The 72,089-nt window shown below is 36.0% G+C and overlaps 1 protein-coding gene and 1 long non-coding RNA gene across 2 annotated transcripts in view; both read left to right on the top strand.

Annotated features, from left to right (window-relative positions):
• LOC145675986 (uncharacterized) overlaps nt 1-14,415 on the top strand; it is a 17,007-nt gene extending 2,592 nt beyond the window's left edge. Inside the window, exon 2 of the mRNA XM_081746816.1 lies at nt 6,359-14,415. Within this exon, the coding sequence (XP_081602942.1) occupies nt 6,359-8,261 (1,903 nt within the window). The 3' untranslated portion in view covers nt 8,262-14,415. The remainder of the gene's footprint in view (nt 1-6,358) is intronic.
• A 23,475-nt stretch (nt 14,416-37,890) lies between these two features.
• LOC145675704 (uncharacterized) lies at nt 37,891-48,794 on the top strand. Its single transcript, XR_014129187.1, has 2 exons — nt 37,891-38,407; nt 48,306-48,794. It is a non-coding gene; the product is annotated as an uncharacterized LOC145675704 (long non-coding RNA).
• The last annotated feature ends 23,295 nt before the right edge of the window (nt 48,795-72,089 follow it).

The raw sequence follows: 72,089 nt of genomic DNA, 5'->3' as shown, positions 1-72,089 counted from the left end.
TGACAAATCAGGGTTAATTTCCCAACCTCAATTGGGCTGTCAACATTCAGGCCTTGAGGAGGCATTTTAAGAAAATAAATATAATGAAAAGGAAGACAAGAAATACACTCTGGGAGGAGATTTATGCTACAGCTCATTTCAATTTATCAATTTTTTAATCATTAGTATTACTTCAGGCCCGCTCGTACCTACAAAATTGGTAGGTTTACAAATGTAACCTTTCAAAGAGCGCTAGGTAATACTTATGTATGGCTTACTAGCAATTGCACTTATCTTTATCGAGAATAAAGTCACATCCGAGAGCATTTGTCACAATAGTGAAACACAAGATAACAGTAATATTAACTTGTTCATTAAACATTAATGTTATTCAGGGCCTACTCGTACGTAGCAATCTTAATATGTTCTCATAACATAAATCTTAATTTTACCATATACTGCCTAACTGACGTAGGCACTCCGTACTATCGATACATCATATTATCCGGTTTTTATCGTAGTAAAGGGTACCGTGGAATCGTAAACGGGCTTCCCTTTTTCTTTTTCTCGAGACCGGTTTATGATTCCCGGCACAAGATAAAAAGAGTAATTTTCAAAAATCGAAAAGAATAACATTTAATTTACTTTCTCTAAATCCAAATCAAAACTCTAATTATTTTCTATAAATCCAAATCAAAACTAATTATTATATCAAAATCTAAAATCCCAACCTCAATTTTATTACTATTATACTTTTCTCTTATTATGCCAAACATTAAAAGTTAAAACAAAATTATGAAATTTTAGTCAATTGCCGAATCTGCATATTAGCTGGGACCCAACCAGGCGTCGCACTGGTTTCATCATTTTTATTTTATAACGAAAGTATTGATGTCCCTAGGGGATGAACTATATTTTAACTTTCAGCTCTTCTTAACTTATAATATCGCTTTCTCTGAAGTCAATTAAGTTCAGGTATCATTAGTCACATTGAATGCACATTGACTTTTCATAGTAGACGGCATATATATATATCGAACGACGAACAAATCAACGAGCAACTTTATCAAATTCGAGGTTATTATCAATTACTTTCAATATTATACTAAATTGTGTTTAACTTACAGTATTTTGTCAGCAACTTAATCTTACATTAAAAATTTCGCATATTTTCCCATTATACAAACCTAACATCAGACGAAAAAATTCACTATCTGAAGAGCACATTTTTTTAATTACCCAAAATTTAAACTTTATGATTAATTGTAGTTACTACTAGTACTTCTCTAATTATGTTCGTAATTATCTCTAATTGCGTAACATGTCTAAATGCTTGATTGTATGGGGACAGCTAAATGTTAATATAAACATAAAGAAGAATGATTTAAAACTCAAAACAAGATTTGAAAATAAAATTTTTTTATGAAGTATAGTTCCCAAAACTGGAAAGACCTGAAAAGAAAAAAATACAAAACTTAAACATCCTAATAAGATTTCGATACTGAGAGTCCGCGTGCAAAACGGGATAGCCACACTTTTCAAAAGTGGTGCGGTATTATTACAATTTCAAAGTCCGAAATCGCGTTCTAAATCAATTACCTGTTTAAAATTTGCAATGCTGTCCTTACTCTCCTTTCCACATTCATCTTTCATCCCCAAACGCTGTAAGGAAACCATAAAACATGATATCTAAGTGAACGTGCCTGATTGTAGAGCGATATTGATGGTTTCTTTGACTGGTGCGCCAGTGGCGGTGGGCACACACTTTGATTCTGAAAAGTAATCTTCGAAATTGGGAGAAATAATCAAATAAATAAACAATAATCCTTTTTTCATTCTCTAAAAGTTTAAAAGTTCAAATTCGGTATTTCTGATTTCTCATCTCTTCCCGGGTTTAGCCCGAGTTCGGGTGAAGTTCACGCTATTTTTGTGCTAAGATTTTAATTTTCCATCTGTGCCGGCTACGCTTGTAAGCTGTAATTTATCATGTTTACGTGTACTTTTCCAGTTAGTTTGTTTAATTTGCGGAACTTTTCTCCTCTTTACAGCGTATTTACTAAATTTTCACGTAATGACAAGCCTTCCATTACGACATTGTGATTTACGCTGCATTGCGATACCTGTCATAAATTTCTTTTTAGGTTTGCGCTTACTATTACTATATTTTGCCATGTAGTTTACTATACAATGTTCGTACGAGTTTTCGCTTAAGCTTTCTGGTGCTCTTCGGAGTCGATGTATACTTCTTCCGCATCTTTGACTCGAAATAACCTCGCCTACAGCTCGACTTTAATTTGCATGTTGTTCGTCTTTGACCGAGTTTAGTTCGTTCCGAATTACGCTTACCAAGGCACTTTCCTTTTATTCTCGAGTTATTTCCTGCTGCACGCCTAATGTGTAGTCGTGCGTGCTGAGAATACACTGTAAGTGGAGGTCGACGAACATTGTTATCATCACGAGCAATCAACTTGTCTACATTTTGAATAGCACTATACTTAAATTTTCCCTCTTTACAATTTCGCAATAGTGAAGTACTAGCTTGAAAATTCAAATATTTCGGCAACTGAAAATTAATAAATGTTGCATCTGATGTACTGATATGATCACGTCTGCTCATTTTAATTCTACTGATTATGCTCCTCGAAATCGAGTTTACGTTAATATCGTATTACGAAACTCAACTGGTATCATTGGCCATCTTATTTTTCTTCTTAATCTTGGTGTTACATTTCGGTTCTATAACCTAAATATACTTTCGAATGCGTGTGCTTTATTGGAAGTGTTACTTTCACGCTTGTTTCCGGTAAACATTTCCGATCGATATATTATGTACGAGACGTTCACTACGTAAAACACAATTCGCTTGGCGGGTCTACGCTCTAAACTGTGAATTTGAAGTCGTTTCTTTCTACAATACTCAAAGCTGATAAAGTCGGAATGGATTTGCAGTACTAAAATGCAACTTACGTTAGACATACACTGTTACAAAGACAAATTTGAATTTGTTAAGTCGCGCAAAACCATTTGCTTGCGACACAAAACCGACAACACTTTAACTTCGTTATCACACAAAATCATCAATTGAACTCTCAAACCTTCCCTGGCTTTTTCCAGAGGGCGGATACGCGCAACCTCAACGCTACCGCTTATCATGTGTGAAACATCGGTATCCCTTTCCGGCAAAACAATTACATTAGAAACAATTGTATACAGGTACGCGTAACGATTCTTCTTTTTCGCTATCTTTACACTGCATATTTCCTTTTCCTGACTGTAATTGACTTTCTGGTTTATTTGGCACATATCTTTCACAACGTGGCCGGCTCGAATTGAAGAGTATTGTCGCGCGCACGAACGGTCTCAAGGGGCACTAGACCTTCGTGGTCGACTGGTAGGATTTTCAGTGTTAGGAAATTGTAAAAACACCGCTTCTATCATTTGCATTCAAAGAACAACGAATAGTTTGTTCACGCTCCCAAGTAAGCTCTGGTAGAATTCAAAATATTGGTTTTATATATACACGAGCGCTTAACTAATTTATGGGCGTACTGACAGGGTGTGAAGACACCGACAGAGAACGATAGCCAAGAACAACAAGTATTTATATACCGCCAGAGGATAATTATATCACAACAAGAATAATTCACATCAGGGCCACCATTTATGTGGGCCAGGGTTCGAATCTCAATGTAGCCACCAAATAATGTTAGCGGGTATATATCCCAACGATTCTGTCATCAAATTATGTGTGTGACACTGGGTATCGCATGTCACAGGCCGACAACAATTATGTCGCGCGTGCACATTCCACCAATCTGTCACCCAAGTATGTCTTGGTGAAGGAGGTTGTTATTAGCACAATAATAACACTAGTTAACAAATTTAAACTTTTTGTTTGTTACATGAGAAAAATCACCTGATCTTAAAGGAACCTTTTGCGCTGAATTCGAATATGCATTCGGTTTCTCTCCATCACGTACAGTTTTCCCATAAGAGGGGGATTTTCGGGAAATTCCCTCAAAAATTTCCCTTTTTCAGATATTTTATTCCCCTAGCTCCTGTCCCCTTACATATAGTAATATAGAAATTATACCTAAGTATACCTTGATTTATATTTAATAAACCCTAAAAGTTTCGTAAAAATCGCTTTGTTCTTTCTGGAGAAATAAATATATTTGTATGTATACTGTGTGCACTGTTTATTACACCTGATAGTAATGCTTTCAGATCTCCTGAGTTGGGGTAAAAACGATTTGCTTTATTACTACAAACACAGACATAAAAATGAATATTTACAATAGTCGACAATACACTTGTATTGCTCTTTGTAAATTAGAAACGTGTATAAAAATAGAATGTACTTCCAACGTATATTTTTTTTAAACGTACAGTATATGTCTATCTTAATACCTCCAAGTTTTTTCGTTTTGTTCATGAAATGGTTATCAATATTTGTTATCAAATGTAACAGAATGCAAAAGAAAGAAAGAATGGAATACAGACTCATTGTTGACAACAATGAACTAATGCAGTCTGAATTTTCCACTACGGTATCGTTTCCCCCCTCCCCCCGCGCATTTCTTTCTTTCTTGTGTTCTTGACACCTGGTGAGGGAGTTTTGTACATTTTTATATTGACGTGTGGTTTAACACTACTTTGCGACGGCAGTGGACGTAATATTGAGGTCTCAAATATTCAGTAATAATAATAATAATAGTATAGGTAACACTTTCCGTATGAGGACACATTGTATTAAAGCCTGTAAAATAACCCGTAGCGTAAGACATAAGTTACAAAATAGTTGGGATTGGAGAGAAGTGTCAGGACCAACAGCACATACCCTCTCGATACGTTTCTACAACTAGCTACATGTTATAACGGAAAGTTCCCCTACAACTAGCTAAATGTTATAAAGGAAAGTTAAATGTTATTACGGAAAGTTTCGAGGTAATTTTCGAGTAGAAAGTAGGGATTCTGAACTCACAAGAGCCGTAATTAAATTTGTTTTTAAGTAATGGTTTTGCTGGCTAAGCTACAGAAGATGTCGAATTGGTTTCGGGAAAGGGGTTCCGTACCTTCATGAGACACCTCTACAGCTACTCAAATTTAAACGAGAGATTTCCGCTAATATTTCCTGTAGAATATATTCTACGGCACGTTTTTAGGAAAATAACTGAAAAAAAAAACTGAATATAATTGAAAACTAAAGCTTGTAATAAACTAACTTGTGAAGTTTACAGATGTAATTATAAAAGCTTTGCTACAAAAATATATACACAGACCATAATTCAGTGAGCTCTGAAATACAAACTAACAAAATGATGTATAAGATTCGGTCTACAGAGCAACTGTTGCTTAAAGAGTGGCGTACACTATTTCGAGAATCGAGATAAGATGAGAAATGTTTACGATAGTTTTCGTCTTGTCTCAATTCTCATCTCCAAAGCATAACTATAGTGTGAGTTGACCTTGTCCCGTCTCGAATTAAAATGTTTTATCCCGATTTTGTTTGTTTTGTTTTAGAATCGAGATGAGAAATTCGTCTTTTCATGGGCAACATTACACAAAACCGAAATATTTTTTATGCCTAATATCACGTTTCTCTAATGGTACGACCTGAGGGATAATAAGTTTTTAAGTTTTAAATATTCTTCGAGATAATTGTTATTTTTATTAGTATTATTCCTGAAAATTTGATATTTCAAGTGCTGAAACAAACGAGTATTCAAATAATTGAATTTAATGAAGCGTGTGTTATCGCCGATTTATTTCCATCAAAATTCCTAAAGTAAAAAAAAAAAAAAAAAAAATGCTTGACGTGTATTCGATCGAAGAACCTCGAGATTACTGGTTAAGCCTCTAGTCCACTGAACCACGATCACAACGCTGTAAATGATTCGTCTTTTGTCTTGTTACTCTAAGTTTCTCTGCCTCAGCTTGGAGAGTTGTATGTAATTTTTTAATTCGTTTCAAAACGCCTTTCGGGTTCCTCATATGATGATATAAGTAAATGATCTTCGGTAGAGTTTCTATTAATACGTTGAGTTGTTCTTAAACCTTTGGATCGCAAGTTGTTTTTTTCTCCACACGAAACTACAGATAAGACAGATTTATTTCTCATACTGTGCATTTGTGTCAAGGCAGCCGACAATACCTGGCCATAGACATATATCCGCAACGGTATAAATGATAGTTCAATTTGATATAGTGAAACAAACTACAGCCACTTATTTTGAGACAATAGTGATATGGTACTCCATTTCATATTTCTACAATATTTAATGTAATAAAACATGTAATATAGCTAATGATTACATGTTTTCTTGCTACTTAATCATTATCTCCATTTACATTTCATTGTTTGTTGAATTTGTTACAGGCGCGATAACATCTTAGCTCTCCACGGAAAGGAGGATTCTGATACTTCTACGCAGCTTGGCAAAGGATTTCATCAATCACGTTTGACAACAAATATGGTGACACAGGAAAGTGAAAAGCGTCATACGTTCCAAAATAGTAATAAACGCTCTAGTCAAAGTTCAACTATGTCAAGTGGTGAGTTAGTGCATACAGGTAAAAAATCTCACGTATGTGGAGTATGTGGAAAGGAATTTAGAGGGTGTTCTAGTTTGGCTACGCACATGGTGATTCATACACGAGGAAAACTACACACGTGCCAAGAGTGTGGTAAGGCATTTAATCGACGTTCACATTTGGCTACACACATGTTAATCCACACAGGAGAAAAAACTCACATGTGCCAACAGTGTGGTAAGGCATTTACTCAGCGTTCAAATTTGGCAACACACATGTTAATCCACACAGGAGAAAAATCTCACATGTGCCAAGTGTGTGGTAAGGCATTTACTCGACGTTCACATTTGGTTACACACATGTTAATCCACACAGGAGAGAAATGTCACATGTGCCAAGAGTGTGGTAAGGCATTTAATCAACGTTCAAGTTTGGCTAAACACACGTTAATCCACACAGGAGAAAAACCTCACATGTGCAATGAATGTGGTAAGGCATTTAATCGACGTTCACATTTGGCTACACACATGTTAGTCCACACAGGAGAGAAATCTCACATGTGCCAAGAGTGTCGTAAGGCATTTACTCGACGTTCAAGTTTGGCTACACACAAGTTAATCCACACAGGGGAAAAACCTCACATGTGCAATGAGTGTGGTAAGGCATTTAATCAACGTTCACATTTGGCTACACACAAGTTAATCCACAAAGGAGAAAAATCTCATATGTGTCAAGAGTGTGGTTACGCATTTACTCAACGTTCACATTTGGCTAAACACATGTTAATCCACACAGGAGAAAAACCTCACATGTGCAATGAATGTGGTAAGGCATTTAATCAACGTTCACATTTGGCTACACACAAGTTACTCCACACAGGAAAAAAACCTCACACGTGCCAAGAGTGTGGTAAGGAATTTAATCAACGTTCACATTTGGCTATACACATGTTAATCCACACAGGAGAAAAATCTCATATGTGCCAAGAGTGTAATAGGGGATTTACTCAACGTTCACGTTTGGCTAAACACATGTTAATCCACATAGGAGAAAAACCTCACATGTGCCAAGAGTGTGGTGAGGCATTTCATCAACGTTCAACTTTGGCTACACACATGTTAATCCACCCAGGAGAGAAATCTCACACATGCCAAGAGTGTGGTAAGGCATTTAATCAACGATCAGATTTGGCTACACATATGTTAATCCACACAGGAGAAAAACCTCACACATGCCAAGAGTGTGGTAAGGCATTTACTCAACGTTCAAATTTGGCAACACACATGTTAATCCACACAGGAGAAAAATCTCACATGTGCCAAGTGTGTGGTAAGGCATTTACTCGACGTTCAGATTTGGCTAGACATATGTTAATCCACACAGGAGAAAAATCTCACACATGCCAAGAGTGTGGTAAGGCATTTACTCAGCGTTCAAATTTGGCAACACACATGTTAATCCACACAGGAGAAAAATCTCACATGTGCCAAGTGTGTGGTAAGGCATTTACTCGACGTTCACATTTGGTTACACACATGTTAATCCACACAGGAGAGAAATGTCACATGTGCCAAGAGTGTGGTAAGGCATTTAATCAACGTTCAAGTTTGGCTACACACATGTTAATCCACACAGGAGAAAAACCTCACACATGCCAAGAGTGTGGTAAGGCATTTACACAACGTTCACATTTGGCTACACACATGTTAATCCACACAAAAGAAAAACGTCACTCCTTGCAAAAGTGAGACAAGTCATTTAATCAACGTTCTAGTTTAGATGCACACATATTAATCCTCACAGAAGAAACTCACGCGTGCCATGCGTGTGGTAAATGATTTAGACTACGTTCAAGTTTGGCTACATCTATATTAATTCACTCAGGAAGAAATGATTACACATGCCAAGAATGTAGGAAGGCTTTTAATCTAGGTTCCAGTTTGGCTGCACATATCATAATCACACGTTCCAAGAGTTTGGTGAAAAATTTAATCAACCTTCAAGTTTGGCTACACACATGTTAATCCATACAGGAAAGAAAGGTCGCGTATGCTAAAGGTGTGGTTAGAAGTTTAGTCGAAGTTCAACTCTGGCTACACATGTTATTATGCATTAGAATATGCAATTATATGCCCTGAGTGTAGTGTGTAATTTGATATATGTTGAAGTTTGGCTACACACACTTTAATCCAGACAGGAGTAAAGCATCACACATGCCAAGAGTGTGATAAGGCATTTAATCGAAGTTCGAAATTAGCTACACACATGTGAATCCACAAGGTAGCAAAATCTCACCTTGCAAATATCCTGGAATAGAATTTATTCAACGTTCATACATGATGAGCCACAAAGGATCAAAACCTCACACGTGAAAGTTGTGGAAGTCGATGTAGTCTACGCTCAAACCTTGGAATGCAGTTGAACACATGTCAATCAACAAAGAGATGCAAAGAGCTTAGCAAGGCATTTACTCAAGGTTCACATATTGCAAAGTAAATGATAATCCACAAAGGACAAAAATCTGACACAGGGGGAGGGTTTATATGAGATGACGCATTCCTTTGTACGGATAGAGATGATATAGTCTAAACTGTTATTTTTACGCGTGCTATGAAAATTGTAGTATCCCAAATTGTGTGCTTGAGTAGAATAGTCGATCAAGGGATGTCATTTGTGTCTGACGTTATCCCATGTTTACTGTAAATTCATATCTAAGTCCAAGTTATAATCACCAAAATGAGCAACTTTGTCACCTGACAACATCTGGAAACGATTCGTGGCATCTTTCAAGTAAACTTTGAGCACTGTTCCTATATGGTCTGCAGAAACACCCGATGAAGATTGTTTCTGGACAGACTTACCTCTGCTCAAATAGTTTCACACACACGTACGAGATCATTTTGTGCTCTGCTGCCCCATTAATTTTAATTCTACAAACAATCCGACTCTATGGTCTTGCGGTCTTATTTCTATGTAGAGAATTGGTTGAGAAACGACATTCCACTGTTCCTTATCGATATTTTCAGACATTTTTATTTACATTCAGACATTTCTGGCAAACAGCCACATTTACGGCACAGTCTGTAAAATTGTTTGTAACACTTTGTACATTTTTGTAGTATAGTTTAAAGGTGGTTTTCTGTTCACTGCACTTTTGAGCAGCATTCTATTGTACATCACCACATTAAACGCAGAATATAAAACATCTGATTTGGCACACTTCTCTAGCGTGGGATCACGTTGACCAAGTGACTCTCTACCTTTTCTTGCCATCTGAGTTAAACATTGTAAATTATTTTAATTGAGTGTTCTCTACCAATAAATGATAACGATATTTCACTGCATCTCCAACTGTCAAACGCAGACTCTAGCCGTTGCCTTACTACTGGGTTCACAATGGAAATGATAAAGCATAGAGATAGCACAAATATTTTTCCCGAAGCAGTAGCTCGAACTTTAACTTTTCTGCGGTTTGATGCCGTCTTTTTGTATTTTATGCATAGACGATCCTAAGTACATACAAAGATTTGTTACTGCCAAACTTAACATACAGATTTACAGTGTGGATAGCTTCATTATTCAAAATCTATAAAAAAAACTGTTCGACCCTCTAACCAAAAGTTTTCCACATACCTTTCATTGTCCGATTACCTAGTCCCACTCTGGAGCTATACCAATGCATAACTTGTCCATATTACAGTACTATATCGAAAAAGTAAATCTCACCTATATCAACAAATGCTTCCAAACTCATCACCCTTTCTTCATGCAATATATACTACCTCACTAGACCCCACACCAAATCGCTATCAACATACTCCTTGCCCCTAAGGTTTACGCTCTGTCAGTACACTTTACCCTCATGAGATTCATTGTTCTTAACCGTATAGTGGTAAGGTGAAAAAAAATTTTTATGAATGCTAACATTTTGCCTCCTGGATCCAGGAACATTTTTGTCTGATAAGATGTGAACTAGGATTTAAATTTGTATTATATTAACAATATTAAATACAAACACCAGACAGCGAAACTGTACATTCATCTTTCTTCTTAAAATTAAGTGCGATAATTATGTGACTATTTTATTGCTTAAATACCGGCACTGAAAATAAAATATTTATTAACTAGAAAGAAGTAAACCAGGATTTCTCCTAATAGCGGTATATTCACGTTTTAATTCTGAAGCAGTCTTCATACATCATTTTTGCGTGACTTAGGCAAATCCACTTACAGCACTTTTGGCAAAATATCTGCACTTACTGTGTTTATACATGTAACATCGTCCTCGCTTTCCTACTTGAGGAGGTACAGAAGCATCTTCTTCTAGAGTCAATCCGAAAAACTTTGCTGTGTTCGCTGAATGTATAACATTACTATTAGTCGGTTCTACATTTTAGAAGTGATAAAATCACGTTATTTTCCATCGTGTAGTGTTTCTTTCGTCGTCATATTCAGTAGGTATCTGGTCTACTATGTCCACCCCACCTTTAGTGTCGTAAAATGTGACGATATCTGGCTTCCTGTTATCTCTGGTACTTTCATCTAATTTGACGTGATTGTGCATACTCTAGATCAGCACTATACACCGATTTTTTTTAGATGCATACGAACCAATGGTGCAGTTCTAATGAAAACCAAATACACTACTGTATTATTTCCTCCGTATGGAATTCACAATCGCGGGGGCAACTCTTTCTTGTTTTTACGAATTGTCCCTATAATTGTTAACTTACTGTCTCATTCCATTTATTAAACCAAATTGCACCTTGTAAACCGATTATTGTAAAAGGTCTCTTTGCAAGATGAACCATGAATCTGTTGACACAATCTCTTTACTACTTCCTCAGTTTTGTTATATATCTTGAACGGGCCTTCTGGTTGTGTCCTCACATACAATTCTATATTTGTTGTGTAGTATAATGTTCGACCAACAAGAAAAAAAATATAATTCCATAATTTGGAGGTCTTTTAGGCATATAAATACGAAATTCACATCTTCCCCGGAAACCGACAAATGTCTCACCCAAAGTTGCTAACATACCAATTAAGAAAACTGTTGTTGCAGTTGTTTACAAATAATTCAAAAAAAGTCACAAATTGGGGCTAATCTGGGGCTGAAGGTTATATCTGATTATGTTATTCATTAACCTCTTCCATTCTTTCATCCATCATATCCTGCACAGTGATCACTTTCTGCTCAGTTTGGCTTCTCCGGTTCCCATCATCACATAGAAATGACCCTACGCAAAAGACACATTCATTTGTCTGATTAACAATACACATGTGTTAACTTGTGCTTCGCACCTCCCCTCATTCTCCATCCTCATTATCCCTTTACACATTTTTTATTTTCTCTAATTGTATTGTATTTATATTGAATCAATCTGTCTATATTAAATTGTGTGTTATATACGTTTACTTACATTACAATGCTAAGGATCAAAGTTCCATACGCCAATTTTTCTTTTTCTTTTTGATTTTTTGTTAGTTGTTATACCGTATAATTGTAAAATTTCGATAGAGCACAGATCTCCACTTACACTTTGTAAATAAATTCTTTTCCATCACTCACGTCACAGAGGGCGTAACCTTCTCATATGTTGCTAGCCACTTTGGTTTGCCGGTAAAACGTAGTGCATTCACATACTTTCTCAGCTGGCGCACATGTAGTGAGGCGTAGCTGCCAAGTCTAGACTGTTTATTGCACTCATGTGGGCGCACAGTGATGCTAATTCATTAACAGGAGACAGGTTGCAAAAAATTGAGAGTTTTTACGAGCGTAAGTTGGCTGGAGTACACAAGTAGTATAATTTTTGATCATCATTATGATCATTTTCACTCTTATCCTGTTCTCATCTCATAGTTTTGGATACTGTTTCAGTTCCGTTATTTTACCGCGTATGATGATTAACGATGGAAAGTCTTTCATACATCCTTTAAAGATAAAATTGCCGGGGTGTCTCAGTTGTAAAGCGTTCACCTCTGATGCGTGGGGTATCGGGTCCAAACCCTGCTCCCACCAAGTTAACTTTGTGGCGGACAAACATCGTGTGCTTGGGTTTCCTCGGAGTTCTCCAGTTTCCTCCCACTTTCTTCATTCCACAATTTCATTCATTGTTCATCATCACTGCCTCCCTTAGCCTAGTCAGTATATCCGTGGGACGTAAAACTCAAAATTTAATTTCGTTTATTCGTTTGGAGATAAACGGGATGCGGAGAAATCGACGAGACAGAGCATACACTGAACCAAGTTCCCAGAGTTCTCGTTCTCCAATCAGTGGCAACCACCAAGCACCATCAACGAGTTCACCAGCATTTAAGAAGCATACAAATGCACATAGCATCTCGAGATCCGACTCTGACTCCAACCAGCTTATCCTCCTCTGCAGCCTGTCTACAGCTTGCTACAGCAAAACTACAAGCCAAAGTACTTTAGTTCGAAGGTTTTACTTCTCTAACTTCTCCAGTATCGGCAACGCAAAGATATTTCGCAAATGGTAGAAACAAAAAAATGGATTCATCATTAAATCACAGTCGGCTAACTTCGCAAAATAATTCGTGACAATCCAGTTTCGAAATGTTCAGGAAAACTGCAACTTTAACTTCTCCCAACAACAACCGACACTAGCAAACTCAGCCACATACCATGTCAATAGTAGTACGATGGGTCCCTCTCTATATAACACTTGATATATAGACTGAACTTCCTGAGGTGGGATACACGTTTAAAAATGCATCCGTATTCGGAACAATCAGGGACCAACGTACATAGTTCGAATTCTGAGAACATCACAGGATACTATCAACGATCTTTTGCATAAACAAATCTTAATTTTCAAGAAGAGACGCCGATTTGAACAATCCTGCTCATTACGACCAATTCCTCTCTCAGGTAAACGTTGTCAAGAATACAAAGTACATCCTACTAACAGTTGCAACATATGAACCTGTTATCCTACAAACAGGTGCACACTTTTTCTCTTTCTATGAAAACTGTCCGAATCTGCAACACTTGGTATCAATTCTCGCCACCGACATACAGCTACAAGTGCAAGTCTCGGTTTGCTCCAGAAGAATTCAGGCCGAAACTTGTAGTACCACTATTGATTCACTATTTTCAAAATCGAAAAGGTGAGACTTCGAAAGACTAATCAATTTCTTTACATGCGTAAACTATTAGCATTTGTCACCCACACTCTTGAAAACTTTCATCTTTTGCACAACCATTAATATTAAAACACGTTCGGCGCGCAGCTCTCAACATTCTTCACCTCGATTTTCATGCCACAAACTGGTTCGTACGTGCACTTTCACGTATCTCCACCCGAAACAACTATTTAACTTCATAGTGATCATGTATCTAGTTATTTGACTATGACTTTTATTTCTATTTCTCAACATTCTCTTGTACTTACCTCATAAACTCATATTTTAACAACTATTGCATCTCACTCCCAAACCTAATTGCAAATTTACCGGCTATCAACTCACTCTACACGATAAGAAGCTTCCGGCTCGATGCGCCACTAGCGGCGTTACAATACTATTTTAGCCTTACACATGTAATATTTTCCCTAAGTAGAACATTTGCTTTGTATATACTTAAACACAAACAAACTATTTGCTGAGCAAAACAATATATTCACATAAAAAATATTACATATGTGTTACAGTTTCGCCAACTAACATTCTGGCTTCATCAGGCACTATGAGATACATGAGAAACGTGCAGTCTTATATACACACAAGAGCTGAGATATCTTGTTTCTGATTGGCTCCTGGCAGCAGCCAATCACCTTCAAGTATTCTAATTCGTATTTCCCTATACCGAGGCTTCCTATCTGTTGTAAATTACACACACACACATCAAAAGGACGATCTTAGCACAACTAATCTAAACTAACAAATAATTGGTATAAATAAATAATATTATAAATATATATAAATACACATAAATAAATAAAAATATAAATAAACAGAACATACAATTACTCATATGCTTAAAAGGACGACACACACATACAGTATATACTAGTGGTGGACACAGAAACCAGTTTTTCGGTTTCCGGTTTTTAGAAAAACCGAAAGCGGTTTTTAGAAAAACCGAAACCGGTTTTCCAAAATTTAAAAAACGGTTTTTCGTATCAGAATACTGTTCCAAAACTGGTTCTATTTCTGACCAGAATAGTTTTTCGTTGTTCTCTGGAACCCATTTCCTTTCCGCAGATAGTTTTAGTTTTCCAGAACAGTTTTGAGTTTTAGTTTTTACTGAAACCATTGCGATGTTTACCGAATCCGGTATTGGTTCCTTGAGAATCTATATATGTTTTAGATCTTCAAATCGGCTTAGTTTTCAATCAAAATTGGCTTCCGTTTTCATCAAGAACTACCTTTGAGCTTCTACTTAAATCCAGTTTGAACTTTCATCAAAACCCAGTTTGGATTTTTGTTATAACTGTACATTATTATTATTATTATTATTATTATTATTATTATTATTATTATTATTAGTTACGCTCAAAAACATGTTTTTCTTCGATTCAATATTCACTCTTCTGTAAATCTCTAGTTGTTTCGAATACAATTACCTTCCTTATTATCAATAGATTTTCAGAACCTGGATTTATTTTAATTAGACTAGCTTAACCTGCACTCTCTACACAGCGCATCATTCACATATGAGCATGAATCTCCTTGTCATTCCTCACAACATATATACATGTCCCCTTATAGACACAAATGAAAGACGTCTTGATAAAAATCGGCAAGATGTACCACAAAGGAGAGATTTTTTCGATTATTTTTTCAATATCTCGCACCGTTTGCAAGATTGAGCCTACTTCTGGTTGGAATTTCTCATTCATGTATGATCAGTGCTTTCTTTCTTCTTGCATGCAGTATGTAATAAGCAAATACATTACATACACAATTTATTACAATGCCAGTGATATAAGGTGTTCATTAGCAAAACATTCTAAATATTAAAGATTCTCCATCACTCGAGAAATAGTTTTCTTCGATTTTCATTATCAATTGATCTTGAAACAAACGCCTGAGAAATATACAACCACTGTATACAAACATGTTGTGTTGGAGTGTATAACTTATAGAATGTGTTATTATTTAAAATGTCAACACTTCCAGTGTACCCTAAAAAATGTATTAAAGAAATAATGGCCACGTTTTATAAATATTCAATTGGAACTGGGCCAATCTACACAAAATTTGGAATCGACCAGCAAAAATGGCACCATTCTAGCACTTGTGGTTTTCGAGATCTCATTGTCAAAAGGTTTGGAGGCAAACATATAAACTTTTCTTTGCACACAAACATATAAACCTAGCATTTTAATATATAGATATTTATAGTCACAAGTGATCAATTTAATGGGGAGAATACTGAAATGAAACACTAAGCCCTGTATGATAGAGTTGCGTAATATTATGTAGTAGATAGAAGAAATGGTAACACTAGTACAAAAATTGCTTGATTTATTGTCTTCACGAATAAAGACAGACGGAGGCATTCGTACGGTGGCTCATCTACCGCCATTTCAAAAATTACTGTGTATTGTTTCTTTGAAACAGCTCTTTCTTAATACCGTCGCTGAATTAATCTACTATAGCAAACTTTCTGGATTGTTTGAGAACTGGTAACGAAAGTCCGGATAACTATTTACCAGTAAGAAATTGAAATGTATGTAGGCGTATTGGTGTTCATTTCCTGGACTCAGAGTACAAAATTATTGTGTAAATCAATTTTTTCAAGCGCTCTGAGCCCTCATTCACTAGCGGTTTTCGAGCTCGACACAACGTAATATTTGCGTTTAGTTTGCGGTAATGAAAATTAGCCTTAATAAATAGCTTTTTTCAGTTTTGTATTGTGCTGATGTACGCACATTTTGCTTTGCATGAACACAAATCGCTACCACGCAGTGGTCTCATGCAGTGACACACATCACAAATGGAGTGTTATGTCGAAGCTTCAGATTCTTAAGGATGATCCTATTTCGTTCCTGTACAGTTAATGGAGAAATTTTGTGTCTTCTTTACAGGTCAAGTTGCTATGTTCAAAATTACAAGAATTTTAAACCATCTAAATTGTTCTAATTTGGGGGTCATAAAAAAGGGTAAAAATAAATCTACACTGCATATTTCCTTTTCCTGACTGTAATCGACTTTCTGGTTTATTTGGCACATATCTTTCACAACGTGGCCGGCTCGAATTGAAGAGTATTGTCGCGCGCACGAACGGTCTCAAGGGGCACTAGACCTTCGTGGTCGACTGGTAGGATTTTCAGTGTTAGGAAATTGTAAAAACACCGCTTCTATCATTTGCATTCAAAGAACAACGAATAGTTTGTTCACGCTCCCAAGTAAGCTCTGGTAGAATTCAAAATATTGGTTTTATATATACACGAGCGCTTAACTAATTTATGGGCGTACTGACAGGGTGTGAAGACACCGACAGAGAACGATAGCCAAGAACAACAAGTATTTATATTCCGCCAGAGGATAATTATATCACAACAAGAATAATTCACATCAGGGCCACCATTTATGTGGGCCAGGGTTCGAATCTCAATGTAGCCACCAAATAATGTTAGCGGGTATATATACCAACGATTCTGTCATCAAATTATGTGTGTGACACTGGGTATCGCATGTCACAGGCCGACAACAATTATGTCGCGCGTGCACATTCCACCAATCTGTCACCCAAGTATGTCTTGGTGAAGGAGGTTGTTATTAGCACAATAATAACACTAGTTAACAAATTTAAACTTTTTGTTTGTTACATGAGAAAAATCACCTGATCTTAAAGGAACCTTTTGCGCTGAATTCGAATATGCATTCGGTTTCTCTCCATCACGTACAGTTTTCCCATAAGAGGGGGATTTTCGGGAAATTCCCTCAAAAATTTCCCTTTTTCAGATATTTTATTCCCCTAGCTCCTGTCCCCTTACATATAGTAATATAAAAATTATACCTAAGTATACCTTGATTTATATTTAATAAACCCTAAAAGTTTCGTAAAAATCGCTTTGTTCTTTCTGGAGAAATAAATATATTTGTATGTATACTGTGTGCACTGTTTATTACACCTGATAGTAATGCTTTCAGATCTCCTGAGTTGGGGTAAAAACGATTTGCTTTATTACTACAAACACAGACATAAAAATGAATATTTACAATAGTCAACAACACATTTGTATTGCTCTCTGTAAATACTTTCAACGTATATTTTTTTAAAACGTACAGTATATGTATATCTTAATACATATATATACAATTCTCAAAGTTTTTCGTTTTGTTCATGAAATGGTTATCAATATTTGTTATCAAATGTAACAGAATGCAAAAGAAAGAAAGAATGGAATACAGACTCATTGTTGACAACAATGAACTAATGCAGTCTGAATTTTCCACTACGGTATCGTTTCTCCCCTCCCCCCGCGCATTTCTTTCTTTCTTGTGTACTTGACACCTGGTGAGGGAGTTTTGTACATTTTTATATTGACGTGTGGTTTAACACTACTTCACTTTCAAAGTTGTTTTTGCTGCTAAGAGTGCTTTCATGTTTGATCTTAACGGCATTATACCCAACTAAGACCAGAAGTTTAGTTTGTGATCAGTACAATGGCGTCAAGAGGACGGCGTTCGTGTGTTAACTCACCAAATAGTTTTTGTTATGTGTGTGGCCAGTTTGTAGTTAAAGGACAGTGTAGATCCATTACGCCATCGGTGAAACTAGCATATTATATATATTTCGGATGTCGTGTGGGAGATCAGGACAAAACTTGGGCACCCAACATAATTTGTGCGTCGCGCTACGTCACTTTACATGCATGGGCCAAAGGGAAACGGAGGTTCATGAAATTTGCTGTACCAATGGTGTGGAGAGAACCCACCAACCATCTGGATGATTGTTATTTTTGTCTCACAGTAGTTAAGGGACATTCTAAAAAAAGCAAATACACAATAAGTTATCCCAACGTTAAATCCGCAATTAGACCTATTCCGCACGGGGATGAACTTCCACTTCCCGAGCTCCCTACCAACTGGGAAGAGATATGGCCAAAAGACTCTGATGATGATCATGACCTTGATGAACCATCGACATCAACATGTACATCCAAGGATTCAACGTTCATCCCTGACTGTGTTCGCGAGCCACATTTCATCCGGCAATGTGAACTTAATGACCTAGTCCGTGATTTGCACCTGACAAAACAAGAGGCGGAATTTCTGGGATCAAGGCTCCAGCAGTGGAACTTATTGGATGCAGAAACGAACATATCAGTGTACAGGAAAAGGCATGTTCAATTTTCAAGCTATTTCTCAATGCAAGATAATGTGTGCGTATGTACGGATATAAATAGGTTGATGGCGGAGCTAGGAATTCGTTACGTTCCAGAAGAATGGAGGTTATTTATCGACGCGTCAAAGGTCAGCCTTAAAGCTGTCCTTTTACATAATGGAAATAAAAAACCTTCTATACCACTTGCGCACTCAGTGAAGATTAAAGAATCCTATGACACCATGTCAACTTTGCTAAATCTTATAAATTACAAGGACCATTGTTGGCAAAGATGTTGTGATCTCAAGGTAGTTGGTATTTTATTAGGACTGCAGTGCGGTTACACGAAGTACCAATGTTTTTTATGTTTATGGGATAGCCGAGCTGATGACAAACATTATGAAGTGAAGGAATGGGAACCTAGAGTGAATTACGTACCTGGAGAATGCAACGTCAAATACGCTCCTTTGGTAGATTCTAATAAGATATTACTACCGCCACTTCATATTAAGTTAGGACTTATGAAAAACTTTGTGAAAGCCATGGACACATCTGGTTAAGGTTACAAGTATTTGCGAGATAAGTTCCCTAACCTGAGTGATACTAAGATTTCAGCGGGAGTGTTTATTGGTCCCGAAATTAGGAAATTAATGCTTGATGATAGCTTTGACAGCAAGTTAAACAGTGCTGAGCTAGCTGCCTGGACAGCATTTAAGTGTGTTGTGCGCAACTTTCTGGGCAATAACAAAGCTGAGAGTTACACAGAAATCGTACAGGACATGATACAGAAATACAAAGAGTTGGGTTGTAGGATGTCTTTAAAAATCCACTTTTTGCACTCCCACCTCAGCTTCTTTCCTGCTAACCTAGGTGCTCTCAGCGACGAACAGGGGGAAAGATTCCATCAAGATATAATGGCAATGGAGAAAAGGTACCAGGGACGATGGGATCCTTCAATGATGGGGGACTATTGTTGGGGTCTTGTTAGAGAATGCAACATTTCTTACAAAAGAAGGAAGTAGTGTACGTTTTTGTAACCCAATGGAAGTTTCATATATTGTGATAGTTTTGATTGTCTTTTCATGACCTTTTGGTACATTTGTATTATTGTTTATTGTAAATTGTCACACTTGTAAATTATATTGTATTATGTTTTATATATGTGTTTGTGGTAATAAAGCAAAAGTTTTACCTCAACTTAAGAGATCTGAAAGCATTACTATAAGGTGCAATAAACAGTATACACACAAACATATTTATTTCTCTAGAAAGAATAAGGCGATTATTACGAAACTTGGAGGGTTTGTTAAATATGAATCAAAGTATACTTAGGTATAATTTCTATGTTAGTATATGCAAGGGGGACAAGATCTTGGGGTGTAAAATAAATGAAAAGGGAAATTTTTGAGGGATTTTCCCGAAAATCCCTCTGTTACGGGAAAATCGTACGTGATGGAGAAAAACCGAGTACATATTCGAATTCAGCGCAAAAAGTTCCTTTAAGAACAGGTATTTCCTTTTATGTAACAAAAACTTTGTTAACTAGTGTAATGAATAATAGCAAGAGGTAGCCTTGAAAAAGGCTGTTTATATTGTTACTTTAAAGTAGTCCGTATCAAGAAGAGCTATGCGGCTCGGATAGTAGATGATTAAATAGTATACAATTTCAATAACAACCGAGTGAGGGCGCAAAGGCGCGGATGTCCATCTCAAGCAAATAGGCTATCGAATGACCACTCGTCAAGGGGACAGCTTTAGGGTCCCGTAACAATACAAATAACAAAAGCAAGGCGGTTTTCGCCTGAATGCGGGCGAGGGGTGGTTAGTACGCAAGAGAACGAATGATTACGAGTATTAGGATATTAGTGAGTAGGCGTCAGCGAGTTGGAATACCACTGCTATCAGCCAGTTCAGAATACTTAGCAAATTAGCATATCAAACATATTATATCATTATAATTAAACACGAGATTACTGCTCGAATAAAAAGAGATCTTGGAATTCAAAAGTAATTAACAATTCATACAAACGATACTAAAACAACAAAAGGTTTCAAAGTAATTTTGAAACTATTTGGGAGGTGATCCCCTTTACAGTTAAGCGACTTGAAAACAAAATGCAAATGACAGGTACATGAAAATATTAAATAAACAGTGGTAACCCACCTGAGGTCCGTGGTCCTACCTCCAGGCACTCCAAGTCGAGATGGGAAGACTCTGGGTTACCTCGACGTTGCTGTAGCCGTTTCGTACGCACCAGCTAACACAATCACTTAAAAGCACTAAAAACACTATTGCGATAAACTTACTCACTTTTACTTCGAGCGGCTGAAGTACAAGAGCAGGATAGACGGACGATGGTTAGGACTTCACGTAAGACGAGGTCGTCACTGAGCTTCGTACGGGATTAGAAGTCTTCGAAAATTTGGAACTTCGCACAGGCTGGTCTTCTCCTGGATGGATGATGGAATAGAGGTGAGTCGAATGGAAAATGCAGTTCCCAGGTTAGATCGATGTCCAAGAGGATTTCATTCCAAAGGTCATCTGCTATCTCCAGTAGACTACAACGTTGGCACGTCGATACGAGGCGTTAATATAGATATTGAGAAAAATTATGAAACGTTCACCAAAGGGAAGTATTGAGAATGTTTTTGAATGACGTAAACAACGCAAGTTAGAGTTGGGAAGAATTTTTTAGCTGGCTCGAACAAGTCAGTGGACTTGATACAATACAGGTGACTTCCTACATCAGGTCTTCTATAGATACGTAACTCAGCGTTAGCACAGGTTAACTAATATTGTATTAGGAAGCGTTTAGGTACACAAGAGTTAGGTTAATGAGAGATCTTGAGGAGATCCGTGTAGAGCCAGTGCTCAGATTAGGTAAGCAGAATCTGAGTAGTAGTAACTAAGTTTGTAGGTTGACTGTATACTCACAGTGAGACCAGAGGTGCTGTCCAGTTGAGCACTTATGATTGAATTAGTGATAACACACACTGCTTGTCTCCAATGATGAATCTTTATGAAATGACCGTGGTGAAAGGAATACCGTCCTTACGCCGTATGATGGAATTTAACAGTCACTGCCGACACAATAGCACAAGTTGGTGAGGGATGTAACAAAGTTTCTCCCGACCGAAGAACGGGCTAGAATAAGAGTGTCAACGTTGTGGCGTAAGTTCCAAGTTAGACTGCAGACGATAAGTCCATTATCGGAATTCCCCCCGAAGCGGGCAACGAGCATACGCCCGCGCCTCTTCGAAAATCTGTGTGATTGTTCCCGATGATAATTCCCCCCAAAAGAGAGATGTACTCACTTTTTGTTTTGCCCTTATCATGTTCACACGGCACTAGGGTAGGTACGTGTGAATACAGGGGTAAGCCAGGGTTTTACCTGATTTGATTTCTAATTATTTATGAAATGAATTTGAGTATCTGCGGCTGCGCAAGCAGTGGGAGGGCGTATCCTAAAAGCTTCCTTTACATGGGAAAATTTCTTTATACAAAAACCCTGATAACCTGAGGAGGTTGACATTTGACCTCATGTGTACAAAGAGTCACGTTTGGTTACAGATAGTACAATTTACTAAGACAGGTTTAATTACACCATGACTCTACAGACACATTATATTTCCAATAAAATTTGAAGAGTTTAAAAGTTCAAACTTTGCAAGTGTGCTGTAAAAATAATAACTTAAGACTATGACAATTTATATTACTAAAACGTCCAAAAACAGAGTGAGTAATCAAATTTATATTCGAACACTTGTGGGTGTATTGCGAGGAAATGAGACTTTGTGTCAGAGTTATTGAATATATTGCTGGCTAGCAAAATGACCTTTTTAACCTTTAAATTAACTAAATGAAATTCGGATTAATTCTGTCGTCTCTATTTATTTAAGGTTGTGATAACCAAAAGTAGGAATCTATTACTTTCCTTTAGGAGGAAATATTATCTATTTCAGACGAGAAAGTTTATAGTTTAACTGCTTCTTGAGCAGACAGTCACCTGGCTGGGAGGGAATGAAGCAGACAGAATATTTCATCCAAAAAAATAAATAAAGACAGCTGGAAGGAACCGAATGAGTGCGGAGAGAATGACTAACATTTCCCTGTTCTATTGCTTTTCCTTGTTTTAAGATTTAAGAAAAAATAAACTTGTCTACGGAATTAGTAAAATAATTGTCGTTAATTGTTTGAGTAATTGTGGAGTGTGGCAAAAATTTTGGCGCCAATTGAGATGGCGCGTGTGGCACACTACAGTATTTACGGTTTTTTTTTCCGCCTTGCACTTTTTTATTTTGTTGGTTTGCGTACACTCAAACTGTGCCGTCCGCATGTATTCATAGAACACAGTGAGACCTTTCTTTCATTCCGCTACACTATTTTTAAACTCAGCAGTTACTGAATCAACATGATTGGCCGCGTTAACTAATTCAGAGCGTACTTCAGTTAAGGAGTTATTGGCTACTTTGATATTATTACGTAAGCTGTCTGCTTTGGCATACAATTCGCTCTTTCCTACGCTCCCAAATCGTTTCTGTTACAGGCTGTTGAAGTTCACCTACTGATTCATCTATTTTTTGTCCTAGACATCCAATATTTATTACCATTTTTGAGCAATGGTTTCTAATTGTTTCTCTAATTCTTCTGTCAACATTGCTTGAAATTGTTCTAAAACTCTAGCCTCCATATTGATATAAATTACGAGCAACTAATTCAAAGTACAAAAATATAAATGTCTGAGTTTAATACGAAAATAAGAAACATGCACTTAAAACATGAAACACTAAGAATTTTGATATTACGACCATTACCAACCAATCCTTCTTTTTACAACTCAGGTTTCACTTTGCGAAGTGCTTCAATATAAAATTAACACAGATATAAACTAGTACCATATATAAAATATTTTCTATAACTATTCTATCAGGCCTTGATTCCATTTTGTACTAATGCACAATAACACACTCAGCAAGGCCATGTGATAATATTTGAAAAACAGTATCACGTGACAGTTTCTACACAATAGCTGTGTCTTCATCAGACTTCCACTCCTTCTGGCTGCTGGGAGTTGGTCATCACTTATATATACTGTCCGGAGATCAATTTTAATTAGGCTCCGCCCCTTCTTTGAAACGTAACACTTGTCTGGCTTTCACTTTCATTTTTTAGCTGCACACGTGTCCAAGTAAAGGTTTACTTTTTTCCGCTGGATGCGTTCTGCTCTCTAATTATCCATAATTTCCTTGTTCTTTTGTTTCTTTTTCTTTCTTCTTCCTTTTTATTCCTTTTTCTTTAAGCAGAATCTTCTGTCACTCCTTATTTATCGAGAACCCTGCATTCCAGTTCATCACCTTGCCTCCTGCTTTCATAATCTCTCTGGCTTCCTTCCATTTTCTCACCAAAGTTCTGTTCTCAACTTCTATGACCTCTGCTTCTTCCCACCCTATCCTGTGGTTTGTTTCTTTCTGATGCTTGTATATCGCATTGTTGTCCATTTTCAATCTTATATCATCCTGGTGCTGTTTAATCCTCTTTTGCATTTTTTTTGTTTCTTCTATGTAAATTTTGTTACACTCCTCGCATCCTAATCTATATATTACTCCCCCTTGATCTTTGTTCGCTATTGCTTTTCTCTTTGTTCTTCTGACTAGTTCAATTATTCTGCTTCCCCTTTTCCTGTACGTCCTAATTCCTGCTTTCCGAAACATTCTCTATATGTTCTCTGTTTGTTTGCACAGTTATTGTGTTGAACTGTCACGTGATACTTTTTTTTTCATATTATCACATAGCCTTGATCAGTGTGTTATTGTGTATTAGTATTAAAACATTTACTCTTATACATAAATGCACATGAAGGCGCATAGTGTAAAACATGTATGTGTGTGTGTATACTCAGTCAGCTGTTTGCTATCCACTCTCATCTACATAGAATTAAAAATCAACAAGAAAAATTTTTATGAGCTACATTAACCTCTCTGTTGCTCTCAAGGTCAAAACATATTAACTTACTGAACTTACTTAGCTTTATTTTTAATTAATTGTTTTCGCCGAGGATCTGATGGTAATTGACTGTCGACACTGGGCTAATCAGATTCAAAACTCAACACGTTATCTGTATAAGTAATGGTATTGTAAAAGCAGTTGTAGGAAGATTACTAAAATTTACTCCGGAAAACGGTCGCCATGTGGTTGAAATCGTGTTTTTTGTAGTTGTTAAATTCTTGTAAATGATATCGTAACCTTCACATTGATTTTCGTCTTTTTCCCAAGATTTGTCACTTGTTTATTGCATTTATTCCAGCTTTGCGACGGCAGTGGGACGTAATATTGAGGTCTCAAATATTCAGTAATAATAATAATAATAGTATAGGTAACAAATTCCGTATGAGGACACATTGTATTAAAGCTTGTAAAATAATCCTTAGCGTAAGCCGTAAGTTACAAAATAGTCGGGATTGGAGAGAAGTGTCAGGACCAACAGCACATACCCTCTCGATACGTTTCTACAACTAGCTACATGTTATAACGGAAAGTTCCCCTACAACTAGCTAAATGTTATAAAGGAAAGTTAAATGTTATAACGGAAAGTTTCGAGGTAATTTTCGAGTAGAAAGTAGGGATTCTGAACTCACAAGAGCCGTAATTAAATTTGTTTTTAAGTAATGGTTTTGCTGGTTAAGCTACAGAAGATGTCGAATTGGTTTCGGGAAAGGGGTTCCGTACCTTCATGAGACACCTCTACAGCTACTCAAATTTAAACGAGAGATTTCCGCTAATATTTCCTGTAGAATATATTCTACGGCACGTTTTTAGGAAAATAACTGAAAAAAAAACTGAATATAATTGAAAACTAAAGCTTGTAATAAACTAACTTGTGAAGTTTACAGATGTAATTATAAAAGCTTTGCTACAAAAATATATACACAGACCATAATTCAGTGAGCTCTGAAATACAAACTAACAAAATGATGTATAAGATTCGGTCTACAGAGCAACTGTTGCTTAAAGAGTGGCGTACACTATTTCGAGAATCGAGATAAGATGAGAAATGTTTACGATAGTTTTCGTCTTGTCTCAATTCTCATCTCCAAAGCATAACTATAGTGTGAGTTAACCTTGTCCCGTCTCGAATTAAAATGTTTTATCCCGATTTTGTTTGTTTTGTTTTAGAATCGAGATGAGAAATTCGTCTTTTCATGGGCAACATTACACAAAACCGAAATATTTTTTATGCCTAATATCACGTTTCTCTAATGGTACGACCTGAGGGATAATAAGTTTTTAAGTTTTAAATATTCTTCGAGATAATTGTTATTTTTATTAGTATTATTCCTGAAAATTTGATATTTCAAGTGCTGAAACAAACGAGTATTCAAATAATTGAATGTAATGAAGCGTGTGTTATCGCCGATTTATTTCCATCAAAATTCCTAAAGTAAAAAAAAAAAAAAAATGCTTGACGTGTATTCGATCGAAGAACCTCGAGATTACTGGTTAAGCCTCTAGTCCACTGAACCACGATCACAACGCTGTAAATGATTCGTCTTTTGTCTTGTTACTCTAAGTTTCTCTGCCTCAGCTTGGAGAGTTGTATGTAATTTTTTAATTCGTTTCAAAACGCCTTTCGTGTTCCTCATATGATGATATAAGTAAATGATCTTCGGTAGAGTTTCTATTAATACGTTGAGTTGTTCTTAAACCTTTGGATCGCAAGTTGTTTTTTTCTCCACACGAAACTACAGATAAGACAGATTTATTTCTCATACTGTGCATTTGTGTCAAGGCAGCCGACAATACCTGGCCATAGACATATATCCGCAACGGTATAAATGATAGTTCAATTTGATATAGTGAAACAAACTACAGCCACTTATTTTGAGACAATAGTGATATGGTACTCCATTTCATATTTCTACAATATTTAATGTAATAAAACATGTAATATAGCTAATGATTACATGTTTTCTTGCTACTTAATCATTATCTCCATTTACATTTCATTGTTTGTTGAATTTGTTACAGGCGCGATAACATCTTAGCTCTCCACGGAAAGGAGGATTCTGATACTTCTACGCAGCTTGGCAAAGGATTTCATCAATCACGTTTGACAACAAATATGGTGACACAGGAAAGTGAAAAGCGTCATACGTTCCAAAATAGTAATAAACGCTCTAGTCAAAGTTCAACTATGTCAAGTGGTGAGTTAGTGCATACAGGTAAAAAATCTCACGTATGTGGAGTATGTGGAAAGGAATTTAGAGGGTGTTCTAGTTTGGCTACGCACATGGTGATTCATACACGAGGAAAACTACACACGTGCCAAGAGTGTGGTAAGGCATTTAATCGACGTTCACATTTGGCTACACACATGTTAATCCACACAGGAGAAAAAACTCACATGTGCCAACAGTGTGGTAAGGCATTTACTCAGCGTTCAAATTTGGCAACACACATGTTAATCCACACAGGAGAAAAATCTCACATGTGCCAAGTATGTGGTAAGGCATTTACTCGACGTTCACATTTGGTTACACACATGTTAATCCACACAGGAGAGAAATGTCACATGTGCCAAGAGTGTGGTAAGGCATTTAATCAACGTTCAAGTTTGGCTAAACACACGTTAATCCACACAGGAGAAAAACCTCACATGTGCAATGAATGTGGTAAGGCATTTAATCGACGTTCACATTTGGCTACACACATGTTAGTCCACACAGGAGAGAAATCTCACATGTGCCAAGAGTGTCGTAAATCATTTACTCGACGTTCAAGTTTGGCTACACACAAGTTAATCCACACAGGGGAAAAACCTCACATGTGCAATGAGTGTGGTAAGGCATTTAATCAACGTTCACATTTGGCTACACACAAGTTAATCCACAAAGGAGAAAAATCTCATATGTGTCAAGAGTGTGGTTACGCATTTACTCAACGTTCACATTTGGCTAAACACATGTTAATCCACACAGGAGAAAAACCTCACATGTGCAATGAATGTGGTTAGGCATTTAATCAACGTTCACATTTGGCTACACACAAGTTACTCCACACAGGAAAAAAACCTCACACGTGCCAAGAGTGTGGTAAGGAATTTAATCAACGTTCACATTTGGCTATACACATGTTAATCCACACAGGAGAAAAATCTCATATGTGCCAAGAGTGTAATAGGGGTTTACTCAACGTTCACGTTTGGCTAAACACATGTTAATCCACATAGGAGAAAAACCTCACATGTGCCAAGAGTGTGGTGAGGCATTTCATCAACGTTCAACTTTGGCTACACACATGTTAATCCACTCAGGAGAGAAATCTCACACATGCCAAGAGTGTGGTAAGGCATTTAATCAACGATCAGATTTGGCTACACATATGTTAATCCACACAGGAGAAAAACCTCACACATGCCAAGAGTGTGGTAAGGCATTTACTCAACGTTCAAATTTGGCAACACACATGTTAATCCACACAGGAGAAAAATCTCACATGTGCCAAGTGTGTGGTAAGGCATTTACTCGACGTTCAGATTTGGCTAGACATATGTTAATCCACACAGGAGAAAAATCTCACACATGCCAAGAGTGTGGTAAGGCATTTACTCAGCGTTCAAATTTGGCAACACACATGTTAATCCACACAGGAGAAAAATCTCACATGTGCCAAGTGTGTGGTAAGGCATTTACTCGACGTTCACATTTGGTTACACACATGTTAATCCACACAGGAGAGAAATGTCACATGTGCCAAGAGTGTGGTAAGGCATTTAATCAACGTTCAAGTTTGGCTACACACATGTTTATCCACACAGGAGAAAAACCTCACACATGCCAAGAGTGTGGTAAGGCATTTACACAACGTTCACATTTGGCTACACACATGTTAATCCACACAAAAGAAAAACGTCACTCCTTGCAAAAGTGAGACAAGTCATTTAATCAACGTTCTAGTTTAGATGCACACATATTAATCCTCACAGAAGAAACTCACGCGTGCCATGCGTGTGGTAAATGATTTAGACTACGTTCAAGTTTGGCTACATCTATATTAATTCACTCAGGAAGAAATGATTACACATGCCAAGAATGTAGGAAGGCTTTTAATCTAGGTTCCAGTTTGGCTGCACATATCATAATCATCACACGTTCCAAGAGTTTGGTGAAAAATTTAATCAACCTTCAAGTTTGGCTACACACATGTTAATCCATACAGGAAAGAAAGGTCGCGTATGCTAAAGGTGTGGTTAGAAGTTTAGTCGAAGTTCAACTCTGGCTACACATGTTATTATGCATTAGAATATGCAATTATATGCCCTGAGTGTAGTGTGTAATTTGATATATGTTGAAGTTTGGCTACACACACTTTAATCCAGACAGGAGTAAAGCATCACACATGCCAAGAGTGTGATAAGGCATTTAATCGAAGTTCGAAATTAGCTACACACATGTGAATCCACAAGGTAGCAAAATCTCACCTTGCAAATATCCTGGAATAGAATTTATTCAACGTTCATACATGATGAGCCACAAAGGATCAAAACCTCACACGTGAAAGTTGTGGAAGTCGATGTAGTCTACGCTCAAACCTTGGAATGCAGTTGAACACATGTCAATCAACAAAGAGATGCAAAGAGCTTAGCAAGGCATTTACTCAAGGTTCACATATTGCAAAGTAAATGATAATCCACAAAGGACAAAAATCTGACACAGGGGGAGGGTTTATATGAGATGACGCATTCCTTTGTACGGATAGAGATGATATAGTCTAAACTGTTATTTTTACGCGTGCTATGAAAATTGTAGTATCCCAAATTGTGTGCTTGAGTAGAATAGTCGATCAAGGGATGTCATTTGTGTCTGACGTTATCCCATGTTTACTGTAAATTCATATCTAAGTCCAAGTTATAATCACCAAAATGAGCAACTTTGTCACCTGACAACATCTGGAAACGATTCGTGGCATCTTTCAAGTAAACTTTGAGCACTGTTCCTATATGGTCTGCAGAAACACCCGACGAAGATTGTTTCTGGACAGACTTACCTCTGCTCAAATAGTTTCACACACACGTACGAGATCATTTTGTGCTCTGCTGCCCCATTAATTTTAATTCTACAAACAATCCGACTCTATGGTCTTGCGGTCTTATTTCTATGTAGAGAATTGGTTGAGAAACGACATTCCACTGTTCCTTATCGATATTTTCAGACATTTTTATTTACATTCAGACATTTCTGGCAAACAGCCACATTTACGGCACAGTCTGTAAAATTGTTTGTAACACTTTGTACATTTTTGTAGTATAGTTTAAAGGTGGTTTTCTGTTCACTGCACTTTTGAGCAGCATTCTATTGTACATCACCACATTAAACGCAGAATATAAAACATCTGATTTGGCACACTTCTCTAGCGTGGGATCACGTTGACCAAGTGACTCTCTACCTTTTCTTGCCATCTGAGTTAAACATTGTAAATTATTTTAATTGAGTGTTCTCTACCAATAAATGATAACGATATTTCACTGCATCTCCAACTGTCAAACGCAGACTCTAGCCGTTGCCTTACTACTGGGTTCACAATGGAAATGATAAAGCATAGAGATAGCACAAATATTTTTCCCGAAGCAGTAGCTCGAACTTTAACTTTTCTGCGGTTTGATGCCGTCTTTTTGTATTTTATGCATAGACGATCCTAAGTACATACAAAGATTTGTTACTGCCAAACTTAACATACAGATTTACAGTGTGGATAGCTTCATTATTCAAAATCTATAAAAAAAACTGTTGACCCTCTAACCAAAAGTTTTCCACATACCTTTCATTGTCCGATTACCTAGTCCCACTCTGGAGCTATACCAATGCATAACTTGTCCATATTACAGTACTATATCGAAAAAGTAAATCTCACCTATATCAACAAATGCTTCCAAACTCATCACCCTTTCTTCATGCAATATATACTACCTCACTAGACCCCACACCAAATCGCTATCAACATACTCCTTGCCCCTAAGGTTTACGCTCTGTCAGTACACTTTACCCTCATGAGATTCATTGTTCTTAACCGTATAGTGGTAAGGTGAAAAAAAATTTTTATGAATGCTAACATTTTGCCTCCTGGATCCAGGAACATTTTTGTCTGATAAGATGTGAACTAGGATTTAAATTTGTATTATATTAACAATATTAAATACAAACACCAGACAGCGAAACTGTACATTCATCTTTCTTCTTAAAATTAAGTGCGATAATTATGTGACTATTTTATTGCTTAAATACCGGCACTGAAAATAAAATATTTATTAACTAGAAAGAAGTAAACCAGGATTTCTCCTAATAGCGGTATATTCACGTTTTAATTCTGAAGCAGTCTTCATACATCATTTTTGCGTGACTTAGGCAAATCCACTTACAGCACTTTTGGCAAAATATCTGCACTTACTGTGTTTATACATGTAACATCGTCCTCGCTTTCCTACTTGAGGAGGTACAGAAGCATCTTCTTCTAGAGTCAATCCGAAAAACTTTGCTGTGTTCGCTGAATGTATAACATTACTATTAGTCGGTTCTACATTTTAGAAGTGATAAAATCACGTTATTTTCCATCGTGTAGTGTTTCTTTCGTCGTCATATTCAATAGGTATCTGGTCTACTATGTCCACCCCACCTTTAGTGTCGTAAAATGTGACGATATCTGGCTTCCTGTTATCTCTGGTACTTTCATCTAATTTGACGTGATTGTGCATACTCTAGATCAGCACTATACACCAATTTTTTTTAGATGCATACGAACCAATGGTGCAGTTCTAATGAAAACCAAATACACTACTGTATTATTTCCTCCGTATGGAATTCACAATCGCGGGGGCAACTCTTTCTTGTTTTTACGAATTGTCCCTATAATTGTTAACTTACTGTCTCATTCCATTTATTAAACCAAATTGCACCTTGTAAACCGATTATTGTAAAAGGTCTCTTTGCAAGATGAACCATGAATCTGTTGACACAATCTCTTTACTACTTCCTCAGTTTTGTTATATATCTTGAACGGGCCTTCTGGTTGTGTCCTCACATACAATTCTATATTTGTTGTGTAGTATAATGTTCGACCAACAAGAAAAAAAATATAATTCCATAATTTGGAGGTCTTTTAGGCATATAAATACGAAATTCACATCTTCCCCGGAAACCGACAAATGTCTCACCCAAAGTTGCTAACATACCAATTAAGAAAACTGTTGTTGCAGTTGTTTACAAATAATTCAAAAAAAGTCACGAATTGGGGCTAATCTGGGGCTGAAGGTTATATCTGATTATGTTATTCATTAACCTCTTCCATTCTTTCATCCATCATATCCTGCACAGTGATCACTTTCTGCTCAGTTTGGCTTCTCCGGTTCCCATCATCACATAGAAATGACCCTACGCAAAAGACACATTCATTTGTCTGATTAACAATACACATGTGTTAACTTGTGCTTCGCACCTCCCCTCATTCTCCATCCTCATTATCCCTTTACACATTTTTTATTTTCTCTAATTGTATTGTATTTATATTGAATCAATCTGTCTATATTAAATTGTGTGTTTTATACGTTTACTTACATTACAATGCTAAGGATCAAAGTTCCATACGCCAATTTTTCTTTTTCTTTTTGATTTTTTGTTAGTTGTTATACCGTATAATTGTAAAATTTCGATAGAGCACAGATCTCCACTTACACTTTGTAAATAAATTCTTTTCCATCACTCACGTCACAGAGGGCGTAACCTTCTCATATGTTGCTAGCCACTTTGGTTTGCCGGTAAAACGTAGTGCATTCACATACTTTCTCAGCTGGCGCACATGTAGTGAGGCGTAGCTGCCAAGTCTAGACTCTGTTTATTGCACTCATGTGGGCGCACAGTGATGCTAATTCATTAACAGGAGACAGGTTGCAAGAAATTGAGAGTTTTTACGAGCGTAAGTTGGCTGGAGTACACAAGTAGTATAATTTTTGATCATCATTATGATCATTTTCACTCTTATCCTGTTCTCATCTCATAGTTTTGGATACTGTTTCAGTTCCGTTATTTTACCGCGTATGATGATTAACGATGGAAAGTCTTTCATACATCCTTTAAAGATAAAATTGCCGGGGTGTCTCAGTTGTAAAGCGTTCACCTCTGATGCGTGGGGTATCGGGTCCAAACCCTGCTCCCACCAAGTTAACTTTGTGGCGGACAAACATCGTGTGCTTGGGTTTCCTCGGAGTTCTCCAGTTTCCTCCCACTTTCTTCATTCCACAATTTCATTCATTGTTCATCATCACTGCCTCCCTTAGCCTAGCCAGTATATCCGTGGGACGTAAAACTCAAAATTTAATTTCGTTTATTCGTTTGGAGATAAACGGGATGCGGAGAAATCGACGAGACAGAGCATACACTGAACCAAGTTCCCAGAGTTCTCGTTCTCCAATCAGTGGCAACCACCAAGCACCATCAACGAGTTCACCAGCATTTAAGAAGCATACAAATGCACATAGCATCTCGAGATCCGACTCTGACTCCAACCAGCTTATCCTCCTCTGCAGCCTGTCTACAGCTTGCTACAGCAAAACTACAAGCCAAAGTACTTTAGTTCGAAGGTTTTACTTCTCTAACTTCTCCAGTATCGGCAACGCAAAGATATTTCGCAAATGGTAGAAACAAAAAAAATGGATTCATCATTAAATCACAGTCGGCTAACTTCGCAAAATAATTCGTGACAATCCAGTTTCGAAATGTTCAGGAAAACTGCAACTTTAACTTCTCCCAACAACAACCGACACTAGCAAACTCAGCCACATACCATGTCAATAGTAGTACGATGGGTCCCTCTCTATATAACACTTGATATATAGACTGAACTTCCTGAGGTGGGATACACGTTTAAAAATGCATCCGTATTCGGAACAATCAGGGACCAACGTACATAGTTCGAATTCTGAGAACATCACAGGATACTATCAACGATCTTTTGCATAAACAAATCTTAATTTTCAAGAAGAGACGCCGATTTGAACAATCCTGCTCATTACGACCAATTCCTCTCTCAGGTAAACGTTGTCAAGAATACAAAGTACATCCTACTAACAGTTGCAACATATGAACCTGTTATCCTACAAACAGGTGCACACTTTTTCTCTTTCTATGAAAACTGTCCGAATCTGCAACACTTGGTATCAATTCTCGCCACCGACATACAGCTACAAGTGCAAGTCTCGGTTTGCTCCAGAAGAATTCAGGCCGAAACTTGTAGTACCACTATTGATTCACTATTTTCAAAATCGAAAAGGTGAGACTTCGAAAGACTAATCAATTTCTTTACATGCGTAAACTATTAGCATTTGTCACCCACACTCTTGAAAACTTTCATCTTTTGCACAACCATTAATATTAAAACACGTTCGGCGCGCAGCTCTCAACATTCTTCACCTCGATTTTCATGCCACAAACTGGTTCGTACGTGCACTTTCACGTATCTCCACCCGAAACAACTATTTAACTTCATAGTGATCATGTATCTAGTTATTTGACTATGACTTTTATTTCTATTTCTCAACATTCTCTTGTACTTACCTCATAAACTCATATTTTAACAACTATTGCATCTCACTCCCAAACCTAATTGCAAATTTACCGGCTATCAACTCACTCTACACGATAAGAAGCTTCCGGCTCGATGCGCCACTAGCGGCGTTACAATACTATTTTAGCCTTACACATGTAATATTTTCCCTAAGTAGAACATTTGCTTTGTATATACTTAAACACAAACAAACTATTTGCTGAGCAAAACAATATATTCACATAAAAAATATTACTTATGTGTTACAGTTTCGCCAACTAACATTCTGGCTTCATCAGGCACTATGAGATACATGAGAAACGTGCAGTCTTATATACACACAAGAGCTGAGATATCTTGTTTCTGATTGGCTCCTGGCAGCAGCCAATCACCTTCAAGTATTCTAATTCGTATTTCCCTATACCGAGGCTTCCTATCTGTTGTAAATTACACACACACACATCAAAAGGACGATCTTAGCACAACTAATCTAAACTAACAAATAATTGGTATAAATAATTAAATAATATTATAAATATATATAAATACACATAAATAAATAAAAATATAAATAAACAGAACATACAATTACTCATATGCTTAAAAGGACGACACACACATACAGTATATACTAGTGGTGGACACAGAAACCAGTTTTTCGGTTTCCGGTTTTTAGAAAAACCGAAAGCGGTTTTTAGAAAAACCGAAACCGGTTTTCCAAAATTTAAAAAACGGTTTTTCGTATCAGAATACTGTTCCAAAACTGGTTCTATTTCTGACCAGAATAGTTTTTCGTTGTTCTCTGGAACCCATTTCCTTTCCGCAGATAGTTTTAGTTTTCCAGAACAGTTTTGAGTTTTAGTTTTTACTGAAACCATTGCGATGTTTACCGAATCCGGTATTGGTTCCTTGAGAATCTATATATGTTTTAGATCTTCAAATCGGCTTAGTTTTCAATCAAAATTGGCTTCCGTTTTCATCAAGAACTACCTTTGAGCTTCTACTTAAATCCAGTTTGAACTTTCATCAAAACCCAGTTTGGATTTTTGTTATAACTGTACTTTATTATTATTATTATTATTATTATTATTATTATTATTATTATTATTATTATTATTATTATTATTAGTTACGCTCAAAAACATGTTTTTCTTCGATTCAATATTCACTCTTCTGTAAATCTCTAGTTGTTTCGAATACAATTACCTTCCTTATTATCAATAGATTTTCAGAACCTGGATTTATTTTAATTAGACTAGCTTAACCTGCACTCTCTACACAGCGCATCATTCACATATGAGCATGAATCTCCTTGTCATTCCTCACAACATATATACATGTCCCCTTATAGACACAAATGAAAGACGTCTTGATAAAAATCGGCAAGATGTACCACAAAGGAGAGATTTTTTCGATTATTTTTTCAATATCTCGCACCGTTTGCAAGATTGAGCCTACTTCTGGTTGGAATTTCTCATTCATGTATGATCAGTGCTTTCTTTCTTCTTGCATGCAGTATGTAATAAGCAAATACATTACATACACAATTTATTACAATGCCAGTGATATATGGTGTTCATTAGCAAAACATTCTAAATATTAAAGATTCTCCATCACTCGAGAAATAGTTTTCTTCGATTTTCATTATCAATTGATCTTGAAACAAACGCCTGAGAAATATACAACCACTGTATACAAACATGTTGTGTTGGAGTGTATAACTTATAGAATGTGTTATTATTTAAAATGTCAACACTTCCAGTGTACCCTAAAAAATGTATTAAAGAAATAATGGCCACGTTTTATAAATATTCAATTGGAACTGGGCCAATCTACACAAAATTTGGAATCGACCAGCAAAAATGGCACCATTCTAGCACTTGTGGTTTTCGAGATCTCATTGTCAAAAGGTTTGGAGGCAAACATATAAACTTTTCTTTGCACACAAACATATAAACCTAGCATTTTAATATATAGATATTTATAGTCACAAGTGATCAATTTAATGGGGAGAATACTGAAATGAAACACTAAGCCCTGTATGATAGAGTTGCGTAATATTATGTAGTAGATAGAAGAAATGGTAACACTAGTACAAAAATTGCTTGATTTATTGTCTTCACGAATAAAGACAGACGGAGGCATTCGTACGGTGGCTCATCTACCGCCATTTCAAAAATTACTGTGTATTGTTTCTTTGAAACAGCTCTTTCTTAATACCGTCGCTGAATTAATCTACTATAGCAAACTTTCTGGATTGTTTGAGAACTGGTAACGAAAGTCCGGATAACTATTACCAGTAAGAAATTGAAATGTATGTAGGCGTATTGGTGTTCATTTCCTGGACTCAGAGTACAAAATTATTGTGTAAATCAATTTTTTCAAGCGCTCTGAGCCCTCATTCACTAGCGGTTTTCGAGCTCGACACAACGTAATATTTGCGTTTAGTTTGCGGTAATGAAAATTAGCCTTAATAAATAGCTTTTTTCAGTTTTGTATTGTGCTGATGTACGCACATTTTGCTTTGCATGAACACAAATCGCTACCACGCAGTGGTCTCATGCAGTGACACACATCACAAATGGAGTGTTATGTCGAAGCTTCAGATTCTTAAGGATGATCCTATTTCGTTCCTGTACAGTTAATGGAGAAATTTTGTGTCTTCTTTACAGGTCAAGTTGCTATGTTCAAAAATACAAGAATTTTAAACCATCTAAATTGTTCTAATTTGGGGGTCATAAAAAAGGGTAAAAATAGATCACGCTTGTTCCCCCTTCCTATCTTTCTCCATTGTATTTTTTTTAGAAACTGGGCGATGCCTACATATTTTTTCGAAGTCGGGACGGAGTCCCCCCGCGTTTAGAATCTATACCCTAACTTGCTGTTTATTTATTTAGCCTCTCTTCGTCAAACACTTTTGAACAATGGAATAACAAGGCTCCCTCTACGCGGTATGTTCTTCCTCATATAGGTGTTATTTTCTCCCTTAGTGTGATTCTAGGAAAGTGAAGTGCATTTGATTTTAAAAACAGGAAAATTAAAAATAATAAATAAGTAAAATAAAAATATTAGGTTCATTGTAGTTTTAAACTGGCTATGATATGCTCTACCACCAGTTACAGTAACATTTAATTTCTTGGGGACACAATCGAAGGGTGGATACATTTTATTTGAAGGGGGCTATACTGAAAAGGTTAATTTTACATTATTTGCGCAATAATAATATATACTACCAGTCTGGGGTGCAGGTATAGCCTACGGGTAACGCCCGCCTTCTTGGTCCCCTTTGGCAATGTTACTTGTACCAGATTTGAATAACAACTCCAGGTAAGGAAAGTTCTATTAATATTTTATTTTTTTAAAGAGATGTTAGCTTAAAACTGTTAGATTAGAACTAAAATATTGTTGTATTAAAAGATGTTTCGATGTGCACAATAGCTAACATTGTTAAAATATATTGGTAATCAAATGTACGAAAATGTCATTTTCTGTAATATATAAAACAAAATCCTAAACAACGTTTTTGATAACGTATAACGTCCTTAAATGTACTTTATTCTAATTTGAAAGTTTTGGAACCTAATAGTCTTAAGCCTATAATGTGTCGAGATTTAGATAGTAAACATTTGCAGGTGCATATGGTGCAACGATTGTCAAGGTCAACTGCGCAAACGCACTCAGCAAGCATTTAATATTCATTTCAGTGACCTGCAAGATAAGGGTGAAAGCAGCAATTAAGTGTTAAGGAAATAAGGTGAAGCACAGCACAATATGTCACGGAGTGAAGTGTGGAAATACTTTGAACGTGCCGAGACTAGAGAAGAAGCTAAATGCTTCTTGTGCAAAAAAGTACTTAGATGCAAAGGAGGATCGACAAGTGCTTTATTATCGCACTTGAGAACTAAACACATGTCTTGTATTAATAAAGTGATTGCACGTAACACTCAATCAGAAGATGGTGACGATCCTGGAATCTCTTGTTCTACAAAACACATCACGTTAAGGTAAGAAGATTTAAACACTTTTCTTTCTTATGTAATTTGATTCAAGGGATACATACCGTCGTGTGTTTTATCATGTAATATTTCATTTAATATTTAACTTTCGTTATTTTGGACATCCGTTTTGTCTAGTGGCTAACAAGCCTGCCTACGGCACGCGTGGATTCGGTTCCCGGTGGGATACAGTTAAACGGAAAAAGTGATTTAGATTCCATTATAATCAGTAAGTCCAAGTCTCCTTTAGTCATCATGGCATAACCGTGGGGCGGTAAACTGAAACAAACCAAAACTTTCGTTATTTTATTTTACCTTAAATGTGACTTTAAGGGATAATGGGATGTACAGTAAGGGCAGTGTTTAAATTCGTGCTAAAAAATGTACCGGAGCCCTTCCTGGCTACCATATATATATATATATATATATTTATATATATATATATATATATATATATATATATATATATATATATATAATGTGTATGTGTGTGTGCGGTTTAGTCAAATCTTGTAAAATTCCAGGCACTTCCATATTAAATAGAGTTGGGAAAACTTGTGCAAACACAAATCAAACAAATCTCATGACAACATAGTATTTTCACATAATTTTTATGTGAATAATAATATCAAAATAGCTTTATTTACCTCTTATAACACAAGGGATGCAGTTAAGTCACCGTAGTTTCCATAAAGCTTCCTTCGATTTGTTTTCTTCTGCCTTGAGATTTCTTTCCTAGCAACTTGAGAGGGCGTTGTTTCTTCCTTGTGATATCCAGCGCTTAACGTACGGGAGGGGTTGCGGAAAATGGCGGACCATTAATATTTATTGTCATTAAAGATGACACACTTTCAACCGATAGCGCGTTTCTAGTTGGCGTGACAAGATTATTCATTACACTGAAACCCCTCTCACACTCAGCATTGCTGACTGGTATCGTTTGCACACACTGCATTAGTACCTTCATTCTCCCCAAGACCTGCCTGCCTCCACTATCCCTTAAGTCGCGATAAGTTTGAATAGTTTCTCGAAAACACAAAGAAAACAATTCACACAATTCTTTCAAGTCTTGTTCGCTATAATCGACATTAATATTTTCCGGCCAGTATTCAGGGTAAATAATTTTCATCATTTCGGAGTACACAGTGTCCTTCTCAGTCAAGCACCTTCTGTTCATAGAACTGTCCTTTGTTAATTTCCAAAGCGTTGTTTTTACTGCCACTCATTTTCAAGGGAACTTCTTTAAAATATTTCTCTTTTATGGCTCTCTGTATTTCTCTCCAGTATATGCCTCCTCTCTCTTTATGGGCCTTAAACACCTCGATTGTCCTGTATATGAGCTTGTTTGCCTTCGGTAGGGCTATAGTCTTTTCTTGCGAGGAGTCTGAAAAGCTAGAAAGCTCACACAAGACAGTAGAGGAAAGAACTTCTTAGTTTCTGTCACTATCCGCCCCTCCTCCCCCAAGGATTTTATAGCTCAGCTATAGCCCCTGTTGAAAAACAAATAGAAAAAAGAAAACTACCAGCAGCGACCGGAGAGAAAATAACCTTATTTATGCTATTTTCTCACTCCCAGGTTGCCTCAATAATGCACTTGAATTTTACATTAATATCAGCCACAGAGCTACCGAAACAGTGACAAAGGAAAGTTAAAATACTGATTTTACCAACATTATTTCAGATGCGGAGAAAATTTTTAAAAAAGCAACGAGAAAAGATCCGGGACTGAGCCCAGGCAACCAAAAAAGTACCGGGGCTGAGCCCCGGTGGGCCCCGGGAGGAACACTTCTGGATTTTACACTTTTGCCGTAAATTTCCATATGGGTGTACCATTCAGAAGTGTTCCTTATTGTACAAAAAATATGAGGCTTCTTATATTGTTATAGCCCTGTGCATACTAAGTAGGGTTGCCAAGAGCCCGTTATTATATATTGCGGTTATTTTTATTAAGGTCGGTGACCAGTACACACTATAAACTTCTTACCAGCCTCTTTATGACCACTATTTTAAATTTTATAATCCAGAATAAAACATTAAACATCCTAATTCTTGAACAGTGTCTTATTTGCAAATACAAATTTCCATTGTATTATACATTCGGTGATTTTTTTTAAAAACCTAGGGCAGTTCTTTTCATGATTTTCGTTTTGAGTTTAACGCCCCTTTTAGCAGCGATGCTTAGGGTGTTCTTTTCATTTATTTAACAAGAAATTTGATAATTAAATTTTATTGTGAAACATTGTTTTCGACAATAGATAGAGACAGGGGCGGGTCCAGAACCGACTTCTGGGGGGCGGTGGGTTGTCATACTGCTACTTTTAAAGGCTCCAAACTTTGGGATGGGTTTTATTTATATATATAAAATAAGAAAGTTATCTCTTCTGGGGGGGGCAATCGTCCCGATCGCCCCCTTCCCTGGATCTGCCCCTGGATACAGAAGTGTTTAATTTGTCATAATTGTGCGGCATAAATATAGCGTGAGGATTTGTCCAAAATTGACACGTACAGATTAAGATACTATTTTTTCATCTCTCGATAATTTTAAAGAAGTAGCAGTTACTGGTAAATAGAAGAAAATGATCGATACGACTTCAGAACACAATGTATATATTACGCTTATAAGTGCATTTATTAAGGATATGCAGAATACGGGTCCTAATGCATTTTGGTGGCACCGCGTAGCGAAGTCGATTCCTGGTGTGGGCACTCGGTCGAAAAGGTGTAAAACGATTTTTCATGCCAGCCATCCTGAATGAGGTTTTCCTGGGTTTTCCTCATTCACACCAGGCAAATGCCAGGGTGGTACTTAACTTTAAGTCCCAGGCCACTTCCTTCCTTTCCCAATCCTTTCTTCCTTCCATTTTCCCGGATTGTGTGCTCGCCGAAGGACGTCATCCCTCAAAACGTGAAGGGCTAAACGGCCTTAAATGCCGATAGCCCAGAAATCTAAATCCTAATGCATTTTGTCCAGGATAGTACATTTACTTCCCATGGATGGGTTCGAAGAGAGAGACTTTTCACTTAGGCCTATATCACAAGAAATTTTGAGCGGGTGCCGGTAATTTTTTTTTCAGAGTTGGTAACTATATTACTCACCCATTTTAATTTTACGAAAGAAGAAGCATATATGGGGATGATGGGTAACATTATATGTTTGAAAACAGTTGCGCGTATACCTTACCAAAAAATTATATCCTTACTTTCATGCCCACCTGCAACAGGAGTCAAGGAGGACATTGCCCCCTGGATTATCAAAGTTGGTTCGATTCCTCAAGATACATATCAAAACAAATTTGCTTATTCACACACATTACTGTAGTAAACTTACGCCATGAGCGTAAGTAATTGTTTTACATGCAGTAGAACTTATATTGTGTGTTTCAAGGGGCTTGTATTTGCAATTTTGCTTGTATGCCAGCCTCCCTCCCTGGAAAAACCCCGCGGGCGTTACTGCTTAAACTACTGGTGTTTAATATTGTGTGAGCAGTGATTTCATGGTATGGCCTGAGGATACTGCACCAGAACGACGAAATTTCCGTGGGCATTTCTCTGATTGTGCTTAACCTCTGGGAAACCAGTATTTTACTAGTACTGTACTACTTTCACTCGTTGCTTATTCAGTTTTTCCGGGGAGACTCTTCTGAAATCGTCAATGTGTATATTTGTGTGTGTTTGAGCATATAGCATCAGTTGTGACGAGAACAAAGACGAGGGTCATTCAAATAGTTACAAGGCTCATTTTATTATAGAATGCTATTCCCACAAAATTTTATTTACACTATGCATGAAACACTCTCTTGTGAATGCATTTGTCCCATCTACTTTTGGAAAATAGCATGGAATCAGTTTTCCGAAAGCTTGTTTCATGTACCCATCGAAGACTTGTTGAGGCTTTGAGGTAGTGTTGGGTAAATTACTTGTAAAAATGTAACGCGCTATAAGTTACTTTACTTTCCCTTACTGCATATCGTTAACAGTAAGGGAACGTTACTTCCCCTAGAAAAGTAACTGTTACCCTACTTCGAAAGCAAGACAAGTAACGCATTACTTTTATGTCCGGAACTTTGAATATAATCATATACAAAAAACATTCTTTTCATTAAATTTTTCCTACTACTATTATTATTATTATTATTATTATTATTATTATTATTAATAATAATAATAATAATATTACACATTCTGATCTTTCCTGATCGTAATAAATGTTTAGAACTGTAGGTTGATGATAGTAGCGCTGCTATATCCCTTCATGCGGACAGTTTAGGCTTGCTCATCAGCGTTAATTATGGCACCCATCAAACATATCTACACTAATAGCAACAATAAACAATGCGCTATTATTGAATTGCTATACTGCACTGTAAAAAAAATTGTATGCGTAAACTGCAACTTTTGATCACTTCTTTTACATTTATACATGTGTGGAACAGAAGGAGTGAGAAGCGTGTACAAAACGTGTGAGAAATGTGCACGACTTGCACCCTTGGAAGTTTCTGCACATTTCCCACACATTTTGTCACAATTGCACTCCTGTTGCACGTGTGATCAAAGGATTGCGATCTTGGCTAATAATTAGTTTTCGGATCAGGGATGACAAAATTATTGAACGGCCTCTAAATTGAGTTTTCGTATTTTAACGGAACGAGCACATTATACTAACTTTAGAGATAGTTTGGGTTCAATTAGATCCAATTGGCTAAGGATAAAAGTCAATGGAGAGCTTTTGTGAACGCGGCATTGAACCTCCGGGTTCCATACGCCATATAGTTAGTTAGTTAGTTACATGTAGTTCTCCACATGTAAGGCATACAAGAAAATTCTTGATTGAAATATATTGGATCTTTTGGGCTAATTGGATAAGGGCCTACAAAACTTTTGAACGGCCCCTAAATCGAGTTTTCGTATTTTTTTTACGGAATGAAAAAAAATTAAATCTTTGAGTTTTACGTCCCAAGGTTATACCGGTTAGTCTAAAGGAGACGGTGATGATGAGTAATGGATGAAATCGTGGAATGAAGAAAGTGGGAGGAAACGGGAGAACCCCGAGAGAACCCACGCACCACAAAGTTCACTTGGCGGGGTCCTGGGATCGAACCCGGGACCCCAAACACCAGAGGTGAACGTTCTACCACTGAGCCACCGCGGCCCCCCTTTTACGGAATGAGCACATTACACTGAGTTAAGAGATAGTTTGGGTATGTCTATACTGCATGTAGTTCTCCAGATATAAGGCATACAAGAAAATTTTTTATTGAAATATATTGGATATTTAGATCCAAATATTGTGGGATTTTTTTTAGAGTGTCTGTGTTGCACTATTAGTAGTTGCTATAGCATATTATAAACATGATTATTTACAAATAAAATATTTTGAAAAGTATATATATATATACAGTGGCGTATTTAGGGGGGCTTCCAGGCTTAAGCCCCCCCGAAATCTTACTTACTATAATAAAGTATATGTAATATCTTGCAGAATTTTCACATTTTCAGGCAAAGCCCCCCGAAACAAAATCGTAAATACGCCACTGTATATATTAACCGCGATTCTTAATTATTGATTTATAAGGATAATCATATCCTATAAAACATTTTAGAATATTTTTACGTCAAAGTTTTTACGTTTCGATTATTAACTTAAAACCTACTTATTTAAGTTGAAAGAGTATATAGTAGAAAATCACTATATTATTGTCACGATAATCAATCGACATATTACTCCACCTACTTCGACACTTCCTACTTCACCTACACTCAATATACATTTCGTTTTTTTAATCTCTTAAGAAAATGAAATCTTTTTTCTTACTTAATTGCAAATGAAACTTTTTTTTTTTCGAAGAAATTGCAACTTCCATAAATATAAACAAATCTCCATAAGTATAATCAGAATAGCACTAAAAAAGAATGAAGTATTGAAGAAAGTATTAATATAGTATTAGTAAGAGCACGTGTAAAGAAATTATTAACATTTGGCCAATAGCTTTATCCGCAATGCTTGTGTGGTTTCTGGTACTGTTTCGGTATACTCTAGAAATAATAATAAAAAAAAACTTCAGATGTTTCCTCAAATATGTAGACGAACTCCTCCCTATTGATAAATATTTCCCGCCGGTACACTTCAGACTTTTTACTTTTAAATTATGTCCTCATCCTCAGCTTTTAAGAAAAAGTATTTTTTCAAATATTTTCGTTAAGGAAAGCTAGACTATCATTGTACTTGCAGTTCACTCACTGAATGTATTGATTTAGAGCTGTAAAAATCTACTACAAAATCTTCCAGGTGCTTGGCTTGCAATCAGTACATGTGATTTCCCTAAGGTTATACTCCCCTTCTGAAACCAGCAAGTGGCCCTAAGATCTTATCTGTTTCTTTGTGTGTCGGTGACTGTTGGTCACTGACAGTTCATGCTCCATTCTAAGAGATTTACAACAGGAAAGAAAACAAAGATTTGTTTCCGGAAAAACACATATTATAGTTACTCGTCCGAAATGTAAAACAAAAGAAACTAAAGCAAACTAGGTATATTCCTTAGAAATTTGTAACGCGTTACCGTTACAGTTACTTTGGAAAAAAGGGCTTAGCGGAATAAGGATGTGAAAGCTCCCCCAAGCATATCTGAACCAAATTTACAGTCGATTAACATTTATGAGAAACTCGGTTTCCAAAAGTTCCAGCCCCCCAAGCGCTTTTAGAGGGGTGTTAGGATGGAGGAAGGAAAATTGAATTTTTTTCTCTCCTAAACGGTTCAACTGATTTGCATAAAAAAAAATGATGTTAGGTGTTCTCAGCAAGAGAAAAGTCGGAAAATATTTTTTTAAAAATATTTTGAAGTTGAAAATTGATATATTTTTTTGAAATTTAAAAAAAATAGTAGAAGACTAACTGGGACACCCACAATTTTTTGCCAGCTTTTTCTTGAGAGGGTCCCTAACAACATATATTGTTTGCATTTTGTTCGCAAGTGTACCTCATAGTGAAAAAAGGCAAATGTACATAGGTCAGCATCTATGTGGTATACGTATGATACACACTGTACACCACTAGGATAATCAATACTTTTAAATGGGGGGAGGAGATGAAGTTGTTATAACATTGGAATCTTATGATAAGTATTTTTTGTCTTAACGGTAATTGGTCTCTGAGGATGAAGGGGATTCTCGAGCATGTTCACACCTCCTTTGGCTACACCACTGCTGTACATCAACTGAAATTATACATTCCCGCATTTTGTGTTAATTGTGCACATAATCAATGTTCTGTGATACATATAGATCTTTCTTTAGTAATTGTTGTTGTTGTTGTTTTTTTTAACAGTTGGTTAATAATATGCCTGTTGTTAATAGCTATTCATGTGTTTAGTTTGTTTTGATGGTATTACTGTATATGTGTGTTTAATATGATCAAACAAAGAATGAATAGAAAGAAATTAAACCTCATCACTGATTCCGTCCAATATTGGAACAATTTCGGTTTTCGTGAACAGAACTGTGGCTGCTGTTCTCACGTTGCTGCTATTTTGTATTATCATATGCGAGGTACTTATCGAAAATCATTCGACCCGAACGAAAGAAGTTCCACATTCTGACTGTTTGTACTTCTAGTAAGTTATATTGGTTTATCACACACAATATTTTCTAGACCGATACTTCGGTCAGAATCATAGTGCTTTCTCCAGAGTAGGGTCACGATGGCTTAGTGATAGAGGGCTTACTTCTGGTGCGAGATGGACCTCGTTCGATCCCAGGTTATAAAAATTCGTGGTGGATACCATCGTACCAGTGAGTCTTCTCGGGATTATCTGTTTTCACTTACATTCTCATTTCACGAATTATTTTCCAATAATTAGCTTCTATCTATTACCTGTATGTATTACTGTATCGGATTTGAGTTTAGCATTCCTTCGGTAGCAAAGTTATATGAGCCATGGAGCTACGAATTAACGTGAGATTCAAACCGCTTGCGTTCCTGCCGGGTCTCCTATGCCAAAGTCCTGTATGCTACCCACATAGCCGTGAGTGATTTCTCTGTCTTCATTAGCCTAGAAGGCATAATATTTAAACGTCTTGGATTTCATATAATTTCAGTTCTTCCTCGATAGCCAATTCTGTACTGAGACAAAGTAGATTAATCAAATATACTTATCTTTCCATTTTCGAATTCTAGCAAGGTTCTTGTAACTTGGACTACGTTCTAAAACTTTTATTAGTTGAAACATCGTCTTTAGTTTTAGTTAGTCTAATCGTATGTCATTATACTCAACGTTAAATAAAATATCCCAGGATTTCTTCAATTTCTTTGGGGTGACCCTTGCCCCCGCCCTGTACCACATCGAGTTGTGTATTAATGGAAACTACGGCTAAAAATAATAAACATTTCCTTTCCCCCAAATTCGATCCGACATTTTGTTCTCGAGTTATGGCTTTTTTTTTTCATCTTCCGACAGATTTTTGGCTGGTCATAGTACCGAAAGGAGGTATTTGTACACCCAGGTTGGTCTATACTTTTTGTCTTATCTTGGTGTCAGGAATCTGCTCCCAAACGTTGTCACTGTTGTTTTGAAACACTGTATATTTCTATACATTTCTATCCTTTATATTTCTATCCTGTTTCTGATTAGCTCCTGTCTGCTAAGCACCTTCCAGTTTTCCCAAACCAACCAAAAGTAAACTACATCCACTTCATCGTCTCGCCCCCCCCCCCTATGCTTTCTTGTTGTATAGTACTTATTAAATATTTATATTGTAGTTGACAGAAACTGAAAATATTGATTAAAATATCTGATTAAAATGCTAGTAGAGGAATTCTCTTTTAGTACAGAAATTCCCTCCTTGTATCTTACCGCCATTTTAGGCGAGAAGGGATTAACCCTATATTGCGCCGTGTTAATCCAAATTAACAAACCATGTTGAGCGTCATACTTTGAAGGTCATACCGTAGATGGTGCCACTCCTGTTTCAGGTGGTTTCCTTTATGCCGTGCCATCTGTTATGAACACTCATAATTGCGTCTCTTTCGGAAGGAGAGTTTTTCCAGCAGTTTCTGTTGCGAGGGCGGATACAGTGTGCGTAGAATGCATTGCTTTGTTTATTTTTGAAGCAAGAGGAGTCGAAAACAGGGAAATTTTTCTTTTAAAAAATATTTTTCTAGAAGGTAGGTGTCTGTTGTTTATTTTAAGTGCTTGTAACTTATCATATTAATTTCGTTTTGTATTTGATTGTTCGAAATATGTTTGTGTATTCTGATTAACATTGAGCAACTACGGACCTCCTTTACTAAGAATCAAACATTTCTTCGGTAGGCCTAATGGAAAGTTCGAAATGTTGGTTTCTTACCTTCTTTTTTTAATTTTGTTGGAATTTTTATTGGCTCATGGAAAGTATTGTTGCGTGCAGTGTATGCTTTCAGTGTTACAAACTTATGAATAAAAATAATCCGAAGTTGAACACGAAAAAAATTACTAAACGTAACAACGTCATTTTCGACATCTTCCTCTATTGTTTTCGATGTTGTGTTATTTTGAAATCCTCTGTCACTCTTTCTCTCTCTCTCCTTTTTGTTACTCTTTTGTATTATTTACCGATTTATTGCCGATAAAGATTCTTGAAGACTGTAAAAGCTTATCTTACTTTAACAGATGAGCAAGAATATATTTTCGGAAAAACGACTCGTTCATCCATACATACCGCCTGACGACAGTGAGGATGAGCAGCTCCAGGTAAGCGACGAAAATTTAGGAGTTCTAGATTCAGATGATGAAGAATGGCGTCCTAAATCTGAAACTTCAAATGGATCAGAAGATATGTTCAAAACTATTGTAGTCGAGTATTTTGCATTGATTTCATTGAAATCGATACTTTTAGAGTAGTAAATTGATTGAATCATTTGTATTTTATTTTACAGATGAAACAGTAAATGCCAATTCCAGTCAAGCTACAACTGCTGCCAGTCGTCATTCCCAATGGAAAATAATAACAAGAAATAATCTACCTCTTCAGGCACCACAATATAAATCGTGTTAGTCTTCTCCAAATGAAGTTAAATCTCCAATTGAATATTTTCGAATGTTTTTAGTGCTGATACTCTGGAGTTAATCGTTCGTGAAAGTATTTTATATTCTAACCAGTAGAACCCCAATAAACCTTTGGAACTCACTAAGTTAGAACTAGAAATATTTAGGAAACGTAATGTTCATGTCCATTATTCGCATACCAAGGACAAGATTGTATTGAGTTCGTCCTATAGAATTCGCCAAGTGGCTAATAACATGTCTTACGGCATTGTGTTTCACTACAAAAAAAAATGTTTGTTGTCATTCTATACACAATAGGTGTGATCCATGAAAGATATGTTAGTAATTTCAGATTAAATGTACTGTGTTTCAGCATACCTTAAAATACATATTGTTTACTAAAGCATGTTATGAAAATCTGCACAATACTATGTGTTAAGAAAGTTTGTAACGTCTAAAAGAAATTCTGTATTGGATATCAATGAAAAATTAAACAAATAAGGTTCATAATTGCGCAATGTTAATTCAAATACACAATCCTCCTGACGTCATATGGTAAATGTGTGAGTCAAAATTTGTTATTAGTTCGTTTCACATACGCGAATGCAGTAAGAAAAACATCTAAATATTTTTTTCTTGAAACAATTAATAAATTGCGCAAGATAGCAATTAAGCAAGATGGGAATTAAGCAAGATGTGAATTCCCATCTCACCTAAAATAGTTGACATTCTTCTCTTGAAGATATCAGTGACTGATAAATCGTTAGGTGAGATGGAATGGAATCTCTTTTTCTATGGAAGATATTTTTCCTTCTCTGATAACTTACTACAAGGATGCTGGTGACCAGAATGCCATCCAGTTTCCCACCACCCTAATTTCAAGACAGCGAAAGTACGAACAAATCTCCTGAGGCAAATTTGTCAAAACAACTGTTGCATGCATACCCACTTAGTGGTTTGTTGAGTCAAATAGTAATACACTGAAACAAGTTTCAATGCTTATATTCATAATTGCTTTGCTTTTGTCTTTAAAACAAGTTTATATTTAATATGTTCATAGAATTGCATTGCGATTTTTCTTAAACATAATATTGTGTCATTTTCTTTTTCAACAATACCTTTGTGGAAGCTTCCTATTCGGATAGTTGTGAAGATTCTCCTGGACCATCAGACTGTGTTGAGGCCACAAATATGTCAGAAGATACTACTGTGAAATTTCCTGTGAAACTGTCACCAATGACGAAACGCGTGATGATGTAATTAGAGTTCCTCAAACACACAATAAAAAGCGAACGTATGAACAAAGATCAATAGTAAAGTATCTTAAAAATAGCCGGCCGTGCACACCAGAACACGAAGAACAGATTGCGAAAAAGATTGCAAACATGATAGTAACTGATCTACTCCCAATTTCATTTATTGAAGGGAAAGGGTTTTGGGAGTTAATGTCCTTTCTTGAACCAAATTATAGCGTACCGTCTAGGCGGACACTATGGACACGCTTGCAGGTTTTTTTTTTAATTCTGAACTGAAAGAGTAAGTACAACAGAGGCTACAGGAAGCAGAAGTAGTTGCTTTAACGACAGATATATGGACGTCTCGAGCAACAGACTCTTACATTACAGTGACATGTCATGCTCGGTATAAGAACTTCTGTACATATGATTTTGTTCTGAAGACAATTGAACTAGAAGAACGACATACAGCTGAAAATGTAGCTAATGCTATTAAACTGTGTATGGAGGAATGGTGCATCAAAGACAAAGTAGTTGCATTAGTTCACGACAATGCATCGAATATGATTAATGCTGGACGTTTGTTACCGGTTTACAATGTATCATGTTTGGCACATACATTGCAGCGATCCATACTGACCAGTTTAGAGAAAAGCGAGGTAACAAATATAATTTCAATCTATAGCAAAGTGGTAGGGCACTTCAAACATAGCACCACTGCTTCAGTCGCGCTTGAAAAGAAACAAGAAATTTTGAAGTTACCAAAGCATCGCCTTATTCAATATACAAAGACTCGCTGGAACAGTGTATATTCGATGATCGAACGGTTGCTGAAACAAAGAGAAGCAATAATTGCAGTGTTCTCTGATAGAAATGTCACTAAACCTATGGATGCAAGGAATTTACAATTAACTGAAGACAAGTGGCAAATCATGGAAGATATCGTTCGAGTACTGAAGCCACTGCAAATGGCTACAACAGTTATGTGTGATCAAAAGTGTTCCATTTCTTTTGCTTTACAATTAGGCTATGGTCTTATTTCTAACCATCTGAAGGAATGTCCTTCAGATTCTGAAATTGTTAAGAACTTGAAATCTTCAATACGCTGCTGAAGTCGTCTGCTGTGAATTTTACTGGGCGCAGCCATATTGGTTACAAACAACTTGTTGCTAAGGTGGTTGTTAAGGCAGTTTCAATGGCGTTGTATGTGGCAGCTATGAGTCTTGTGAAAGACGAACTTAAACTCATGAATAAAAGGCTACATTTGCACAAATAGCAGTGAATATATTTACTTTATACGTATATTAAGGCTATATTTATCATAATATGAAACAAAATTACTCACATTTTAATCCCTTCAATCGCCAATGACTTGCTGGACAACAAGTGAGTGAGAATCCCAAGCATGTACACCTTGTCTCAAAAAGGTTGAGCGCATTCTTTATTGCTGTTTCGAGGCAAAAATTTTCTAAGTCCAACTTCGGGTACCTTCGGGAAAAAGTAAACCAGGTTCGAACCTCGAAGCCAACCTTTGCAATCGGGAAAAATCTTGCAGATGTGTTTTTCGTCTTTTAAATATAATAAAACTTGTTACCAATTATATATAAAAAAGCAATATTGATTGAAATACTTAATGATACAATATTTCGAAACTGTATTAATGCCAGCACATACTTGTTTGTCATTTTGCTCTCCATACTTAGTGGAATATTTAGATACGTAAACGAATCTTTCCATATGTAAAAGAATGGTGAAAGTTAAGACATAGAACATTATTCTCTCCTGAGTACTAAAATAAAAGTCAAAGTAGAACAAAAACAGCGTTTGCAGTGGATATGAATGTAATTATTATCTTAAATACCGCTATATATCGCTAGAAGTATTACTCGAGGAGCGCTTGTGTTAGCTCAGTGGTACGCCGTTGGATTTCAAATCATAAGGTCGAGGGTTCGAATCCCATCTGAATCAATGTTTTTTATGAAATTCTATTTTCCGCAATGCATGCAAAATTATATAAAATAATTACATTAAAATACGTCAGTTGTATATATATAACATATAATCATTGCAGAACATAGTGATTATTATGTTTAAAATATAGCAGGTGTTCACAGTACGTTGGCATTCTATGATATATGTGAATGTTAAATACAAATTAAGAAAATAATATCATGGCAATAAATAAATTATGTAGTGTATTTATTTGCAGCTATTTGCCATATAGGGGTTACTTCTGAACATTCGTATTACAGCATGTCATTGATATTCTTGAAAAATTATCCGAGGCATAAAAAGAGGGTATAAACAGAGAATCCAAAGTCGGAACGCTCGCAAGAAATTCATGAACCCCAAAGGTCACGTGAGCAGACTGGAATTGTCCTTATGAAGCATGCCACAGCAGAAGGTCTTTACATAGATTTTCAATTCAATACCTGATATATGCTTTTGCAATGTGGAAGTGGTGATGCCTTTGGTCGCTCTCTCTCACTTTCTCGCTCGCTCACTCTGTATTTATATATATGAAAGTGGATGTATGTGTGTGTTTCGACATAATTCTGATATGTCTAGAGCAATTTTAACCATATTTCTTACAATCTGGAAAAGAGTACTGTCGGGATATATATCAAAAATGCTAGAAAAGGATCGATATTAGTATCGAATCCATAGTTTCTTGGTCGCTTAGGTAAACAGTTCTACTTTCAATTCAAGTCCAATTAAGCTCCCATTAGCACCCAGGGTGGTTACGTAGCGACAAAAAAATATCGAAATCAACCAATATTAGAGTCGAAGCGTAAGTTTTCCGTGCCGGATTTCCCATTAGTCCAACTAGGTCCGTGCCTAGAGGGCAACATATTTGAAGAGCGCAAAGTTTAAAATTTTAATTTTTTTCGTATGAAAAAGTTAAAAAAATCGAGAGCAAATATACTATTTCATGAGCAATCCTCTTTTACTATTCTAATATATTTAATGATAGTGTAAGAAATCTGAAAATAATTCAGAACATGTTTCCCATTTATTTTTTGTTACGTAATTGTAGCTGTAGCATCTAGTGAGTGGTATTTAACTGCAATAAATTCACTAATTAAGCATGTTCGAATTAAGTTTTATTTATAAGTTAGGGATCAAGGGACGGAGAAATGTGTAGTTATTGGGGGCGCCGAGAGCAAAAGTGCGTAGGGACGCCGAGCTTCTAAATGCAGCACTGTTCGATAAATTAATTGGTAGAAATTTTAATGCCATTTAAGACCAAATTTAGTCCTAGCAGTGGCAGTATCCGTTTGCTGTCCTAGGAGGAATGAAAGGGACTGACATCAAAATTATAAAAAAAAGACCTACATTAGTGTCGAATCTATAATTTTGGGGGTCTCTTAGGTAAAGATTGGAACTTCAGATGCCATGTAAGTTAAGCCCTCATTAACACAATGAAGGAGTTTGTGAAATTTGTGACATATAGAAATAATTGAAAATAACCAATGTTAGTATATAACCCATATCTTTCGTGGTCGCCAAGTTCATTGGGAGCAGTTCTGATGACCTTTAAGTTTAAGTTCAACTTCCAGTAAGAGTAAGATCCCCCAGCACATCTAATAAGGAGAGCGTAGTTCTGGAATGTCTGGGACAACCTTTACCAAACTTGGGGGACATATTACTTTCAATTTAGGAAGAAAATATTGTAGTAGTATGAAGTTATAGAAATTGGGAGGTGTGATATGTAAAAATAATGTAAAACGACTGATCTTAGTGTTTTATCCATAATTTTCTCGGTCGTTGAGATGGATAGTGATGCTCCCAATGGAGATTACATCCAAATTCATCCTCATCTTCACAGGATGATGGCCTGGGAGAGCTAAAATTAAAATCTCAAAAATTACTTAAATATTTGTCGAATTCATAGTTTTGCGGGGTGAGAAAGCGTTTCTAATAACTTTGGAAGGTAATTTGTACCCACGTCAAGATTTGCTTTTTAATCATATCAATTTCTCACCTTAAGAAGAAATTACCATTACAATTATGATATTAAGGCAACCTTCGCAATCGATGAAAAAATTATGTGGATGTATGTTTCGTCTTTTAAATGAAACAAGACATGTTAAAATCAAAGATGGAGTGGGTCAGTGGGTCGGTTGGTAAGTGGGTGAAATGGGTCAAGATTTGTGAGTGGATCAGTGGATCGTGGGTCAAAAGGACGTGACCTACTGCGAAACACCACTCACCGTGACTCACACTGGCCCACCCGGTGGCCACCCTTTTAGTCCAAAGATATTTCGTCCAAAGAACATTTCGTCCAGAGACATATAATCCAAAGACATTTGGTCCAAAGGACAATTCGTCCAAATGACATTTCGTCCAAAATACAATTGGTCCAAAGGACATTTCGTCCAAAGGAGAATTGGTCCAAAGGACATTTCGTCCAGGGATGTTTAGTTCAAAGCACATTTCGTCCAAAGAACATTTGGTCCGGTAACGCTTGGGGGTCAAGGGTTTGTTTCTATTAGAAGAGTAAAAGTGATTCATATAACATTATGACTCAGTAGCTTCTTATTTCTAAAGGAAATTTGAAATAGAGATTTATTCCGCAATTTTCATTTTGATAGAACAAATAATGCTGAGATATTCAGAAAAACGTAAACGCCTGAAAACAACATGGCCGAACAACAGGAGTGAGGGAAAGGTTGTAGTGTGAAGTATGTTGCTGTAATAACTGCTAACATGACATCTAAAATTTTCATGTTGTGAATGAAATAGTTCTAAAATAAGTACCGGTAACTAAAATTAATGGAGTTTAAATTTGAGTAAGTTAAATATTAGGTATTCAAACCCTTGTGTTAAAAAAGTGGAAAATTTTGTGTCAAGTATCTTTGAAGAAATACTGAGAATAGAAAAATACACATGTGTGAAATACATTCTTAGTGTCCAAAGATAATACTCTTAAACAGTCACATTCTTGGCTGCAACATTGTGAAAAGTGATTGACAAATATAAGATGAAAGTTGGAACATTTCGTGTAGAATATACGTATCTTTTCAGGTTAACCACAAGTCTGGTTTCTATTTGTAGACTATTGATAGTGTGTAACTTCGGCAGACGTTTCTACATAATTAGTGAGTTGTATGACAAACCAGAATTGTTAACTTGTCTTGTATTTTTATTTCAGTGTTACTCCTTATGCAAATATAGTATATACTTTTGCTTTCATATTAATTTTCTCGGTACAGCACAGTACATTTAAGATATCCATTGCAAAGTCTCAAACCAAATACAAGATTCACATGACCATACGGAGGCAATGTTGTCCGCAAATGAAGAGGGAGTATGCTCTTCAAAGGGTTGTTTATCATTTTGGGAGGTGAATTCCTTAACCAACGAAGCTACAACTGTATTTCTGCGAAGCTAAAACTGTATTTTTGTAAAATTATTAATGAAAGCAAAGAAAGGTGGGCATTTAGTTTTCAGGCGTTTACGTTTTTTCTGAATATCTCAACATATATTTCTTTTATCGAAAAGAAAATTGCAGAATAAATCTCTATTTCAAAATTTCCTTTAGAAATAAGAAGCTACACAAGTAACACTTCCCAAGTGTAACACTCCAATCTTGATAAAAATTTGGTAGGCAGATACTACACATAAAATAAGTAAATACGTGTTTTTTTTATTTTCTGCGGAAGAATGGTTTTAGGGGGCAAAAGCCCCCACCTAAAATTTTAAAAGTTGTCGCCCGAAAGGCAAGAAGAAGTGGACCGAAATGAATGAAATCATGCACAAATATTGTAAACGAAAAATGAGGGAATACGGGTTTCGTGTTTTTCTAGAAAGAATGGTTGGGTGGGGCGCGGACCCCTCCAAACCTTTGCTCATGAAATATCAAAAGTGCTAGTAACAGTATGTCAGAAGTGCCTAAATTTACATGAAGAATTGCAACGAAACTTTGTGTATGGACAATATGCAAAAAATATATGAACACGGGTTTTTTATTTTCTGCGAAAAAAGAGTTATAGGGTGCAAAAACTCCTACCCAAAGTTTTGAAAGTTGAAGCCCGAAAGCCAAGAAGAAGTGGACCGAAGTGAATGAAATTGTATGTCGATATTGGATACGGAAAATAAGGCCTTTTGTGTTTCACAAGTGTCTCCATCTGATTTCTTCAAATTTGGCAGATCAACAACAGTATAGTGTATTTTATAGCATTTCAGGAGGCACCTTTAACCCTTACAATGTTTTTCCGCATAAACAAAAACACGTGTCGATTAATTTCCTGTTTGCTGTTGATGTGCCAAATTTGAAGCAAAACGGATAGGGATACTTCAGAAACACGAAAGACCTTATTTTACATAGGATCTATAAAATGTCTACCCACAATTTCATTTGCTTTGGTCCACTACTTTCTGCGCTATTATGGTAATATTTACTTTTTTTCGGAGGAGGCCTAGGCTCTAACACTGTTTTCCGCACAAATTAAAACACGTTTCGTTTATTGCTTTGCGAATTGTCCCCATACGAGGTTTCGTTGCAATTCTCCATACTCTTTAAGAACCTCTGACGTATAATTATTTGCATTTTTGACATTTCGTAGTCAACAGTTTAAAAGGTCCGTGATATACGCAACCGTTTTTTTTAAAGGAAAATACGAAACCCAATTACCTCAATTTACGTCTACAATATCTGTGCACAGTTTCATTCAATTCTGTACACTTCTTTTTGCCTTTTAGGCCGCAAATTTCAAAATTTTTGGTGGGGGATTTTGTCCCTTAAAACCGTTTTTCCTCAGAAAATAAACTCGCATTCGTTTATTTTTTGCGTATTGTCCCTACACAATGTGTCGTTCCAATTCTTCATGTTCTTTAAGCACTTCAGACATACTGTTATTCGCACTTCTGATGTTTCACGATCAATGTTTTGTAGGGGTCTGTGTCCCACCCAAACCTTTTTCTTTTTTTCAGGAAAATACAAAACCAATATTCCCTCATTTTATGTCTACAATATCTCTGCACAATTTCATTCGCTTTGGTTCATTTCTTGTGACCTTTCGGGCCTCAAGTTTCAAATTTTTGGATGGGGGCTTTTGCCCTCTAAAACCGTTCTTTCGCAGAAAATAAAAAAACGTATTTATTTATTTTTTGCGTATTGTCCCTACTCAAAGTTTCGTTGCAATTCTTCATGTTCTTTACACACATCTGACATACTGTTATTAGTACTTTTGATATTTCGTGATCAAAGGTTTGGAGGGGTCTGTGCCCCACGTAACCATTTTTTCCAGGAAAATACGAAACACGTGTTCCCTCATTTTACGTTTGCAATATCTGTGCACAATTTCGTTCACTTCGGTCCACCTCTTCTTGCCTTTCGGGCGTCAACTTTCAAAATTTTGAGTAGGGGCTTTACCCCCCCTAAAACCACTTTTCCGCAGAAAAACACGTATTCGTTTATTTTGTGTGTAGTATCTACCTGCCAATTTTTTAAAAAATCGGAGTGTTACACTTGGGAGGTATTACTTGTGAGTCATAATGTTATATGCATCACTTTTACTCTTCTAATAGAAGCAAACCCTTGACCCCCAAGCGTTACCGGACCAAATGTTCTTTGGACGAAATGTGCTTTGAACTAAACATCCCTGGACGAAATGTCCTTTGGACCAATTGTCTTTTGGACGAAATGCCCTTTGGACCAACTATCTTTTGGACCAATTGTGTTTTGGGCGAAATGTCCTTTGGACCAATTGTCTTTTGCACCAATTGTGTTTTGGACGAAATGTCCCTGGACCAAATGTGTTTGGACTGAATGTCTCTGGACTAACATCCTTTGGACGAAATGTTCTTTGGACGAATTGGCTTTTGGACGAAATGTCCTTTGGACCAATTGGCTTTTGGACAAAATGTCCTTTGGACGAAATGTTCTTTAAACCAATTGTGTTTTGGACGAAATGTCCTTTGGACCAAATGTCTTTTGGACGAAATGTCCTTTGGACCAATTGTCTTTTGGACAAAATGTTCTTTGGAGAAATTGCCCTTTGGACCAAATGTCCCTTTACCAAATGTGTTTGGGCTAAATGTCTCTGGACGAAAATCCTTTGGACGAAATATCTTTGGACGAAACGACCCCCAACTACCCACCGTCCCATTCTGTTCTGCGCATTGTAGACAGCATCTTCTGAACACTGGTGAGCTTGTCTACGTCTTTCAATATCTCCATTTTTCTTCTTCTGAATCTCCATTTCTAATGAAAAAAGCTAAGGCATTTTTGGATTTTGATATTTGCAATTGTAAGAGTGGCAATAGCAATAGGAGTTCAATTTTAAGATACAGCTTGTGAGCTTTTAGAGGAGCTAACTGCTGGAAAAAATTTTGAATCACCTGTAATATATGAATTATTATACCTAGTATAAAAAACTGAAAGTAACTATGTCTGCGTGATTATCACGGTCAAATTGCAAAGTCAAATAAAATGACATTTGGTATATAATCAGGCCCCAATCCCAACTGCGAAGTTATCATACGCATATCACTTTCATTATAACACATATCCTTAGTGGTGAGTAGGTGTCCGAATTTTTGCGAAAAACTGAGTATCTTACAAGCCGTTCAACTTAGAGAGCTTAAATTCAGTATATAACTCTTTACTAAAAATAAACAGAACGTGTCCGGGCATTTTTAAAAATGTGTTTTATGAGCTGGGCGGGGATTTTCTATATATTGGAAATTGGTAGTGGGTTGATTTGTAAAAATTATCGAAAACGATTGATATTAGTTGAGAAACTAATTGAGAATGAAAACTACAGTCCTTTGCATTTTATACCCACTGCTTTCTAATATAATAATTGCTGAAGCTGGTGTTTAATATATGGATCGTTCAGAGCATAAGGCAATCAAACCATAAAGTTGTGAGAAAAATAGACATAACATTTGTATTCCAAGCTTAATTTCATGAGCATTTTAAATTAGTACGACATGCTTAATTATATGGAAAACTAGTTTTTCTTTCTTTTCTTCTTACGTTGGTCTACTTTATCTTGATTTGATACTTTCAAATTTCATCCTGTTTTCTACTGAAATGTATATGTAAACCAAGAAAGAAATAATTATTTATGATAAATTTAAATTCATCTTAATTTGGAAGATGAGAAACACTTTACCATTGTATATCGTAAAGGTCAGATCCACCGGTATTGTAACAGAGCGGTGCTTGAGCGATTGACGGTAGGAATTCAAACTCCGATAAGTGAAAATTTCACAGTCTTGTTTTATTTCAAGTGTAACCTCTTTAGTCAATGGAGAGAAGGACGTGGATCATGGGTCAAAGTTGATTACGTTGGTGGGTCGGAGTTGGTCACAATGGTTCAGAGTGGTTCATAGTTGGTTGTGGGTCAATTCTGTATTCTAGCATTAATTTCATAATTCGCAATCACCCTGTCCTTTAGCTTAAAGACACAATCGTGGAACGTAGAATTTAATATTAGTGATGTAATAAACCCATAATGGGTCGCTTCTTGTTTTACCTTGGTGCATTATACTTTTGCAATGGTAAGACAAGTGTTTACCTCTTCTGGATAGTTTAACAGTTTCACATTTGTAGAGGTGGTCAAGGAGTTTTTAATGAAGGATTTATTACCATCTTGAACGCTCGCTATTTTGCACAAGTTAGCATAAAGACTCGGGACTATTACCATTTTTTTTTAAATTTTAGTAATACTTTTAAATGACATACTACTTGATTCCCCTTACCATTTTCAAATTTTGAGTTGCACCCCTCCTGAGACCCACCGGGGAACCTTGGGGCAAATCTTTTTCCTCGACACGGGGTACCTTTGAAATTATAAAATACATGTTTTCCGGTGTTGACATCTGTTTCATCGTTTCAGACTTTTATTAGTGTCAACGGGCTTCATGGATACCATGCTTCTTTATTCTCTTAGTTTTCAGATACAAGCTCCCATGTCGTAAGCCTCAGTGGACCACCGATGCGCAACTGGCGACATTTCGCCAAAAGTTGGTGATCCCGCAGCTACGATCCGTGGTGGCCCCACTTCGGTTTTGAAAATTATACCACCAGCGGCAGAGACTCAACGAAACGCCAACGAACTACAAAATTTCTCCCCCAAAATATGTTAAATCGCCCATATGCTTGATTTGTTTATATTCAGGTGAGTGTAAAAACACTAGGGGAAAAAAGCAAGTATCCCAGGGTGGGCTCGAACCTTCAACCTTAAGTTTACTTGCCGCATATTCTTCTGACTTCGCCACGGAAACGATGAAGAAAATCTCGCTTGTAGAAGGATAAATTATTGAGGTCTTAATTTAGCCAATCAAACAAATCCCTCTATCTCGAGTTCTGTGAGATGGTACTGTGAACCGTTTCGAGATTTATTGCGTTCTGGTGGGGTACTATCTATATGCAAAATTTGAGAAAATCGCCGACGCGCACCTTCGGAAACTCTCCTCTTTAGTGCAATGTTGACAAGAGATGGTGTGGGTAAATGAAATCTTGATCCACAAAATACTGACCCACTACACATCGTGACCCACAATGACTCAACACCCAACGTGACCCATTCACCCACCATGACCCACTCTGACCCACCACCAACTATAAACAACTCTGAACCATTGTGACCAACTCCGACCCACTAAAATACATCGTCATTAAGTTTGATCCATTATCCACGCCATCCTCTCTACTGACTTAAGAGATTATATTTGTAATAAACCAATTTTTTCCAGTAGTTAGCTCCTCTAAAAACTCATAGCCTGCATCTCAAAAGCCAAGCAGTAAGTCCTATTGCCATTGTTACAACTCGAAATATCAAAATCCAAAAGAGCCTGAACTTCTTTCTTCATTACAACCAAATGAAAAAAAGAAGAAAAATGGAGGTCTTGAAAGTAAAACGTAGACAAAGTTGCCAGTGTTCAGAAAATGCTATCTAGAAGGCACTGAGCAGAATGGGTTGGTGGGTCAATGGGTCAGTGTGAGTCACAGTGATGGTGTTTCGCAGTGGGTCACGCCTTGCTGACCTACGATCCACTGATCCACTCATAAATCTTGACCCATTTGACCCACCGACCAACTCAATATCTGATTTTACATTTAGTATATCATTTAAAAGACGAAACATACATCTACACAATTTTTTCTCGATTGCGAAGGCTAGCTTGATACATATACTAGTTGAGATGGTAATTTCTTTTTAAGGTGAGAAATTGATATGATTAAAGAGCCCATCTTGAAGTGGTTACAAACTACATTCCAAAGTTATTAGAAACGCTATCGCGACCCCAGAAAACTATTACTTCGACAAATATTTAAGTAAGTTTTTACATTTTATTAATCATTTCTCCAAGCCCCTCATCCTGTAAAGATGGGGATGAATTTGGATATAACGCCATTGAGTGCCTCACTATTTATCTCAACGACCGAGAAAACAATGGATAACACTCTACAATCAGTCATTTTACACTATTTTTACGTCACTCTTCCCAACTTCAATCCCTTGAGGTATCTGAATTCCACAATATTTTTTTTCCTTAGATTGAAAGTAATATGTCTCCCATGTTAGGTAAAAGTTGCTCCAGACATTCCGGAGTTTCGCTGGAATATACACGTATACATACATCAAAACATTTAGAGCTGTGTGAGCAATGCTTTTGATGTTGCTCCTGTAAATTCAAAATCCAGGAGGCATAGTCGCTCATACCAAAAGGTGGCATTAAATGGCATTGTGTTTGTAACAGTGTCACGAACTCAAACTATGGATTTGACACTAATCTCAGTCACTTGAGACATTTTATTTTTCATCCTTTATCGCCCGCCATAATAATGGGTTTTGAATCAATTGAATTGATTTTGAGTTTAATGTCCCGTCAGCAGTGAGGTTATATGAGACGTAGACCTACTAATTAACGCGAACTACATAAGCTCTCGCTGGGGGCCGAATCTGGGTCTCCCACGCCGAAAGCGTGTACGCTATACGCTTAACCACAAAGGAGCTTTACGATGAGAGTTAAATTTGGACTTTAACGCTTTCGGAGTTGTAATTATTAATTTCTGCAACAACGAGAACTATGGATTCGACACTAATATCGATCGCTTTTACTTTATATATATTGGCGGAGAGGAAGGGACCACATCCATATACAAAAGCCTTGCAGATTATTGAACTGAAATCCTTTGGAAAGAAATCCTATTCTGCCTTCTTTCTCGAGTATAAATAAGTCTCTTACACATGACTTTGTGTTCGTAAATTTCCTGTTTACACAGTTTTGGGGATCGGGAGTTTTGTGTCTGTAACGAAGATTGGAGTTTGTATAATAATTTCTCTTTATACCCGAATAGTCTCTTTACCTTTCAGAAAGCGTAAATCACTTGCTGTAATGAGAAAATTCAGAAGTAACTTCCGATGACAAATAGCTCCAAATAAATACACTACATAATTTATTCATTGCGATGATATTATTTTCTTAATTTGTATTTAACATTCACATATATCATAGAATACCAACGTACTCTGAACACCTGCTACATTTTAAACATAATAATCACTATGTTCTGCAATGATTGTATTTATATATATACAACTGACGTATTTTAATGTAATTATTTTATATAATTTTTCATGCATTGCGGAAAATAGACTTTCATAAAAAACATTGACTCAAATGGGATTCGAACCCTTGACCTTACGATTTGAAATCCAACGGCGTACCACTGAGCTAACACAAGCGCTACTCGAATAATGCTTTTAGCGATATATAGCGGTATTTAAGATAATAATTACATTCATATCCACTGCAAACGCTGTTTTTGTTCTACTTTGACTTTTATTTTAGTACTCAGGAGAGAATAATGTTCTATGTCTTAACTTTCACCATTCTTTTACATATGGAAAGATTCGTTTACGTATCTAAATATTCCACTAAGTATGGAGAGCAAAATGACAAACAAGTATGTGCTGGCATTAATACAGTTTCGAAATATTGTATCATTAAGTATTTCAATCAATGTTGCTTTTTTATATATAATTGGTAACAAGTTTTATTATATTTAAAAGACGAAAAACACATCTGCAAGATTTTTCCCGATTGCAAAGGTTGGCTTCGAGGTTCGAACCTGGTTTACTTTTTCCCGAAGATACCCGAAGTTCGACTTAGAAAATTTTTGCCTCGAAACAGCAATAAAGAATGCGCTCAACCTTTTTGAGACAAGGTGTACATGAGCGCCCCTTAATAATAATTTTAGATTGAGTTTAATTAACATTATTGAAAATTGTTATGCTATATACTTCTGTCAGTTGTTTGTTTAGCTTCAGTGAAAATGTTTAATATGGAAGAAACTTGATTTTTATAAAATTAGTGATCAGATATTCGGAACAAAAGAGTACAGCGCTAGAATAACCAATGCATCTTAAAGCATACAATTACGAATACATAATCTCAGAAACTTAGCATTTTCGTGGAAATAATTTCCTAATTTATTCTTCATACTTTTGTTAGCGGGTGTCTATTCTTTGCTTGGCACTGGTAAAGTTGAAATGCGTCACCAGATTTAATTAAATAATTTGAAATGTATAACTCTCTAACTATCCTATACAATGTCCTAATGTTATCTGAATTCTTTTCTTTGTGTCTACCACAAACAACGTACAGATTTGTAACATGCCAGCATATACATGTATTAAAATTCAAAGGAGAACACGTACCAACTTACGCTGGGTGGTCACTTCACGTAACACTACATCTATGATGATTAAGGGCAGCTTGAAGCTCAAGCGAATGTACGGATGCATCATTAGGGAGCAGGCGGATCAGTGAAGTTGGGTATGCGTGAAGGAAAGACAGGTACGAAAAGCGTACAATAGCCAGGGTTAATAATCACTACATGTGGATTTGCATTTCAATTTCTTAGTAACCATGGTACATTTTTAACGCTGTTTCTATGTTCTCCCTCTACATAAATAATTTTCTTGCACGGAAGTATTTTCGTAGATTAGACAAATTTTATACATAAATTTCCAAATAATGATCCCGTATTTTCCATGCGTACTTAGCGTAGATCGATAGGATGGAGCAATTATATTTTATGTCAAACGGAATGAGACAAATTAACAAGTCCGCCTTAAACTTCACTATATTACCTGTACTATACTCTTACCAAAATTTATATGTGGTAAGGTGCTGTCAGGTTAACTTGTGATTACTTAAATGCGGTTGTCTTACATATACGTGTAATGCCGATTTACCAATTTTAAAATCATCCATTGCCTGCAAATCTCAATTGTATCAAGAGTTTCAAATTTTTACACATATATGTAATCACAAAGGTAAAATTGTTAACGAACTTACGCTGGTGAGGATCAGAAAGAGCGGAGGCAGGCAGGCAAGTACACACTCCATGCTGGGGCAGGCACTGTTCGAAGGTTATAGTATGACTTTAAATGTATGATTCAATCATCAGTTTACTAAGAAACGATTTTACAGTGTACTGAGTATTAATATATATTAAACAGCGAGTAGCCTAAAAATGTCACAAACAAACAAACAAAGATAGAGCAAGGGAGCTGTAGTAGTTTGGTTACCTAACTACGGGCCCACTTTGCCCCCCTCTACCCCCTAACTGCCAAAAAATTTATGAAGCCGCCACTGACCATTGAACTTTAACACAGAATGATACCCCCAAGTGAGATTGAATATGCTTTTATGACATTTAAAATCATAAAAACTTACATCTAACTAAAACTAAAACTACAACTAACTTATTCTACGCATTTACAAATATAATCATATCCATAATTTTCACATCTACTACATCTTCCAAAGCTACAGAAGTCACTTGTACAATCATTTTTAGTTTGCGTTGCAATTGATTTACATGTTGTGCAATAATATCGAAAGTAGTCTAATTTTATTATGTTTTGTTTAGGCATTTATTATATAAATGAATTGTATATATATATTTCATTTTTCTTCTATCTTATAATGTCCCCATGGTAGGGTATTGACCCCATCCTTTAAAACACATCTCTTATCATCCACGCAACTTAAAGCTAGCTTATTTACTTCTATACTGTACAAATCGTGCTTATAACTTCTAATCAAATTCATCTTCTTATAATATTCTTTTTGGCTAATCAAACAGTCCTTATACTCGTTAAATGACAGTTCTTTATATACAACACTCTTCTTAACACCTTTAGCCTTCTTACAACACTTTTCTTTATCGAACTTACCTTTAAAGTCTTTATCTGTTAAATCTATTTGAGGTGCTTTTATACTGTACATCTTACTTCTTAAACCCACAAACTCTTCTATGATTGTGCCTTTAATCTCATCCTTCATCTTACCAAGTATTTTCTTATTGATTTGCGGTATCTTATATTTGTTATCTTTAGGGTAGTCACTGGTATCGAAGTAATCAATGTAGTTTTTCATGTCCTCGTACACATCTTCTGTTTGAATATGGTATATATAGCTATCAGTATCTGTATAACATACTTCTATTTTGTCTTGGTATTTTGGTTTCATCACATTGTAATGGAAGTCGTACATTAAATATTTCGATAGATCTAAGATACTCATTCCAACATATATTGGTTTATTGAAAGTTAATTTTGTTTTATTCATTATGATCGCACATAGATTCTCAGTATAAATAATTCTATCTTTAAAATTTGGTTTAGCAATTAGTTTTTCTACTCTTGTTGGATCACATTCTATTTTTATAGGTTTACATCTCTTTCTAATATTTTCCATAGTCTTTCCAAAAACTGAATTGTTCATGAGCTTATAGAAGTCTTTTTCAAAGTCATTTGTTGCTCTAGTTCTCATCTGTGTGTTTAAATCAATATATTTCTTTAACCAATCTGATTGTTCGAATTCTATTACTCGATGTATCTTGTTAAGTTTTAATCCAAGTGAAAGACATTGTTTTAGGTTTCGATAGTGAATTACATATTTTTCTTTGTCATATAGGGTTGTTAAGAGTTTTGATTGTTTTGAACCAGGTGGACACATGTTTTGAGGTGCTAATGGGTAGTCTTTATGATAGTCATGCAATTCTTTAGGATATTCAAGATCAACTTCTAATATGTAACCAGTATCAGAATCATCAGGTATATTTGTGAAATCTATTTCTCTTATCTCATCTTCACTTAACCATCTGAATTCCTTATACGGCATATATTGACTCATTGCCCACCCATACAATTTATTGGAATCTAGATACATTAAGTAAGAATCTTCTTTATCCTTATCGTAATCTTCCATATACTTATTGTTTGCTTTCACATATCTTTTTGAGCATTGACTAATCCCGCCTCTTATACCTTTCTCTATCATCAACACCATATCGTAATCAGTTAATAACTCTAGTTTTATAGTTGTCATCTTTAACATTGCATCCCAAGCTAAACCTGGTGCCGTCATATACCAAGCTGGATCGAGACCATAAGCTTTAAGACATGTTTCTCTAAAGTTCTCAAACACATCTGCTAATAACAACACATCGGTTTTTAGATATAAGTCATGGTATTGTCCTAGATTCTTAATTTTAAATGTTTTCCACACTTTCTTTGCATGCTTATAATCCTCATCGCTTATATGTGTGTTGTTAAGCTTGTTGTAGAATGCTTCCTTTGGTGGTAATTTTCTTTCTCTAAACCTATCCCAATTGTTAACATAATCGTACGGATAAACACCTTTTCTTGTTACAAGGTCAAATTGTTCTTCATCAGGATAGAAGTGTTGTGTGTGCACCATTTGTTCTCTCGTTAGGTTTGATGATAATTTGTCTAAACTACATGCCATAAATCTAAATGAATCTACGAATTTTAATTTGATAGTTCCAACTTTTTTACTGAATGATATGTAGCGTTGCTCGTTATTAGGTATTAATTCTATTTGTTCTTTATTACATCCTAGCTCTTTTATAAACAAGTGAGAGTCATATCCAGATAAGTTATGTATAATCACTGGTACGAACTTAGGTATTCTAACTTTCAAATTACAGTTGTTACATAATGCAGCTACAAACTCTCCTGTTATATGATCGTGATGTTTAACTTTGTGGTTTTCTGGTGTATATTTTACTTTACAGTAAGAACAGGATTCGGATTGGTTGAACTCTTTTATCTGTTTACGTGTTAATGGTAATTCACTATTTTGACTATATATGTTTGATATTTGTTTAGCTTCTTTCGTTAACATTCTTATGAACTTTTTTGCTGCAGCTTTACCTCTATACACAACAGGATTAGTTTTACTCCCATCACTTTTTACAATATAGTAACAGAATCCAGATGGTTTGTGCTGTTGATATTTTTTGGTATATGACTCATCTTCTGGATAACATTGTTTACATCCCATAACCTTATGTAGCAGACATTCAAAATCAGCGTAAATCACAAATGGCAACTTCATCGTAAATTGATAGTTTTTAAATTCAACGTATGTACCTTTCGGTGGCATTTCTATCTTAACAGCTTCGTGAGTGGAACAATCTTTTTCGTGTTTATCTAATGCACTTTGTGAGTAAAAATATAACAAGCATCTATCACATAAGTATTTTCGAGCTCTCCATTTAGTTATTTGGCTGCTTACTAATCTACTTAGATCTTTAATCCAACAATAGTGTGTTTTAACTTGGTCTTCATTTTGTTCTTTTACATATAATAAATTAACATGGATGTCTTTCTTGTTTTTAGTATGATATAAAACGTATACTGTATATTTTTCATCATCACTATATGTATAAACGTTAAATGATATATTGAGCCGTCTTTCAATTTTTGGGATGTCACTTAGTTTTACAGGAAAATGAATATCTTTTAATATTGTTTCTAAGTCTTTAACAACTTGCTTGTATTTTAGTGGCCGTTGTGGATGTTTTTCAACAGGATGCAATGCAGAGGCAATTGAATACAAGAAACACTTTTCATCTTTGTTCTTTACATTGATAACAGCTTGTTTCCTTTTGATTTTATTTGGTAGTTCTATATATGATGAACCTCTATATGGTGCATATTTATTAAGAGCTAACTCTAAGTAGTTTATATTTGTAAGAGCCCATCCAGAACCTCTAGCTTGGAACTCATCCATTCTTGCTCGTAATATTTCTTTAGCATCACTTAAGAATTCTTTTAGATTGGATGATTGGAATACCTCTTTGTTATTAATGTTGAAGTAAATGTCTTGAATCTCTTTACCTTTCTTATATTGACAGCTTATTAGGAGATTAGCCTTTAACGATCCATGTTTTTGTAAGCTGATGTTCAATCTATTTATTAAAGCTTTTGATGTTGAATTGATATATTGTTCTAGAGGATCATGTTCTTTATAAGTTGTTATAAATCTCCATGTTTCTAATCTTGATTTGAATGCTGTGCTTTTAAGTTTTACATCGATTGGTTGTGATTCAACTTTGATTCTTGGTTCTTCAATTACTTCTTGTTTAAATGGGAATATATCTCTAATTTGACTTCTGCTTTGTTCATTGTCATGTTGTTTAAGAAGGTCTATCAGTTCTGCTTTTCTTAATCGGGAATATCTTCTGATCCCCCTCTCTTTACATTGTCGCCTTAACTCTATTACAGTAAACTTATTATAATTACTCATCTTATTTATTATATAGAAAATCTTCGTTAGTACTCTTCACCGGGTTATTTCAGATCATTTTCATTTTTTCTAACACATCGTTTAAACATCTGCACGCGTCTGCCATTGCCTACATATGTTTCCTCGTTGTGTTAGTCTAGAACTTTCATGGGAAGACCCATCAAAGTCACATATACACATTTAAAACTGATTCATTTTTGTAAGCTTACTCATCATCATCATCATCATAATCATCACTACCATATTTGTATTCATCATCACTACTCAAATCAGATGTTTTTTGTTGCATTACTAATAACTCTTTTTCCTTCAACAGTATTTGCTTCTCTAGTAGTGTTGCTAAGAGTTTAAGATCATGATGAATTAGTTCAAGTCTATCATGTAATAAATCAAAATTTTTCTCCATATTTGTTATATAGAAAACCAACAAAAATGAAATAAATTTTAAAATCTAAGAATAAAAACAAACATGACTAGTGCTAAGGAAATATTATCCTACAAACCTGTATTTGATTGTGTATGTAAATATTTAGATATTGGTGGTTATAACGATGAAGACAAAATAAATTTTAGCGTGTCCATAGGTATGTTAGATCATTTGTTCAAGAAAGCCACTAAAGAAAACAACTCATTTCTTACACAAAACATTCTCTATGCGAACGTTATGAACTTGTCCGAAGAGATGTTAGATTCACTGACTGATGAACAATGGTTATCTATAGGCTATGATGATTATGAGGGGGAATACAACTATGATCACATTACAGAAGACTTCATACGTAAATATCTACAGAAAGTTAATTTGATTGAAATATGTTTATGGAAAGATTTATCGGAAGAGTTTATAAGAGAATTAGCTGATAAAGTTGATTGGGGGATTATTTCAGGAAGCCAAGACTTATCAGAAGACTTTATAAGAGAATTTGCAGATAGAGTTGATTGGAGAGAAATATCGTATCACCAAAAGCTATCTGAAGAGTTTATTAATGAGTTTATAGATAAAGTTGATTTTGATGCTATATCTTACAAAAACGAACTCTCTGAAGCCTTTATACGAGAACATGCAGATAGAGTTAATTGGTGGTACATATCTGGAACTAAACAATTATCAGAAAACCTTATAAGAGATTACGCTGACAAAGTAGATTGGGAAATGATTTCGATGTCTCAAAATTTAACAGAAGAATTTATTGCAGAGTTCGAAGGTAGAGTTGATTGACGTAACATTTCAACTTGTCAAGACCTATCTATAGACTTTATATATTCGTTTAGATATTACGTAGATTGGAGAGCTATAATAAGAAAATATCATAATAATCCCAATTTAGGTGATATGTTGAATGTAGCATTCGCTGTTGCAGCAGAGGGTAATGCATAACACTTAAATTGTACTTTGATGGTTTAAACCATAAAAGCAATGGTATATTTAGTTTTTCGTATTTTTATACTTAAATGTCTCTTAACTGAATAAACCTGTCAATAAGATCTATATCACTTAAATCTGTGTTCATATGCGAACCGTGCCAAGTTATTCTATCATCATATCTTTCTTTAGCTCTGTTGTATAAGTTGACAGAGTTTGGATCGTCGACGTTAAGCAGAATACTCATACTTGGATACTTAAGTTTGAGTTGTTTAATCCTACTTTCGTAATTGCATGTTTGTACTCTTCCAACCCAATACTTATATCGTTCTATTCTTTCTTTTTGATCTCGTTCTTCTTCGTCATAGTAAAAGAGTATATTCTCAAGTGGTTCTTTAGTAAGATTTTTTTTGATAATGAATAGCCTATGTATCTTTCCTGGATCTTCTGTATATGGTGCTGCAACTGTTTTAAGATAATCAACTTTGCTTTCTAGTTCTTGATTGTACAATCGTAATTGCTCCATTTGTTGTTCTATCTCTTCTACTCTTGATTGTAACTCTTCTTGGTCTTCTCTATATTGTCTAAAGTCTTTTGTGTAATAGTCGATAATGATTTGATTGCATTTAAGGTAAAACTCAGGAGAAACCCATCGAGATATATCCAAAATCAACTCTTTACATACATATGTTCCTCTTATTTCGTTCCATGTTTCACCTTTACCTCCTGTTACTTTTCTAATAATTTCATCGGCCCGAATTCGGTCCCTGGAAATATAATCTATTAGCTCTTTTGATTCTTTGTTTTCTAACCATTTTTTGAATCTTTTCCCACCATCTTGGCACAACTTGGTAGCATTAAAGTATCCTGTACTCTTATCTATAATCAACTTGAAATCACCAAACAGACCATACCAGTAATCATCTTTAATCTGCTCGTAACAAATATCGTTTAAACTAGGAGAATTATCCATAGTACTCATATTTATTATATAGAAAATCTTTATTTTTAACTTCATTTTCGTTACCTGCTAGTTTTTACTGTCTAAGATGAGTTTCTGAAGTTCCTAGCTTCGGAGGAATTTTGAAGTGGTCTATATCTAGACCGCTTGTCTTCTGATGTTTTGTTTCGTGTCATGATGGTGTATTTTGCAACCGGAAAATCTTCCGTTCGGGGAGTTTGTACCTTTAGATGTGAGAAAAATACTTAACAGATAGGGAGCTCCAATCGGTGCTACCAAAAATAACTAATTATCTTTTATGGCTATTATACCATAAAAGTTGTATGTTTGAAAGGGGTCCAGTGTTGGCGGACCCCCAGTTGTAACCAAATCTTCTTCTGGTAGGGATGTCCGAAACCCATTATCCTTAACTTTACGAATCTCTTATACTTAAAAACAAATCAACAACAAACTCATCATCTTCTTCCCCATCCGCATTCTTTAGATCTACATGACAACGATGCGAAATAACACAATCATACTTTTCTTTTACTTTGTTTAGGAGGTTAATCGAGTTTGGGTCTTTGGTTTTAAACAATATAGTCATGTCTGGATATTTTTGTTGTAGGCATTGTAATCTTGTCTTTATGTTTCGCTCTTGAATTCTTCCAACCCAATACCTGTAACTCTCATAGCTCTTTACTTGTTCTCTTTTGTCTGTTTCGTACTTGTCTAATATATTTTGTAGTTGAATAGGGGAGAGATTCTTCTTAACAATAACTAGTTTGTGTACTTTCCCTGGATCTTCTGTATGTTCTGCAGCTATCTCTCTAAGTCTTGTGTTTTCTATTCTTAAATCGTTCATTTGTTGTTCTATCTCTTCTACTCTTCTTTGCAACTCTTCTTGGTCTTCTTGAATCTGTTTAAAATTAGAAACGAAATAGTCTTCGATGATCACAGAACATTTATCGTAAAAGTCGTGTGATATCCAAAAAGCAATAGCTAGGAAAATTCTTTTGTACACATATGTTCCAGAAATTTTATTATTTATCTCGTTACCTGCAAGTTTTATTTCGTATGTTGAACTTTTTAAGTGGAGCACATCTGCTCTATTTATTTTTTTGTTGTAATATTCAATAAGATTCTTTGAGTTAACCAATCGTAACCAATCTTTAAACGGCTTACCACCATCTTGACACAACTTAGTAGCATTGAAGTAACCAGTCTTCTTATCTATAATCAGTTTAAAGTCACCAAACAAACCATACCAGTAATCATCTTTAATCTGTTCGTAGCAAATATCATTTAAACTAAGAGGACTATCCATAGTACTCATATTTATTATATAGAAAATCTTTATTTTTAACTTCATTTTCGTTACCAGCTAGTTTTACTATGTAATATGATGATTTTTGCCGGAGCATATTTGCTCCACCTAATTTTTATGTAGAGCAACAGAGCAAAAGTGCTCCATTGCTCCTCCTGTATTTGATATGTAGAGCGCCCGATGGGATTCCAGCTACCGGTTTTTTCATTATAGTACTCT

This window comes from Thermobia domestica, chromosome 18 (genome assembly GCF_964235325.1).
Source record: "Thermobia domestica chromosome 18, izTheDome1.hap1.1, whole genome shotgun sequence".
Taxonomy (NCBI): domain Eukaryota; kingdom Metazoa; phylum Arthropoda; class Insecta; order Zygentoma; family Lepismatidae; genus Thermobia; species Thermobia domestica.
Note: the sequence above shows the minus strand (reverse complement) of the source record. Positions and strands in the feature narration are given on the sequence as shown.